This window comes from Cynara cardunculus (genome assembly GCF_001531365.2).
Source record: "Cynara cardunculus var. scolymus isolate 2C chromosome LG 5, CcrdV1, whole genome shotgun sequence".
In the NCBI taxonomy this organism is placed as follows: Eukaryota; Viridiplantae; Streptophyta; class Magnoliopsida; order Asterales; family Asteraceae; genus Cynara; species Cynara cardunculus.
In genome coordinates this window covers 31812298-31875984 of record NC_037532.1, presented here as the reverse complement: position 1 = coordinate 31875984, position 63687 = coordinate 31812298, and the positions used below count along the sequence as shown (strand labels likewise).

Here is a 63687-nt window from a genome sequence, read left to right as displayed (position 1 = left end):
GGGGGGGGGGGGGGGGAAGGAAGAAGATGAAAATATGTGAGAATAATACATTCAATTTTTATAGGATTTAGTCAATATATGGGAACTGGTTTGAAGAATTAATTTATCATATAATATTTATTTAATACGGTTATATATAATGTATATTATCTATATTATATTATAATGTATTTGAGAAAAACTCTTAAACATTATTTTTTATTATGTATGAAGTATTGTTTATTGATGCATATTACTTAAAATTCAAGATTACAAGTAAACTATGCATAAATACAACTTATTAAAGCTTCATTTTTGAATTCCTGTAACTAATTAACCGCAGATAAAAATAATCAAATAGAGGATAAACATTTCATTTTAAATATAAAAAATCTAAAATTAATACAATTAGTATAGTCATTGATTTCTAACAAAATACGTAATTATTATCTTTATAAAAAAATATATTATTAAACCAAAAATAAAATAAAAAATAAATTAAAGAAATACACAAAAAAAAGAGAAATTTTAAATAGTTAGTTTGCTACCAATACCAATAATTTTTTTTATCAATCTTGTATGATATTTTCATATTTATATTTTTATTCAAAAATAAAATGTTATCGCTTTCTCAAAACCACATAAAACCCTATTATAACATCGACTGAGACAAACAAAGAAATAAAATGAAACATCGAAATCTAAATGTATCTCGCTATATTGTACGAATACCTTTCTAGTAAAAATTTAAATAAAGTTATATCATAATTTTTTAATTCTTAAAACAAGTTTATATATACTTCTGCTTGTGACTTCCTTTCAATTATTATTATCGTTCTTATTTTAAATTGGTTTTAAAATGTGTTACACGAGATTGGTTGATAACAGAATATGTTATCAAATTTAATATTCTTTTTGTACCCTAACTAACAATCTCTTATTTCGATTCAATGAGCCTAATAAATTTAACCAACAAAATTTACTCCATCAGATTCTTTATATTGTTATTTAAAAAATAAATAATAAATACTCAAAATTTAGAGAATTCTCTAAATAACTGTTTGGTTTGCAAGGTTTTTTTTTGGAGAAATTTGGATTTCATTAACGGACCGTTTGGTTTGCAGGATTTTTTTTTGAGGAATTTGGATTTCATTAAGGGACCGTTTGGTTTGCAAGATTGTTTTTGAAGAATTCAAATATCATTTGAGGGATTGTATTTGGATTGGAATGGATATGAAATCTTTTTATGTGTTTGGTTTGTAGGATTTGGGATGGATTTGAATTCCATTTCTTTATAAACCATGTTTTGTTTGTAAGATTTGGATTGGGATTTAAGAGGATGTTTGGTTAGAGGTATTAAACTGTAATTAATGGGGTTGATAACAAAAGAAACTGTTTGGTTTTATATAATATAATCGGTTCATTCCTCCGGAAGTCCAAAATTTCATTCCATACTCAAATGAGGGGAATGAAGACTCAGTCATATTCATCCACCTGTTGTACCTCTTCTTGTTCACAAAATCAGTATTCTTGTATGTGGAGCACATGATCCTTTTCTTGCTAAGATTTATCAAGTCAAAAGTGGATCTCACAAAACAAGGAAGATTGTTAGTAACAACAGAAGTACGAGACAAAACAGATTCAGACTTATTAACCCAAATGCTTTTAACTTTAGAAGAATAATTGGGTGATCTGATGACGTACCGTTGATAATACTAACTTGAAGAACGAGAATAGTTCTTAGAAATAGTTGATTTAGGACTGCTTGAATAACTGTTCGATTTGGAACAGTCGTAAAAGCTGTTTTTACACTATGAAGGAGAACCAGTTAAGCTTTGAGCACAAGAAAAGTCTTTGACTTTCTTTAAAAGTTGGTTTCGTTCAACATCAACTAAATTATACTTCTCTTTGAGTTCAGTTCTCATTTTCTGTTCAGTTTCAAATTCTGTCTTCAGATCAGACAATTTTCTTGAAGTATGCAGGAGTTTACCTTCTAACTCTTTTTTCAGCTTCTCAAACTTCTTCTTCTGATTGTCAAACTCTCTTCTCTCTTCATCTAAGCTGTTTTTCTCATTCTCAGAAGCAATGTCGAGCCATTTTTTCTTTTCAGCAAGTTCTTTAGCTATTGTTGCATATTTCTTTGAAATATTTAGCTTTTCAAGCGCAAATTGTTTCTTCTCTTCATCTAAAGCCTTTTGCTTTTTAGCAATGCTGTCAGATAGTTCTTGATTCTGGCTCATACATTCTTCTCTGATGTCATTCTTCTTATAATCTATCTTGGCTCGTTCCAAGATGAACAACTGCTCAAAATCCGAGATTTGTTTTAACAGCATTTTGGCATTCTGCTCGAGAGAGTTTATTTTATTTTCATAAGATATGTGTTCAGCACCGAATCTTTTCTCTACGTCAACAAATCTCTTCTTCTCTTTCTCAAAATCTGTTCTCTCAACATTCAAACTCTTCTCAGCTTCTAATACTTTCTCTAAATCCAGTAACTTCTTTAATTCACTCAGATCACTCTCAGACTTATTAAGTTTAACAGTGAAGTCCTCAGTTTCAGTATTATTCTTTGAAAAAAATTTCTCAGTCTGTAGTGCACTTTTAACCTCTTGAAATTTATTAAACAAATCCTTATTAGCTTTACTCAATATTTTCAAATCATCATCATAGTCTTTTCCGACAGAATTTAGAGTATTTTTCAACTTTTCAATCCTATACTCAAAGTCCTTTTCAACACGTTCAATTCTTTCTTTATGTTCCTGTTTTAAATCTTTAATAAATTCCACGTTTGCATGATTTTCATAGAACGTATTGACATATTTATCTGTATATTCCTTCAAGCTCTTCTCCAACTCCGAAACATTAACTCTCAACTCTCTATTCTCCCTTTCAAAAGAAACTACCATTTCAGATTGATCATAAGAATCAAATGTTGTGAAATCAATTCAAAGAAATCAAAATCAATTAAGCTAAAAAAAAAAACCAGAAACACACAAAAACTGTTGTGAAATCAGAAAATCAGCAAGAACTGTCAAAAATCAGTAAAAACAGTCAAAACTATTGAAAACAGTTAAAAACTGTTAGAAACAGTCAAAAACAGTTAAAACTGATTAAAACAGTTTACGTGACACAAATCAGTTCAAAATTCTCAAAACAGTTCAAAACAATCCAAAAACAAATAAAATCAGCAAAAAACCGGTTCAAACTCAGAAAATTTTCAAAAACAGAGAAAAACACAAAATAGCTCACACAAAAAAAAATAACAAAACAAAACACTTACAAAAGCTAAAAAAATAATAAAGAGAAACATAAAAAAACTAAGACAAATGGGCCAAAAAAATGAAAGGGCTTAAAAAATACAAAATGGGCTAAAGAAAAAATATCTAATGGGCTTGAAATACAAAAAGCCTAAAATGGATTTTGAATTAAGCTGATGACTTCCCAAATTGATTTGGGCTTTTCAAATCTCTTAAGACAAGTTCTATACCCTATGCTGCTCTGATACCAATTGTAGATCCTACTTTAAACAATCTTCATGAAAGCTTCAATTCAACAATGGCAGATCTATATAATTCTTCAAAGAACACTTGAGAGTTGAGAGAGAAAAGGTCAACACCCAAATCTTGGTCAAACATTTCTTTACGTAATCTGATTTACAATTGAGCTCTCTTCTCTTAAATTACAAAGGAATTACCCTTTATATAGGGTCAAACACCTAGACAAAGTCAAAGTCAAAGTATTCTATGAAAAGTCAAACATGATGACTTTTATACAATTATAGACAAAATTAACTTTCAAAACAATACAATTTTACACTGAATTTCAGTCATAACATTTTCATCTATGTTTAAGTCTCGATTAGAAGTTTTTATATTACAAAACTGAAGCCTTTGACCCCGAATGCTTAGCCGCATCCTATTATGGGAATAGCCCGGCCTTATACAAGACCATGAAGGAATGGCACGAGCAAGCAGATATGGCGCAGACTTTGTTGGATAAAGCAACCAAGAAGATGAAGAAATGGGTGAACAAGAAGAGGATACACATTGAGTTCAAGGTTGGGGACCAAGTTATGGTGAATCTTGTACCTCAACAATTGAAATCGTTACAGAAATTATATAAAGGGTTGATACGGAAGTACGAAGTCCCCTTCTCGGTGATTGGACGTGTTGGGAAGGTATCAACTACCACCCAGGTTGAAGATTCATACGGTTTTCTACATTGGTTTTCTCAAACCTTATCATGAGGATATGGAAGACCCAAAACGAGGAGTTTCTAAAAGGGCACTGACTGGAGTTGTGACTTCTTTCGATTGGGAGGTTGAAGAAATCCTTTCAGATCAAAAGGTATCGGGACGATGAGTGTCGAGCTACAAGAAGTACTTGATCAAGTAGAGAAACTTTCCTGATAGTGAAGCAAGTTGCAAGGCTCAAGATGCATTATGCCAATTAGCAGAGAAGATCAAGAAGTATGATGAGGATAATACAACGAAGATGTCGCATACTTAGGTCGGGGAGAACGACGACCTACCAAGCATGAGAAATATTTTTCGAAGGTTAATGGGAATCCAGAACCTTCTATACTACTCAAGAAAGATGGTGGCTCTTACGGAAGCTTTTTTAGAAGACTCTATATGGAAGGATGAAGGGTCTTCCCATGGAAGGATGTAGAAGCCTCTTGTATACAGTCTTTTACTTGATAGATATAGAATGCTCCTTGTACATATCTAGATGGTTTCTCTTTAGATAGTTCCTTTGAGTAGTATAAATAGGTGGTGGCCTCATTTGACTCAACACACCTCAAAATGTTCTTCTGAGCTTATTGTAATAGTTCTCTCAAGCAATACAATTTTCCTTTGCATTCCAATACTCTTGTATTCTCTTTACTTGCCTTAATTGTCGGTTCTTTCAAGAGTTTAGCCGACTTAATTCGAGAACTAAGGTCGCACACGATCTTGTAGAGACAAATCTGTGATATTATGGTTGTTAAACATATTTAATAATAATTAAAAATAATAATAATATGAAAATAATTGATATGATTTATAATTACTGTAAAATAATTAATAAATATAATTAATGTATAATGTATAATTATAATTAAAATTAATTTTCAATTTATATTTACTAATATTAGTAATATTTAAATTTAATTAATATTTATTTATAATTAATAGTAACAAATAATAATTAATATTAATGTGGGTTATAATTTGAAAAAAGTGACGATAAACTACCAAAACGCTTTTCCAAGTAGCGTTTCAATAAGTTAGCTTATTTTTACCAAACAATGTCAAAATACAGAAAACTGGAAGTGTGAATAAATTAAACAATTACAGCAAATTAAGATAGAGTGTAAGGAACAGAGATACATAAATGTAACGATAAATGAAGAAGTAAGAGATGAAGAAGTGCATAAATTTTAAAGCTTGATGCAAACAAATAAGATTTTTGTAAAATTGAAGAGAAGACTCAAGAACAGTTCAATTAAAATTAATATTTGAATAAAAACAAGTAATCGAATGTATTAAAGAGATAGAGAAGAAAATACTAATAATTGCATGAAAAACCAATTGCAAATTGGATTCCCATAGCCTAAGATTGAAATACGATCTTCTTCCCCAAGTCTTGTAAGAATCGACCAAAAGAAAGCTTCAAAGTCATACAGATCGGATGCTAAGGAAAATAAAATCGGCCCCTCAAAACAAAAGTTCGAATATACAAGCCAAAAAGCTCAAGGAAAAAGCCCAAAATAAAATAGTCCAGACAGCTTTCACGGTCGTGAAAATGCAAATTAAGATTGTTTCAGGAGCAGTGCTTCACCACCGTGAATTTCACGGGTGGCATAAACTTTTAACATAAGTTAAGATGTTATTCTCGCTCGTGAAGCAGACTTCCACGTCCGTAAAGCATGGGCGACAACTATATCCTTCCGATTTCATCTCTTATGAAGGTTTCGCTTCTTTGCTCTCAATTATCTTCTTCTTTCATCCGTACTCGGTTTCACCTTCCACATTCCCTTGATGTTTCTCTTTTTCTTCAACTCGAGCATGTCTTCATCCATCTCACCTTTAAAACCATGCACCGTCTGTACAAAAATACATACTAAAAGCATAAAAACTATCCCCGAAAGAACTTCCAACCATGATTAGAGACAGAAACGGAAAACATCAATAAAAATGCATAAAAAGGTTAAACTAAGGACTAAATGCATAAAATATGCAACTAAAATATACAAAGTTAGGTGCATAAAATGCACTTAGAACATTTTCAGCATGTATGTTATATCTTCTCTTTCTTCTTCCAAATATAGAAATTTGTCCCATTTTCTCTCGTTCTTGTTCACTATCTTAGAGGAGAGTTTAACATAACTTTTCGAGCAAACTTTTCTCAGATCTTCAAAATTTCTAAAATAACATAGCTGTTAAAGATGCTCTTAAATCTTCAAAATCTCTACCATTAGAGATGCATTAATGTTCCTCCTGTCGTTGTCCCTTCAAATGATTAATCTCCTGTTGGGGCAAATTATATATGTCGCATGTAACCCAAAACTTTTTTTTTAATATATAGTCGTCTTTAACCATAAGAGTGGTGTCCGGTTGGTTTGAGCTTGTACTTCAAATATCAAAAGTACCTGGAGGTCTCAGGTTCGAATCCAATGAGGAATAAAAATTCTCTTATGACCACGGATGTTCAAATACAGTGACTCCAAGTTACCTACAAAACGGATGGTCACCCTAGAATTAATCAGCTCGCATAACGGTTAGATATCCAGGTTAATTAAAAAAACTAAGACAAGTTTATATTATGATAGAAAAAGTTTAATTAATCATACAAAGTTGTATTATAATAATAATATACAAAAGCCACATAATAATTGGTATAGAAGTTTCATTGCAATTATTGGCTTATTGTTGGATGCTTGCTGCTTAATTTTGACCAAACATATCAAGCCAAAGATTGAGGTTTGGACAGAGATATATGTCTGCAATAAAGTTATCTATTACTAACTATATTTTGAGTAAAAATATAAGGCCCGTTCACTAAATACTTATCCGGGTAAGCGTTTACCAACTTACATTACTTCACCGGATGAATATGGTAAAGACTAAAAATCTTACTCGGTAAGAGCGAAACAAGGACCTTGAGTCTTACCCGGTAAGTGAGAGCGATCGACTCTTATCACGGTAAGCGCTTACCGGGTGAATTATTGCATATAACGTCGTTTTGATGGACTAAAATCTTACCCGGTAAGTAATTAATAGTGTTAAATTTTACCCGTAAACACTTACTATAAGTTCACATATATTCATGTTTAGTTTATTTGTCAAAATTCGATTACAGTTATAAGCATATGGGTTTGTCCTAAAGTTAAATTACTTTTAGATCCGTTAACTCATCATCAACCCGTCCCATTGATAACTCGGGTATGGGTAACGTTCCAAAATCGTAAAAAAAATGTTTTGGGAAAAACAAAGATTGGGCCCATTCATGCCTATCTAAGAGGTTGTTTGTTTACCTCTTAATAGTTTCATTAAGAGGCAGTCTCTGAATCGTTAAGAGGTGAATCTTGTTTAGCAAAAAAAAGTTTGCCTCTTAATGGTTCTAAAACTCTGTGAATTATTTTGTATCATAGGTCTCCCTTAACCATTAAGCACCCTAATTTCATTGTAAACAATTACCAAACAATTATATTTCATTTTGCACTCTATCATGAGAGTCTCTTAATCATTCTAATCAATTAATCATTATGCACCAAACCATTCAGCAACTGCCAAACGACCCCTAAGCCCACAAAAATAGAAAATGGAGAATATAAAATCTGATGGTTTTTTTTTATAAAATTAGCTCCCAAAAAAATATAAAAAATCATTTTCTAAAATGAATTAAAAAGATAGAGAATAAAAGATTTTCTCAAAAGAGAAAATATCTAGGGGATGTTTGTCATTGTTTATTTGAAACAACATATGTTTTTCTATAAAAATGTTTATCCACTTATTACCAGAAGGGTACTCGTGCAATGCATCGAGACACATCTCGATTTTAATGTTTCATTTTTTTATGTTGATATAATACGATTTTATGTGGTTTTGAAAAAACAGTAATGTTTTTTTTTCTGAATAAAATATAAATTTGAAAATAACATAAAAATTTGAAAAAATATATATCGATATTAGTATAAATTAATTGTTTAAAAATCTTATTTTTTTGTGTAATTTTTTTAATCCAATTTTTTTATAATTTAATTTAATTTAGATTTAGTAACGAAGTAATTTAATTTATGTTTAATAATATAAGTTTTTATAAAGATAATAATTAAGTGTTCTATTAGAACTCAATGATTATCCTAATTATATTTTAGATTTTTTATATTTAAAATGAGATGTTTATCATGTATTTGATCATGTTTATCTACAGTTAGTTACACGAATTCAAATATGAAGCTTTGATAAGTTATACTTACGCACAATTTACTTGTAATCTTGAATTTTAAGTAATACGCATTAATAAACAGTACTCCATGCATAAAAAATGGTTGTTAAATTTTTTTGTCAAATGCTTTATAATATAGTATAGATAAGTTAGAATGGTTTAACTTCTTCAAAAACTTATTATTACCGGTTTGATAACAGTATAAGTTGTTTATCCAAACACTCAAAAGTGTTTATTACCGGTGTCATACCAAAATAAGTTAATAAGTTGTTTTTATAAGCAATGTCAAACACCCCCCCTAGAATTTGTTTTAGTTGATGGAGAAAAATTATATGAGTCGGATATTTTAATAATATAATATTTAAATAAAACATTATTAAAATTGAATATAATTTTTTTTTTAATTTCAATACTTTTTTTATTTATAATTTTTTTTAAAAATGATTAAAAATACTTTGTGTATATGAACACTTCTATTAAAGCATCTTTAACTGATATGTTATATTTTTTTAAAATAATCATGTATCACAAACGAGTATCTTTAAACAAAATTATATCTAATTCCAACATATACTCTTCTAACAGTTCTTATTCTCAATAATTTTCTTTTAAATTTGAAAATTTCTATCTTATCTCTCTTATTTTCTATTAAAGTACACTTTATCATAGTTCTTATTTGTTATATAGAGATGGCCAAATGGGCCCGGCGCAGAACGGGACCAGTGGAGGACGGGGCCTGACTCGGGACCGATTGGGATCGGGAGCGGCGTGGTGGTCCTTAATTGATGACGGTATTCCACCAAAACAAGGCCCGGTCCGGCTTTGGACCGGTTATGAGACCAACCCGGTTTTTTAGTTATGCTTTTCTTCTAAAAAATACATGAAAAAAATAAATAATAAAAAAATTAGACGTAAATGTGTGGATGGCCAAAGAAGTCGACATGCTGACTTTCTAGAAGGAAGAAACTTCTTTTTTGGTCATCGCTAACTTATTTCACGTGGTCAACCCAAAACCAAAATAGAAATTGCAGTCCTACTAATAATGCATAAATTACATATTTGGTCCATGTATTTTAGAGAAACTTACGATTGATACCTACAGTTTATTTATCACAATGCCGATCTTCGAGGTTTGTAATTCGTTTTACGGATTGCGTCTCGACTGCTAACTTTGATAAAACGATTCCATTAAATGAGGGATACTTTGGAAAAGTTGTGGATGTTCGGTTATCCAATAACTTCAAAAAGTCTGTCATTTAATGGAATCTTTTTAACAAGATAGGAACCATAATGAATTGTAAATATGGTGACCGTTAATGTAATAATGAACCGTAGGGACCCCAACCACTATTTTTACTATAACACTTAGAAGCCATTTACCTAAATGCTTACCCGGTAAGCACTTACCGTTAAAAATCAACACTGTAATTTATTTTATCGGGTAAGATTGTAGTGCATCAAAACGTATCTTATGCAACAATTTACCTGGTAAGCGCTTACCCGGGTAAGAGTCGTCAACCTCACTTAGCGGGTAAGACTCTCCATTCTTATCATCGCTCTTACCGAGTAAGATTCTTGTCTCTTACCATATTCATCTAGTAAGAAAAATTGTCTAGCAAGTACTTACCGGGTAAGCGTTTAAACGGCCCTTTAGTACCAAACATTTAGTTTACTTTAGATTTTATTATAATCCATTTGGTCAAACTGTTTTCCATCATCAATTTTACATGATTTTATGATCTAATAAAAATTAACAGAATAATATACTACAGATAAATAAAATCCATCATCAACTTTACATGATTTTATGATCTAATAAAAATTAAGAGAATAATATGCTACAGATAAATAAAATCCAACGTTAAATTGCGCTTTGTTTCCAAGAATATGACCAACACCTCTTCATTTTGGGTAGCAGCATATGATCAAATTTGAATTTTGATTTTGTTAAATAAATCGACTTTATTGACTTCACGTCACTTTTATGGTCAACAAAAGACGGTCAAACATTTAAATCACACATGGGTTTTGGATCCCAAGAAATCATTAAAGGGATCTCACTTTACATCCACACATGTATAAATATCCATCAAAACCATTTCTTCAACATAACAACCATAACTCCAAACACAAATACAGAAAACCTCCAAAAACCGAAGAAATGGAAAATATTTCAAGAAGTCTTTCGAAAAACCTTTCAAGAAGCGTTTCAAGTTTTGCTGATGCAAACAGGGTTTGGAGGAGAACAACAAATGGAGGGTTTGACGGCGGGAGGAGCATGAAGACTGTTCATCTTGGAGAGGATAACCATGGCAGATTTTGGAAGATCAAGAAGATGTTTAACTTCACCAACTCCAAGAAACATACCTCAAAGAGTACCCGATCTTCAAAGATTGCCAGTTCTGAGGACGAGTTCCAGAGTAGACTGCTTTTCGAAATTTACAAGAACATGTCGTCTACTCGTGAATTGAGTTCATTCTAGAAGCTAGACTCCGATATGTTGATTTTTTCGATTTGTTTTAAGATTCTTTTGAGGTTTGAAAAATTGTCTATAAACTGAATTATACTTATTCAGTCATTTTTAAATTTCACATGTATGTAATACAGTAAACAAGATATAAAACAACTTGAGACTTGATATGCATGCACGTCTAGACATAGATAGGGGCTTCTTGCTCTGCTGCTAGGAGTGTCTATTTGCATGTCCTTTAATTTGTCTTTTATTTTGCAGTTCAGCTTTTACTTTCGCTATCGTGGTTTTTTAACCTTTACTGTGTTCTTTCTATTGCTCTTTGCACGCTTTTATAATAATCACTATTTCTACTCTATCTCATATCCTCTCAACCTTCTTTTTGCTATCTTTGAAGCTCCTAAGATTTTCGTTCATTTCTTCTTTTTCTCTCTTAACTAAAAAAAATGCAAGTTTGGTATCTTGGCCCGATAGTTAGGAGCATCTATATGCCTTAGGATGGCTAGACACGTAGGGGCTCCTTGCCCCGAAGTTAGGAGTGTCTATATGCATGTTCTTTTAATACGTTGTTCTTTTTACAATTCGGCTTTTGGTCTTTAATTTCCTCGTTTTTATCTTTTATGGTGTTTTTTGCACTTTTTAATGCTAATTGTTATTTTCTGTCTTAAGATCCTTTCAATCTTTTCACGCTCTTTGAATATCCTCAAATTTTACTTTACGTTTTCTTTAGGGGTGTTCAAAAAAACCGTTAAACTGCTCAAACCGGCCGAAACAAGTCAAACCAGACCGTTTTTGGCGGTTTGGTTTGGTTTGAAAAATAACAAAACCGGGCGGTCCGATCCAATCTGCAATCTGGAACTTTTTTTGGGCGGTTTGGATCAAAACCGACCGCCAAATATATTATTTATTTATTTATTTAATATTAGTATTAGCAAACCCAACTTTTTTTAACTTATTGGCTATAACTCAAATATATCTCTTTCAAACATAATCAAAATGGATATTTTAATCTAAAATTATAAATTATATATGTTTTTTTCAGTTTAATATTTAAAGTTCATTAATTAAAGGCCCAAACCGCTTCTGGACATTTGATGTCAAACCGCTCGGTTTGAAAATTTTATAAACCATCATTACGGTTTGGTTTATGGTCTGAGGGGTTAAACCGCCCAAACCGGACCGCGAACACCCCTAGTTTTCTTTGTTTCTCTTAATTTTTAATTTTTTTACAAGTCGGGTATTTTTCAAGATAAAAGTCTCTGTACTCTTAATGGATATAGATAATATATCTTTATGCGATATTTTCGAGTGAGATATAAATGATATATTATGTTCGTTTATTTAGGTTTACCTCAAGTAAATTTCAAAATATATAAAAATATTCGAAAAAGCGTAAGGATGGCTACAATGATTTTTTCGTTTGATTCTTGAAGAAGGTGAATCAGTAAAACCGGTATTATTTTAATTGAAAAGTACGAGAATCAAATAAATAAGAGTTAACTGAACGAACATCAACAATGGTCTCATTCAACGACTCGTTCGTGAACCGTTCGACAGGAAGTTCGTTTATTTAATAAATAAACGAACATGAACACATTCTTTTGTTCGTTTAGTTAAATGAATTAACATGAACAATGGTCTCATTCGTTTATTTACGTTCGTGAACATTTGTTCGCTTATATTCATTCGGGTTTAACATCTTAATGAATGAACATAAATGAACACGAAAAAACACATTTTTTAACAAACGAACATGAACACAAAAAGTTTCATTCATACACTGTTCGTATTCGTTTATTCGTTTGGTTAAATTAAACGAACGAACACAAACAAATCGTCGTTCATATTCATACGGTTTGCTTACACCCCTAATAACATATCCTCATGCCATATTAGTCTAGTTGAAAACTACGAGAATTAAATATACAAGAATTAAATATTAATTGAAAATTTATTCTTCACATAAAAATCAAACTTGGATTTTCAAAGGCGTGACATTTATGAATTTCTTTTTTCTTTGAAAAACAATAAAAAATATTTTTCATCAATAAAATATTACATAAATAATTTCATATTTGTTTACAATAAATATTATAGTTTTGAATTATTAAATTGAATTTTATTGGGGCTTCTACGAATTTGCAAAACACTTCTGATCATTGACAAAAAATGAATTTGTTGACTTTCCAATATTTGTATGGTCAGCAAAAATTGGTCAAAAAAATAAACTCACGTACGACTCATTGATCACAAGAAATCGTTGAAAGGGAACTCACATCATACCTACGTATGCACAAGTAGCCATCAAAACCATCTCTCCCAACACAACAATCATCAAGATGAACACACACAAAGGGCTCAAAACGATCGAAGATATGAAAGACATTTCAAGAAGTTTTTCAAGAAGCCTCTAGAGATGTGTTTCAAGTTCTACTGATGCAAACAGGGTTTGGAGGAGAATGACAGATAGAGGGTTTGATGGCAGTAGGAGCATGAAGACTGTTCGTCTTGGAGAGGACTATCATGGAAGATTTTGGAAGATCAAGAATGTTTTTAACTTCAACAACTCCAAGAAACATGGAAAAGATGCTTCGAAGAATGCTGGTTCTCACAATGAGTTCCATAGCAGGCTGCTTTTTGAAACTTATAAGAACTTGTCATCCAATCATGAACTATCCATCTATTTAAAATCATAATTTCAAACTAAATAATCCAAATTTGTCTCCAGTTAAAAGAATTTTGAATTAAAAGGGAAAAAAAAAGTTCATACAAACATTATAAATCCAAACATACATAAAAAATGTGCACCCCTAATTCCCTTAGAGGGCTATAATGTAACACCTCAACTCCCATTTGCATAAAACACATATATTCCATATAACATGAAATACAAATGTCCACATTGGTCTCGGAGTACACATTCGGCTACATACAAAAATAGCTACAAACTTTTTGTTCACATAATTACATGACTTGAATAACACAAAGTCACAATTCATGTACATATTCAATTTCCCAAAAATTCACAGATGTTAAGCAATAACAATTTCCGTCACATCTTTCCATTTCCTTTATTTTCCACATGTGTCCGACCTGTGATGCACATTTTTGAAAACAAAACGAGAGTTAGACCATAAAGTCTAGTGAGTAATTCATTTAATTGTTTTTACAGTGTAAAAATCACCAAAACACTTTTGGAAAATCAATCTTTGAAAATAATATGTAAATATCATTTATTATAACAAAACTTCATTTGCCGCATCATATAGATGAGACAACCTCATTTCATCGCATTAAATAACATAATTACATCTTTTGTCGTATCAACACAAGATATACCAAACTTGTCACACATCATTGATGCGATAACCCCTTTTTGTGGCATCCAACAGATGCGATAACATTTCCCCTCGCATCATGCAGATTTGATAACCCAAACTTGTCACACTTCAAGGATGCGATAAACACTTTTGTTGCATCACACTGATGCAATAAACAACCTTGTCTCACCCCAAGGATGCGATAACCAAAATTCCTCGCATCATATAGATGCGATAACTCTCATTTGTCGTAGCTCAAGGATGCGATAAAAATAACACTTTGTCTTCAGCCTAATTTCATCGCATCAGACACATGCAATAAAATCAATTCCATCGCATCATAATAACAATAACCCATGATCAAAAGATCATCATTTCCAGAAAATTGATTATGTCAATCTTATCCCAGTATACACTTCTCCTGATTATATCACTCTTATTTTAAATTATACACCTCTCTTGATTATGTCATCCTTATCCCAATATACATATTTCCTGATTATGGCACCCTTGTTCCAATAAGTTGATAATAACATATAAAAATCCAAGTTTATACTAACACATAGCAAATAATTATTTCCGAAAACACCCCAATTGAAACCATACGGTTTCATAATAAAAACATATCAAATGATACTCGTAAAATAAAAACTCACCTTGTGAACACAAAATATCATACACCTCTTTTATGTTTCTCTCTTATCCCACGACAACCAAAGAGAGGAAATAAAAAAATAACAAATATACTTTTTAAATGAGACGGTGGAAGTATATGATATATAAACTCAATTTTCGAAGCACCCCCTCAGCTTTTACCACATTATAGAAATCCTAAACTTGCAAATCAAATAACCTGGTTATCACATATGACACAGCGTCTCGTCAAATGAAAATGATGATCAATCAACATCAAATTTATTGTTATTAAATGACTCGGTGTTGCTAAAAGGATCATTTTGTTTCAAATCATGCATTGTAAATATAAAATATAAGGTTGATGTTAATGTGATAAGGTGGTAAAGATTGAAAGGTTCATTTAAAATAGAGTAAATTATGATTTTTGTTCCTATGGTTTGTTAAAAATTACAATTTTCGTCTCTGTGGTTTAGAAATTGTAATTTTTAATTATCATAAATTAGTAGGTTATAATGAATCTCACAAATTTAAAAAATCTCAAATGATTAAGACTCTAATATATATATATATATATATATATATGTGTGTGTGTGTGTGTGTGTATAGACTTGGGATCATGTGAGACCAAAGGTTTTTCGTAATACCCGTAAGACCAATTCTCAATCCTTGGATTAGATCTACAATGGTCAGATCTGAACATTCATAAACGCCACAAAACTTCTCAATAATCACAAAATTGTCACCGTGCAACTTTAGACTATTAGATCATTAGCTTATAAAGTTGAATAATGAACATAAATTGGTCTTACGGGTCTCACGAAAAACCTTTGGTCACACGTGAACTCAACCCTATGTGTATATATATATATATATATATATATGTATAGACTTGAGATCATGTGAGACCAAGGGTTTTTCATGAGACCCGTAAGACCAATTCTCAACCCTTGGATTAGATCTACAATCTAAACATTCATAATCACAAAATTACCACGAGACTTCTCAATAATCACAAAATTGTCACCGCACAACTTTAGACCATTAGATCATTAGCTTATAAAGTTGATCAATAAACATAAATTGGTCTCACGGGTCTCACGTGAACCCAACCCTATATGTATATGTATATGTATATGTATATGTATATGTATATGTATATGTATATGTATATGTATATGTATATGTATATGTATATGTATATGTATATGTATGTAGTAATAGTTTCATTTGAGAAGTGGTAAATATTTGAGAAATAGAGAAATATTCATAACTCTTCATCTCGTCAAGATTTGCATCTTTAATTGTAAAGCACCGGATAATTCATCGCATGGTATGCATAAGATAAATGGGTAGTTTAGTAAAATTTATAAATAGACGGCAAAACAAGTGCATATGTGAACCCATGTAATTCACATATGAACTAATTAAATGATTCACATATGCATTTATGGGTTCACACATGCAATTTTTTGTCGTCTATTTATAAAAGTTATGAAACTACCTCTCTATTTTTCGTTTGATTCTCTATTTTTTTTTACTAGTGAAAGGAGCAAATCTTGACTAGTTAAATCCATAATTCATAACCAATATTAACTCTATTAATGACTAGGATCACTTCTTTACGTGTCAAATATTTACCATTTTTCAAATAAAACTTTCCCTATATACATATATGGTCGTGTTCAACCGAAAACAATAACCAAATAAATAATAAAAGAACGAATATGAACCACACAATTTATTAATAATGTTTTAAATAAAAATATTTCAAAAGTGAATAAATAAGAACATAAAAGTCATTTATTTATATAAGAGTTATTAAAAGCATTTATTTAAGATTTTTCCTTTTATCATTTTGGTCATTTTAATATGATTTAAATTTTTTAATTTAAAAAATTATTTTCTATCTATGGAATTTAAAATAAGCATAATTTCATCAAAATTACATGTAATTCATAATTAATTGAATTTTTTTCCCAAAAAAAATCCAATTTTTTTCTAATCACATGTGATTTAAAACGTGAAAACAGTAATTCAAATTAAACATTGAAAAAAAATGGAAACATAATCATATGTGATATGTATAGGATCACATTTGATTTAAAACATAATTCATAATTTACAAATATCACATGTGATGTTGTAGACAATTTCATTTCTTTTCCACTTAAATTTGCTATGATCAATATCACATCTGGTATTTTGATGAAAATTAACGACTTTTTTAGGGAAAAACATCGATTATTTGTGGATATGACGTGTTATTTTTTGACGAAAATTAAAAAAAATATATTAAATAAATTAGTTCAATACAAAAAAAATATTTTATAAGAAAACTAAATCACGCTTGTTTCAAATATCATAAAACTTAAATAAAAAATTAGTCATTTTTAAATCACGAAATTTGTAAAAAAAAACTTGAATATTCACCTTAACTAAATGCATTAAATAACTTTTATAGAAATAAATGAATTTCTATATGTTATTTTTTTGCAATAAATGACACATATATCCTTTTAGGCAATTTTTAAGAAAAGTTTTATTTACAAAATTTATTTAAATAAATGATCAAAAGAGATTCATCCTCTTAATTTCCTATTTTGATAACATTTTCGTTTGAACCTCTTTATATATATATATATATATATATATATATATGTGTGTGTGTGTGTGTATATATATATGTGTATATATATATATATACACATATACATACTATATTATAAAGCATTTGACAAAAATTATTAAAAACCATATTTTATACTGTTTATTGATACACATTATTTAAAATTTAAGATTACAAGTAAATTATGCGTAAGTACAATTTCTTAAAGCTCCATGTTTGAATTCATGTAACTAATTATAGATAAACATAATCAAATAGATGATAAACATCTTATTTTAAAAAATCTAAAATATAATTAAAATAATCATTGAGTTTCAACAAAATACTTAATTATTGTCTTTATAAAAAATTATATTATTAAACCAAAAATAAAAATAGGAATTACACAAAAAAAAAATTTAATTAAATTGTTAGCTTGGTACTAATACTACTATATATTTTTCAAATTTTTATGATATGTTCATCTTTATATCTTATTCAAAAATAAAAAACATTATCGTTTCTCAAAATCACATAAAACCATATTATAATATCGACTGAGACAAAAAAAATGAAAGATTAAAATTGAGATGTATCTTGTTATATTGCGCAAATACCCATCTAATATATAAATATAATATATATATATATATATATATAATATGTAAAAAATATTATAAAATAATTTAAAAGAGCTTTTAACTTTTAAATTACATGGATTAATTAAAGAGACCTCATTCCTTGTAAACTTCTCATGTATATTTATGTATAAATTCGTTAGTCTTGACGTTTTGCATGAACCTCATACCAAAATAAAATGTATATTTGTGTGTGGGCAGAAAAAGATAGAAAATAATAAGGTCGAAAATAGACCTCGTGGTGACATCTAAACCATAAATTTAATAAACCAACATTTCATCAAAGTCAAAATAGTAATGCACCTCACCACTTCTTTATTCAATGAAAATGCTTAAACAAGTCGACTGTCGTAACCCATCCAAATTTGTCATTAACACCATACATATATAAAAAACATCACACCATCTGTTACACTTTTAAATATCTTAAATATAAATAACATGGAATATTCGGTTTCATTCCTTCATAATTCATTATTAATATGTGTTTACATTAAAAAAATTAAAAGATGATGAATTTAAACTTGCTGTTATCTTGAGATGTATGTAAATGGTAAATTAATCAAATACAAATTATACAAATCAGTTAATTAAGATATTTATGAAATTAATAAAGTTTATTTATTATTACTTGAATATTTATGAAGAATGATTGGAGTTAGTTAATTAATTATATTTAGTGTTTATATTATATATATAACCAGATATTTACTAGACTAGATGTACAGTTAAAATTGGTTTGTAATCTTTTCATTGTTTGTATTTGATTTGTTCTTTATATATATATATATATATATATACACACACACACACACACACATACGTGGACAGAGGTTTAAACGAGAACAATAACTAAATAAAAAACACAAAAACAGTCTAATCATGTATAAAATCATATATGATTTTACACTAACGGTCAATGCATGGAGTGTGTTAGTGACGTAGTTCGCGACCTCAGAACACAACTAAAGTCAAATTATTGTTCTCATATGAACCTGACTCTCTCTCTCTCTTTCTCTCTCTCTATATATATATATATATATATATGACAAAAATCAAATACAAACCATGGAAGTGTTGCAAACCATACAAACCAATTTCAACTATACATCTAGTCTAACGAATATCTAGCTTCATAAATATTTCATTGTTTCCTAATATAAAGTTTTAATCATAATTGATTAATTATATTAATCTTTCATAAATATTCAAGTCATAATAAATGAACTTTCATCATTTTCATAAATATTTTAACTGATTGGTTTTTATTATTTGTAATGTTTTTATGGTTTGCATTTGATTTATCCTATACACACACACAAACCAATTTTAATGTGTTGTTTCACATATGCAACAACATGTGTAAATATCCAATATTTATACATTGTTATGTTATTTGTGAAATGTCAATGAATATTTTGTATATAAAAAAAATAGTCTTCAATGTTTCACATATGACACAACACTATATAAACACTGTATTTTTATACATATATACATTGTATATATATGTAACAACACATTAAACAATTGATTTTTAAACTTTACATTAATTACCGGGTTTTATAGAAAAATTGGTTTTTAATTTTGATGAATCTTTATGTTCACATTGTAATCACTAAAAAAATATTAAAAAAGAGGAATTCAAGTTTTAAATTCCATATGAGTGACACATGGCTATTTCCTAATGGCTCCTCACTTTTCTCATCTATATATACAAATCTACCATCAAAATCATTTCTCATGCATATCATCTCTCTCTCACACACACACAGAAAAACACACACTCATGGGGATGGAGACCCTAACAAGGAGCTTTTCGACCACTTCGGTCGATATTAACAAGGCTTGGAGGAGGAAAATCTACGACGGAGGAATTGACAGCAGCCCTGATCAAAGAAACATCAAGACTGCCAAGTTTGGAGAAAGCCGTCATGGCCGGTTTTGGAAGATCAAGAAGTTGTTCAACCTACACAGAGGCTCTGAAGAACAAGAGGTTACGACAGTTGGCAAGAAAAGCAAATCGAAATCTCATCACTCGTCAAGCATTGCTGGTTCTAGAGATGAGTTTGAGAGTAGATTAATGCTTGAAATTTACAAGAACATGTCGTCGTCTCATGAACTATCGTCGACATATAATTGATCATATTGTTTCTTATCTGTGTTGATCTAAAAAAAAACGCTTTTGATGCTTTTTTGACTATTTTTTCTTTAATGCAGGATTCAACAATTGCCCATTTAGCTAAATATTTATTGAGATATACAAATGAAATAAGTAATACATAGTTAATCCTCGATGACATAGTGTGTTGACAAGTACCGTTCTATTTTATATCTATTTTATTGTTGAATTTGAGCGGGGGTTTTCCATAAATAATTTGAAGAGAGCTCATTCTCTCGTCCACGTTAAGAATCTCCAACAGTTTCTCTGTAACGGAGAAAATTAATTTTGTATTCTCTATAATGCTCCAACAGTTTCCCTATCTCATTCTCTAAAACAGAGAATCATGAAGAAAAAATTCCAAATATAAAGAATTCTCTAAAAATCCAGAGAGGGGAGAGAGAAACGGGTTTTTTTATTCATCCAACTATATGGGTTGGATTAATATCATTTTATATATGTACTTTTAAAAAGTATATTGTGATTACAAAATTATAGAATATTTAAGTAATATAATTAATAATAAAATCTTGAAAACAGAGAATTTGTTGGAGATGGTTGTAATTTATTTTAGAGATTTTGATTTTTAGTTTTCTATTTTCAAGAAAATTGTAGAGAAGATGTTCTTAAAATTTATTTTTTGCGTCCATATTAGTTTCCTCTACTTTGTACTGGATATTTGACTGTGTTTTTCTCAAGCAAACAAATCAGTTTGATACTTTTGTAATTTAACACTTATCTATGTATCCAAAAACCAAGCAAACCAATTAATCAATCTGATTTACGATTATAATTTATATCCCTATCTTCTATAATACTAATAAGCTACTACTGACATGTTTGAAAAAAAACGAGGTTATTTCCATTTAACCAAAATCCAAGCACCGTTTTCAACTAAAAATAATTGTGTCAGAATTAATATTTTTGGTAAAGTCTAGTAAAGAAGTAATTCTTGATATAAAGCATTAATATATAAAATAAATGCATTAAGTTGTGTCGTCATATGAAAAAGGTGGAGAAATATAGAATTCCTGTTGTAAAACAAAAATTATTTCTTTATATTTTTTAATCAGAAACTTACAAAATACTTTTATCAGTTATAAAAATTAAAAAAAAAACATATGTCAGCATTTCCAAGTCAGTGGTAGAAATTTGTATTGAAATGTTAAAAAGTAGCGCAATGAATTAAGTATTGAGAGCGGCGAGACATCGTTTTCAATTTGGTATTGTGGTGGTGGGGGGTCCGGACCGGTTCACGGTCCTAGCTTCTAGATGCATCAAAAAGTCTTTTTTTTTTTTCTTTTTATTGCATTTTAAAATTTCAAGCGATTTTTCTTTCATATCTGATAAAATTAAAATCAAGCAACTGTATATAGACTCGGAATGTTATCTCGGTATTCTTTGGTTACAAGGAGTCTTTTCGTTTTTATTTTGTTTCATTGGTCGGTATTTCTATATTTATTTGTTTTTTATATAATACATAAATTATAAATCTATAAATGTTTAACTCATCCAACCTAATTTGTTAATAACTCAATTAAGTCTAACCTGCTAAACCGTTAAACCATCAACCCGACAAACTGTTAAGATGTTAAACCGTTAATTAAGAGGGTTGAAATTGGGTTAGCCTAGCTCAACACAACCCTACCTGCCGGTAATATATATACAACTTGGATAAATTTTTTATTTATATCTATGTGTAATATCAGGGGCAGACCTACTCACAGAGTAGGAGGTACATGGGCACCCGCTAGATCGTCCCTTCGTAATGAAAATCTTAATTTTACCTGTCGTGATTGTGTAATCGCTTAATTTTGAAGTGTGCTTTTATATACTTTTAAGACATGAAATAAAACACAAGTATGAGATTGCTAGAATGGTTTGGGCATTATTTGGTTTCCTTAAGGTCGTGGGTTCAATGTTTTTTTGACATTGAACTCAATACCTCAACTATTAAATAAAAAGTTTTAGGAGTCGTTTATCCAAATACTTACTTGGTAAGCACTTATCAGTAGAAATCAACATTATAATTTATTTTTATCGGATAAGATTGTAGTAAATCAAAACGGTATCATATGCATCAATTTACCTGGTAAGCGCTTACCCGGGTAAGACTATTCATCCTTATCATCGCTCTTACCAAGTAAGATTATTAACTCTTGTCATGTTCATTCGGTGAGAAAAATTACTCGATAAACATTTACCGGGTAAGCGTTTAGTAAACGGCCCCTTAGTAATCTCCTACGAGTATTTTTTATTTACAATTGTCCCAATCTTACTTTTATTTCTTTCTTCTTTTAATATTTTTCTTCCAATTTACCCTTCAATCTTGAATTTGTACGTCGTCTCGTTCTAATGACAACACATGTTTATACGTAATAACTTGAAAATGAAATAAAATTAATCGTGTTTAACAATTAATACTTTTTATGAGTTTCTATTTTTAAATTTTTTGGATAATACTTAAAAATTTGTTATTATTCGTTTGTATATAATGTCGCCAAACATGTTTATGTAAAAAAATTTATAAAATTATGTTATATTTTTAGAGGTGGATTATTATGCAATCATTTACATTTGTACAATCAATACAACTTAATCTAAATCATCTAATTAGATTTGATGAATATGTGATTTCATAAAAGTTTTGATTGTTTCCTAATATAAAGTATTAATCATAATTAATGAACATTAGTCATCTTCTATAAATATTCAAATCATAATAAATAAATGAACTTTTATCATTTTTATAAATATCTCAATTGATTGGGTTGTACAAATGGACATGACATTTGAAATATACCCTATATATATAGACTTGGGATCATGTGAGACCAATGGTTTTTCGTGAGACCCGTAAGACCAATTCTCAACCCTTGGATTAGATTTACAATCGTCAGATCTGAACAATATAAACGCCACGAGACTTCTCAATAATTACAAAATTGTCACCTTGCAACTTTAGACCATTAGATCATTAGCTTATAAAGTTGATCAATGAACATGAATTGGTCTTACGGGTCTCACGAAAAACTCTTGGTTTCACGCGAACCCAACCCATATATATATTGTATAAAATTTTATATAACGTTTGTAGAGTTTATGTTTGTATTTATTTTTAGCTATATGTATAGTATACATGTTAGCAAAAGAGATTTACCACCAATTGATGATGGCAATAATCTAAAAGGATAAATTTATTGAAATCTTTTTGCAGTAACAACAAATAAATGTGCCGAAGAATATAAATGATATCGATGGATACTTAGTTGACGAATCTATCAATCTAAATACTCATTTATTTGATATTTTTACTTTGATGCAAATAAAATGCTAATAGTTAGAGGATTTCACTAAAATAACGTTAGGTTTATAGGACAATTAAAATGTCTAAACGTTTTAATATGCTACTTTATAAGACTTAAATTTATAGGACGAAACAAAAAAATGGCATATTTAAAAGTGTTACAAAGTGTTCGCTTTTGGTATTTTAACAAGTTTTTACGACGCTTTTAAAATAAATTGTCATGATAGTTATTTTATACGACACTATTTAAAAAAAATGTAATATAAACACAAGTGCCCTATAAATAGACGAATTTGTAGAACTTCTCAAAATTGTTCTATAAAATAGTTAATATGACACTTGATTTAAAAACGACGTAAAAAACTTGTTGAAAGGCCAAAAAGAGTTTTGTAAAACTATAGTAACACTTTATAGTTTTGTTTTATAAACTCAACTCCTATGACTATTTCATTCAACAATTTAGCAGTTACAGATGCCGTTAAAGCCCATTGGGCCGAAGATTTGTAGTGTTATAATATATTAATAGCAGCATAAGACAACGGACCTTATCAATAAACTACCTACCTCCTCCAAATTCCAATCCAATTTTCGACTATAGTCAAAATCAATGAACCCCAATCCTTATCCTAATTCCAGTTACATCAATGGTGTACCCATCAAAGACAAAGAAGCCGGAGCCGCCGTTGTGGAAATGGAAGGGGTTAAAGCTCACCACCAATGCTGAAAAGACTTACTCCATTTCCGATTTCCTCCACGAAAACACTTCTAAACTAGAAGAAGCCGTCCTGGGTCCAGGAGCCGGTGCAGGGGTCGGCTGCGGCGCTGGAGTGGGAATAGGGCTGGTCGGCGGCGTGGGGTTTGGGGGTTCCGACTGGAATCATGTAAGGATGGCGTTTGGATTTGGTATCGGATGCGGCGTTGGAGTAGGGTTTGGGTATGGGCAGGGGTTCGGGTTCGGATCTAGTTGGGCAAATCTGAAATCCCGGATAGTAAAACCGCATTCAGATTCGAATAAGCGATTGTTAATTCAGCTCTGATTCATACAGCTGTTGATTTTGTTTCCAATTGTGTAATTTCGTATTTTGATGAATCAAAGAGAACTTTTACCTTGCCTCGATTTTATAAATGATTATTGACTGTTTATGGGGTGTTTGGGATTGTTTTTAAAAATAATTTATTGACTTATTTCGGTGTGCCACCGGTGATAAACATTTTTGAGTGGGATAAACAACTTATACTTGTGTCAAACTGATAATAAACAGTTTTTAAATAAGTTAAACTCTTCTAACTTATAATAAGTTGATAAGTACTTTTATAAAAAAAAACATAAGTTATTTCAAATAAGCAATCACAACTTAACTGGACTCACTGTATATTAACTATTTGGTAAGTTACACATCACTCTTTGATATTATACTATCTTTAACCATATACAAAATGTTTGTTATAAAAATAGCTTTACGTAGAAAGCCAAGTTTTTTTCAAACATCAATTAAAAAAATATACTCTTTCCATTTATTAAAAAACCTCTTAAACAAAAAAAATTCTAATCTACACCAACAGACCAATTCATACAAAATTTTATCCATACAAAACTTAATGGAAAAAGTCCAAAAAGCCCAAGCAATTTTTTCATTTTGAATTGGTTTACTCCCTAAATGTTTTTGAATAAATTTAAACTTTCTTGTTTTAAATAGTTTAGTTCTTAAAACCTTTTTTAAACAAAAAAATGAGCATTAAACTTTCTTATTTTAAATGACTAAAAGAATACTCGCATAATGCAACGATATACATTTCGATTTTAATGTTTTGTGTTTTTTTGTCTCAGTCGATGTTATAATACGACTTTATATGATTTTGAGAAAACAATAATGTTTTTATTTTTAAATAAGATATAAATATGAAAACATCATAAAGAATTGAAAAAAAAATAGATATTAGTATCAAACTAACTATTTAAAATTTCTTTTTTATCTATTTCTTGAATACATTTTTCTATTTTTCGTTTAATATTTTTTTATAAAGATACTAATTAAATATTTTGTTATAATTCAATGATTATCTTAATAATATTTTAAATTTTTTATATTTAAAATGAGATGTTTATCCTCTCGATTATATTTATTTGCAGTTAGTTACACGAAATCAAAAATGAAGCTTTCATAAGTTGTACTTACGTACAATTTACTTGTAATATTGAATTTCAAGTAATATGCATCAATAAACAATAATTCATATATAAAATGATTTTTAAGAGTTTTTATCAAATGCTTTATTATATAGTATAGATTAAGATCTTGAATTTTTTTAAATAAATAAATTATCAAACTTTTAAAATTTGGTTAGTTACATTCTTTTAACAAAAAAAAACCTACCTGAAATCGTCTAGGAAGTTTTAAAGTAAAAAAACTTAAATCGGTCTTACCATTCCTAACCCTACGTCATTCAAACCCCTAATTGCCTTATCATCGTTTGCTCTCTATCACCGCTCATCACCAATGTTGGCCCCTGCCATCGACTTCACTATTTTTTATGGTTTTTTTTGTTTTGTGGTCCTCTTCTTTTTTATATGTCTATGTATGTTTCATTAATTGTTGTGAATAAGGAGAATTGAAAGAAAAAAAAAACAGATCAAAAAAAGAGAGATTTATGGTAGGGGACAACAGTGGATATCGACTATAGGGGACTAAACCATTCAAAAAAAAAGTTTAGCGACTAAATCATTTTAAATGAAAAGTTAATTGGTTATTCTAAACTTTCTTTAGCTTCCTTTTACCATTTTTTTTTTTTTTACCTTGTTAGTATGGTAAATTGCATGAAGATATAAAGTACTTTCATTTGATTCTTATTTTAGGTAATGTACTTTTAAAACCTTTATTTTGGTACTTGAGATGTGATATCCCAAACTTGCAAGTATCTAGTTAACCGGTTTAATAGGTTACCATGATGGATGTGACCGATAATATAACATGTCACTCAATATTAATTATTGATGTGGCAAATGATATAGTTTTTTTTTTTTTTACATAAAATTGGTTTTAAATGTTTATATTAGATTTGTAGTAATTGTATTTTAAATTCTAAAAACATAAACTACAAGGATATGAATAGCATGAACATTCAACCACGTACACAATCAGATTCAAAATAACAAGTTCACAATCACTTCCGTCTCGTCAATGTAGTCTTTGCCGTCTGCTTTATTTCTTCTATTCTTCTTCTTATTTTGGAACTCATCATGCTCGCAATCGACCAGAGCTTGAATTGGTTTCGCCGGAATCGAGATGCCTAATCATTCAAACTTTAATGGGGTCTCATCTTCTTCTTCTTCAGATTGCGACTTCTTCTTGCCGGAGAAAACCGAAACATCACGAGAGATTTGGCCATCGAGAATTCTTCTCGACAGTATCACGGTGATTCTGTTTACAAGGGTTGAAGTGGGTTTCATGTACTCGTTCATGAGGATTTAAGATGATACATTGGTGGCGTATATAATGGGAAATTAGGGTTTTCGAGATGGTTTGTTGTTAGCTTTTTTTAAGACGAACATAAATAAAATTGTAGTAAAAAATGAAAAAGAAATTTATATAAATAAAAAAAATCACTTTTATTTATTAATTTATTAATATTTGCTCACTCATGTGAATAATTGATAATTTTGTTTAAAAATATTTGTTATTATAAAAAAAATATTTTTTAGAATTATTTTTCATTAAGAAAAATCTCACACAAATCATTTTAAAAAATGTAAACTTAAAAAATAATTAGATCAATTTTTTTGTATATTAAAAAAACTTTTTTGTCTTTTCGTAAAGAATTCATAAATTTTACATTTAAAAATTAATGATGTGGAATAATTTTGTTTAGTTGGCATTTAAAATATAAAATAGTTAATGACACGTCACTGATAACCTGATACGAATCAGCATTTTCAGGTCATCAGATAAATTAGATACCTAAATGTTTGAGACGTTCCATCTTAGCTACCAACATTTTGAAACTTGAAAATATCATTATCCCAAATATGAATTAGAACAAAGTACGTTACATGTTCATGCAATTTGCCCTATTAGTGTACATCAAAATCCACCATTTATAGATCGGTACACCTTGCCCGAAGAAACCCAAGCTACACCTATGCCCAGTCTTAGGGGGTGTTTGGGATTGCTTATTTGAAACAACTTATGCTTTTCTACAAAAGCATTTATCAACTTATTATAAGTCACAGTAGTTTAACTTTTTCAAAAACTCCTTATTACCAGTTTGACACCGGTATAAGTTGTTTATCCAAATACTCAAAAGTGTTTATTACGAGTGTCACACGGAATAAGTCAATAAGTTATTTTTATAAGCAATCCCAAACACCCCCTTAAAATCTGATGACGCCACCTTTTTTCCATGCCCGATTAAAGCACAACTTAAAAAAGCCTAATATTATTAGTCTTTCTTATCATCAGATATATATTGTGAAACTCTGTCCTTTTTATGACTTGTCATTTCATGCCCACCAGTGTCCATAACTATGCCACCAGCATAGGTATATTATGTCCCTATAATTATGCCCTCGATGTCATGAGTTTATATGTCGATAAAAATATTTTCGAACATCAAGTACAAAATTGTGCTATTCAACTTTGTATGAAAACCTAAAGATATTTATCATGCAATGTCATGTCAGACCACATCTGGAATGAATAGAAACCCTTTTCTTTTCAGAAACATATAGATATAGAAATATTATAACTAGTCTCTTGTTGTTATCATATTTCATTTATTCGTCAACAGTTATCAAAAAGTATAAAGATAAGTCGAATCATGAATTTAGGACGAAATCTTAATTTGTACACATTTAACTGTTCAAATGTTTGAAATTTATCGACCATAATTATCCATTCCAAATTATATTAGTCAATCAATAGATGTTATTTGTAAGTTTAATCAAAAGTGTAGCATTGTTATAATAAGTCCTTGTATTTCATGTCTCAACATATTAATCATAACATGACACAACAAAAGTAATGGGTACAAAATTACAATATCTACCTAAGAGTGAATCAAATTTTATAACTTCTATCTTTCTCAATTATTTGGTTTGTATGGATTAAGAGACCTGGATATAATTGAAACTTGTACACAAAAATACATGTATACGTATATACATAGATTTGGGATCACGTATTAACATATTATTCTTGTGAGACCCTTGATACCATTTTTTTACATTTGAAATTTCATAATGTTTTGTTGTGAAGTTTAAAATATAAAAAAGTGGTCTCACAAAACAATCTGGTCTCACGTGAGCCAAACCCTATATACATACATACATACATATACATATACATACAAATGAAGGTTCAAACGAGAACACTTCCATTTTACGAGAACACGAAAACATCTTTATCACATATGATAATACACTTGAGGGGACTTGGTGGTGTATGGAAGTCGTGCCTTGCGACTTAGGTCGGACCAAAAGTCATCTGCGTCTATGATTTAGTATCACATTATAACATGTTCTATATATCACATTATCACATGTGATTGAACATGTGAGGGGGCTTAGTGATTTAAGGGCGACTCGGCCTACAACCTAGATCGCGTCAAAAGTCGTCCACGTCTCTGATTTACTGACGCATGTGTATCATATGTATTGAAATAATAGTATCACATGTGATTGTTTATGGTAAAAAAGTATTCTCGTAAAGTGAAGGTGTTCTTGTTTGAACCTTTCCTAAGTTGAGAAAAATAATTGAATGTAATAAATACTTCAGATTCAAGAAGTATGAATAAGTTATACCAAATTGATTATGAAAAATAAATTATTAGTAGACTAGAAAAAAGTTGGAAAATTATTTTGATGTACCAAAATATAAACCCGACCATCTGTACAATTTGAGTTACATTGGATTGCACTTTGATTTGGGTTGAGTTAAGATTTTTCAAAACCGCAAGCATTAGATTGAGTTGTTCAAATATTTTCAACCCGAAAAACCCAACCCATAAACACCCCTAATTGCCATATTCAACTTCAGGATCATCAAAACTTCATAAGCAACTAAAAAGAAACCCCTCATATTTCTCCTCTCTTATGTGATATCTCTCAAAATTTTAACAAGATTTCAGCATGGTTTGAAGGTGAACTACACCCACAAAACATCATCCCAATGGCCTGCAATTTAAGCATGAAAGAAAGCTACAGCCACAACAAAAATGGCTACACAACACTAGTTTGCAGAATAAAGAAAACAAAGTCTGGAGCTTTATAATTGATGAAAATCATGTTAGTAAACCGGTGGTCTTCACGGACAAAGCCTCTCTACGCCTTGGGGTATAAGCAAGGTCTGCATACACCCTACACCCTACCTCTGTGTGGATAAACTAGGTCGGTTTTGTTTGGTTTATTCATAAATCAATCCACACAAACCTTTAAATCATTCCACACTTTCTCATTCCATCCTAAGCTTCATGAACAAGCAACAACACCGATTGCTAAAACCTTCAATCCGTTACCAACTCAAACTTCTATAAAGTTATGGACACTAAAGGGTTGTTTACCAAGCACTTATCCAGTATCACTCACCCTAACACGTGAGCATAACAAGTACCAAGAATCTTACCCGATAAGTGCTTACCAACAATCCGGTTTGATGAATGGAATTGTTATCCAATAAGGTAAGTGAGATGGTCACTATTGCTGGTAGGTGCTTATCTGGTGAACATTTTTGTAAACAGCCCCTAACACATAACCATCTTAATCTTGGGACCTTATTAAGTTCATCATACAACTAAAAATCATGAAAACACATAGCAGACTCTTGTGATAGAGGAACGGCAAAAATTCGAGCTAAACATTAAACTGAAAAAGCTGAATTCAATAAGCAGTAAAACAAGTGATTGAACAACACCTAACCAAAAAGTATATCAAGAAATCATCTTTCAATTACTTGGCATAAGCAGCATCTCATAATTTCAAACCTTTAAGAGGATTAGTTTGCAATTTGGCATCATAAATTCTAGTTTTCAGACCAAATTTAGAACACTTTTAGATTGGATTATGAACCCACAACGCTCTAATTATGATTCTGATCCACTGAAATCAAATAAACAACAATCTGTTCATCACAAATCACTATTTACTGATAACCAAATCAAGAATCCCATGAATGAACTCAAATGTGATACCAACTTCACTTGATTCAAAACAGCAATCACGAAGACAAGATTCAAGTTAGATTCGTAAAACAGAATAATGCTAACCACATCAAACTAATCAGATTCCGTTAAACGCATAAAACTCCAAGAACTGGTTCTCATATTGAAACAACATATAAAAATGGGGAATTTGATAAGCTAAGAAAAAAGTAAATGATAACCTAATCGATATCTTGGAGAGGTGCACCGGCAGCAACATCATCAACGGTGAACTTTCCTTTCGATTTATCAGCAGCACGACCCTTCGCCTTACGATCGAGCAGCGATTTCCTATCCTTATCGAGCCTCAGCTTTGTGACAACAACCTTAGAGGGGTTGATTCCAACGTTAACGGTCTGCCCATTAACCTTCTCACGAGTAATCCGCTCGATGTGGATGACCCATTTCCGGCGGTACACCTGAACCACCTTACCTTCACGGCCCTTGTAGGTTCCCCTAACAACCTGGACCTCATCGTCTTTCCTGACGGGAATGGATCGGGCGTTGTGCTTTGATCGAAGTTCGGTGGAGAGGGGTGCGCTCATAAGCACACGGCGGACGCTCGACGGAGCAGAGAAGTGGGCCTTGCGGCATTTGCGGCGGGAGCTGGTGACTCGTGGGTTGTACTTCATTGTTGCTACGGCGGTGTAGGGTTGGGGAAGAAGGGATTAAACGGCGATCAAAGAGATGAAATATATGGCGTTCTTTTGGCAAATTAGGGTTAGTTAAGTGTGTGAAATGACGGTAACACCCTTGTGGATTGATTGTTTCTTTTATTGGGCTTTGATGATGGATCAATCGTTTTGGGCCAAATCTCAAAATATTCAACTATCACAATAATAAAAATTATAATGTTTTTATATAACTTTTTAAATATAATTTATACTATATTACAAAACATTTGACAAAAACTCTTGAAAATTATTTTTTATGCTTGAAGTACTATTTATTGATGCATATTACTTAAAATTCAAGGTTACAAACAAAATGTGCGTAAGTACAATTTATTAAAGCTTCATGTTTGAATTCGTGTAACTAACTGCAGATAATCATAGTCAAATACAAGATAAACATTTCATTTTAAATGTAAAAAATCTAAAATATAATTAAGATAATTATTGAGTTTTAACATAATACTTAATTATTATCCTTATAAAAAATTATATATTATTAAATCAAAAATAAATTACTCCGTTATTAAATCTAAATTAAATTATAATAAAAAATTGAATTAAAGAAATTACACAAAAAATAGTAACTTTTAAATAGTTATTTTGATACTAATATTGATATATATTTTTTTCGAAATTCTATGATATCTTCAAATTTATATTTTATTTAAAAAAACATTATCCATTTCTCAAAACCACATAAAAACCGTATTAAAACATCACAGAGACGGAATAAAACAAAACATTAAAGTCGAGATATATCGCGCTGCATTGCGCGAGTAGTCTTCTAGTATATTTATACTTACATGCATTTTTATTATAAAAGTGTACTTACAAATAAATTCTTATTAAGACATTAATATTTAAAAAAATTTGTCTGTCATACTAATTAGTAATTTAATCAGAGAGTGTTTGGTTAGGGGTATTAAAGAGTAGTAAATGAAAATGATAATCATTGATTGTGTTTGGTTTAAACAAGGAATGGAAATAGAATGAAAAATGGTGTTTGGTAACATGTAATCAATTAATCATTATAATAGATTTGATTAAAAATCATTCCTCCCAGTTTGGGAGGAATAGAAGTAATCAACATATCTGATACAAATCTCTTCTCCCCTTATCCTCCTCGACGTATCTTCATCTCCCTTACCCTCTCTCAATCTATTTTTTTCTACACCTCAAATCTTATACAAATCTCGTTTGATGATCAAGTTTTTTGAAGATTAATCTATGTTTCAGTTAGGGTTTTCTCCATCTCGATCAAGAAATGTGAACTCGGTTTTCTTCATCAGATCGAAGATTTGTCTCAATTTCAGATGCTAGATTTCAATTCGATTTATCACATCAATTTGTTATTTCCTCTGATTTTCACATAGGTAATATATATGTTCTGATTTTTTGTTATCCTCGGTTAAGGTTTTCTGATGAAGAAAGAAATAAGGGATGGTTTCTCTCCTACTCGATTAGGGTTTTTTCAAGAAAGAGAGAAATTAGGGATGTTATGTGTTGTTGGTAGCTTGGAGATGGAGATACGATTTTTATGATAAAGAATGGAGATAATGTATTGATGATGGAAAAGTTGCGTATTGATGATTTCTTGGTCTGAAAATGCAGATCTCTTCAACTATACAGATGTTGTTGGTGAATGTCTTGTTTGATAATATATTCATCAAACAAACATCAACAATATAAAGAAATATGTCAAAAACCTTCTTCCAGCCTAGTGGTAAAGGCTTGGGCATGACATTGTCATGAACCCAAGTTCGAGCCCTGGGAGGGGAGTGTTGGCGACATTTAAGTGGGGCCATGTTTAGCCTCCAAATTTGCCGGGGATTAGTCGGGCTTTGGCCCGGACACCCTTACAAAAAAAAACAATATAAAGAAATATAATGGAATATAAAATAACGTAATGAATATATTTATTCCCATTTTCATTCATATTCCTTCAAATGGACCAAATGTAGCTTTAGTAATATATTTGATTTCAATTCTGATGAAACTTATGAAAACAGTTCAAATATTAGGTTTCAAATCAAGTATGTTAATAAAATAACATATTCCTAAGCAGAACGAGATTAAACAAAAATGAAAAGCCCGAAATTGAAAAAGAAAAGAAAAGAAGTAACATACAATTTTCCTACGAAACTTTAAAAAAAAAAACATAAGAGAAGAATAGAATATTGTGAGGCAAATAGAGGAACGGTGTGATTATGCAAGGGGACTCGGTTTTGCGACTTAACAATACCTACTTCCATTTTCGTGACACCTCTCATCCTCCTTCCTTTTGTTTGTTTCTCTCACAAAACCCTTAATATTGGTTTTGTTTACTTGTAAGAAGTTAAAGAAATGGCATATCATGTAAGATAGAGGACTAGATATCCACTGGCAATATTATGGAATCTGTAGCTTCCAAACTGCCTTTAGATCGAAAGACTTTTGGAATGGGAAGAACTAGAGTTGTTCATGGACGGGACTACTATGGATCATGTCTTCGGAGGCTAATGTCGGTGAATCGGTTAATATGACATAGATCGGAGAATGGTTAAATGCTTCTTTGGGAAAGAACTATTTGCTAACTGCTTCAACTTTTGACTAGGGCAACAGCTCCCTCTTGCACAACTCCCCCGAACAGCCCAGATCTGACTTTCAGAACCTATTCGTCGATTCCTAACCTTAATAGCTTATTCAAAAAGTCATTTTATAGAGTAAGACTGTTACTAAGAAGAAAAAAAGCCCCTCATCTCGTTCGAGCGCTAGAAAATACGGGTTTGGACAACGATTATTGAGAACATGGATGGACCCGGGTTTGTTCGTTAAAATTAACGAGCGGACATGGGCAATATAAAAATAAATATGGACAAGCCCGTCCGGCCCGTTTATTTTCTGTAATTAATATTTTTTAACGATTAATTAAAATTATAGTAGTATATTTTAAAATTAAATTATTAAAGTTATAGGATGGGAGTTAAAACTCTTTGGTTTTTCTTGAGAATCCAAAAGGCTCTACATTATGTTTGTTAGCATCCTTATATCAAAAGTTCTAACGATCAACAATGAATATAGTCAATAGTTGCTTAAAGTTTTAATTGCAACAATGTCTTTCTTTTACTTTTTGGTTCTACATTTGTTAATTAAGAGTTACACTTTTTAGATCCGTTGACCCGTGAGCAAGCTCGACCCGTTTATAGGGTGGGCAATGACAAGTTGTTAAGGCCGAAAAAAAGGGCTTGAGTTTACAATATTAGGCTCATTGGACAAAAAAAGAAAGTTAGGCCCGACCCGTGCCCGCAAATGATCACCTCTAGGAAGAGCGCATGAAGCATGGTGGAAATATGGTCAATTCGTTAGGCCCATAACTTTAACACTCCGTATTCGAGTCTCGTGATTAAAGAACAAACCTTTATGTGAAACCGGTGCCAAAATGATCTTTAACTATCAAATTGTAATTTAATTATAGGTTTAGTTTTAACTAAAAAACGTAATTCAAATGATGTTTGTGTTTTTAAAAGGTACAAATACATAAGTTTGTATGTTATTTCTAATTGATACGATATATAGCGTTGAAATCTAAAAGAATAATCATTATGATTGTTTGTTCTTAAAACTAATACCTGATTGAAATTTCTTGTAATTGTCTGTTTTATTCCTGATAATATAAATTACTTGATAAATATTAATATTACACTTATTCTCAAAGAAAAAAAAAATTCAAACATACGTATCTATTTCAACATATTTCTGCCAATTATACCAGTTTGTTCATAATTATACTGAAAATCTATAAAACTTAATTTATAATATGATAAACAAATTATATTTAATATGCAAAAAATTGGTGTTGATTTATTAGTATATAATTTTGTGTTCTATATTTAATGTAATCATGTATTAAAAATTTTAATAAATAAATAATGAAAATTTTCCATCAAAATGGAACAAACTTTTACCTAATTCCTATTTTGGGGAACCAACTTTCAAAATCGTCATTTTGGGGAACCAACTTGCACCTGATTCCTATTTTGGGGAACCAACTTTCAAAATCGTCATTTTGGGGAACCAACTTGCACCTGATTTCTATTTTGGGGAACCAACTTTCAAAATCGTCATTTTGGGAATCAACTTGCATCTTGTTCCTATTTTGGGGAACCAACTTGCAAAATAATTATAGAAAAATAACTAAAATTCGTTTTTTTTTCAAAATTAATGCAATAAAATCTATTTTTCATTTCAAATCTCGTTTTTTTTTTTTTAAATTCAGATATCAAATTGAACATTTCTAAAAAAAATCCAAATTACCACAATAAAAATTGTTTTCTACTGATGCAAAAAAATCAATTTAATAGAAAAAAATTAATTGATGCAATAAAGAATAAATATTAAACATCACATTCAAGATTTTTATATCTAACCAATTGCATCAATTAATTTTTTTCTATTAAAATTAATTTTTTTTGCATTAGTAAAAAATAATTTTTATTGTGATAATTTGGATTTTTTTTAAAAATGTTCAATTTGATATCTGAATTAAAAAAACGAGATTTGAAATGAAAAATATATTTTATTGCATTAATTTTTGGAAAAAAACGAATTTTGGTTATTTTTCTATAATTATTTTGCAAGTTGGTTCCCCAAAATAGAAATCAGGTGCAAGTTGGTTCCCCAAAATGACGATTTTGAAAGTTGGTTCCCCAAAATAAGAATCGTTTGCAAGTTGGTTCCCCAAAATGACGATTTTGAAAGTTGGTTCTCCAAAATAGAAATCAGGTGCAAGTTAGTTCCCCAAAATGACGATTTTAAAAGTTGGTTCCCCAAAATAGGAATTAGGTGAAAGTTGGTTCCATTTTGGTGCAATTTTCCCATAAATAATTTAGTAATTAACATAAAAAATGAATTAATAAAATCAAAGTTTATTGGATCACGTAATAATGTTTATATACAATGCAAAGTGAATAACGAGACTATAAATTGACATTAAGAAATAAGATTGTATTGAAAGGTTAATTAGAAATATGTTTACCTCCTGTCTAATAAAAAAACAGTATAAAATTTTAAGTTTTTAATATAGAAAAAAACCAGTCTGATTAGCCTAACCTTTAATTAGAGAGAACATAAATAATAAATGAAAGGTTTATCATGATTTATGTGTTTCTTCAAAAGAAAATGAGAGATTTTTTTTATTAACTTGGATATCCAACCCACTATGCGAGCTAACTAATCCCAAGACGACCACCTGCTTTGCAGATGGTCCGGAGTCACCGCATTTGAACCTCCGTGGCCATAAGAGGATTTTTATTTCTCATTGGATTTGAACATGAGACCTTCTGGTACTTTTAACCTTTGGAGTCAAGCTCAAACTAATCAGTCATCACTCTTGTGGTTGAAAATGAGAGACTTAACATTGAAGAATTGTAAGAGGGAACCTCACTAGAAACCATGGTCCATCTCTAGGATCCATCATTTAGCTATATTCCTTTTCATTGACTTTCTAGTTTCTACAAATGCCTTTAATATAAAACATATGTAGACTTATAGGACTTTTACATGCTTCTTTAATGAATGCAAAATAGACATAGATTGTTATTTATATAGTGTTGAGAGAGGATTAACGGATGAGGGTGTTAAACGAGTACAAATTGTCATTAGAATCTCAAGCCTTAGGACGGATCTATGAAGGAGCCAGCAGGTTTTTGGACATCTGTTAAATCGATTTTCGTAAATGCATTTTTTTTTTGGGATATGAAAAGTGCAGACAACAAACTTTAAGGGGTGCGTCAAGATATTTGTAAAAAGCAAGAAGCATCAAACAAAAAAACCAAAAAATTCTATTGAAATCAACCAAAAAAACAAAAAAAGTCCTCAAATCAGCCAAAAAAACTTAAAACTTATTTCAAAAATGGCATAATTCAGCTAAAAAACATGAGTTGACCTTGCGAACCTTTGATCCACCTTAAATGTGCATCTGTTGGCAAAACTCTTGGTTTTACCATTGAAACTTAAAAGTGTAGATTTGGACTCTAATAATATGTTAAAATATCTGAGACCCTTAGATTAGTCTCACAATACTTATTTAGAAAGCAACTTGGAAATTCAATCGTACTTTCACGGTAATTTAAAAAAATTATATAATATAATACAGATAAAAGAATGGTATTGATTTGTATAATTTATGGTTTGTATTAAAAAATACTCTCTCCGTATTTTCATATGTATGTGTGTGAGAGGTTCTAGATTCTGCCAAGAAATAAAAGACAATAGCAAAATAAAAAAAAATATTAAATAATTGGTAACTCCCACCTAAGGGGTGTTTGTAGAGCTGTAAACGAACCGAACGAACACGAACGGATGCTTGTTCATGTTCGTTCGTTTAACTTAACCGAACAAACAAACGAACATGAACGGTAAACGAACGAAAATCTTTGTGTTCGTGTTCGTTCGTTTAGAAATCAGGTATGTTCGTGTTCGTTTATGTTCGTTCATTAATATGCTAAACAAACATAAACAAACGAACATAAACGAACGGACTAAACGAACATAAACGAACGGGCTAAACGAACATAAACAAATATTATTTGAATTCAAAGTATATAATCAAAAGATTATATATTAAATTCAATATATAAACGAACATAAACGAACGAATATAAACAAACGTAAACGAACGGTAAATGAACGAACGTTCACGAACATAAATGAACAAACTAGACTCTTGTTCATGTTCGTTCGTTTAACTAAACGAACAAAAAAATTTGTTCATGTTCATTCATTTATTAAATAAACGAACATAAATGAACTTCCCACCGAACGGTTCATGAACGGTTCGCTGAACGTTCGGTTCGTTTACAACCCTAGGTGTTTGGGATTGCTTATTTAAAACAACTCGTGTTTTTTTGTAAAAGTGCTTATTAACTTATGTGGTATCAAATCGGAGTTAAATAAAACAGGGTTAAAATTGTAAACTGGTAATAAACAGTTTTTCATAAGTCATGAATGATTAACTTATCAAAAACAGCTTATTGCCGGTTTGACACCGGTATAAACAGTTTTTTTCTTCTTATCCAAACACCAGAAAACAACTTATCACCGGTGCCAAAATGAAATAAGTTAAAAAACAGCTTTTATAAGCAATCTCAAACACCCCATAAGTAATAAGGAGTCACTCCAAATCAATGTCAACCATACCGATTCCAGTTTATTAATTGCTCAAATTTAAATCGCTTGGGTCATCATTTTCTTGACACCACTATATTTTATTTCTTGTACGGATTGGATTACGATAACAATTGAAATAATCAATGTTCATTTTTAAATCAATCTTAATTGAAAATCAAGTGTAATGAGATATACTGAGATGCATCGGATCAATTTCTATATCAAACGTAATTCATGGGTGAGAATGAAATTAAAAGTGATTAAACACTTCTTCCCATAACTCATATTCTCACATGCTTCTTCATTTATGTTGTAATTACACTTTAGACCTTCAATTTACAAATTCTATTCAAGATTTTGTATTTTATAAATTAAAATTTACATCTTCTAATAATTTATTATTTTTCTCTTTTTAAAATTTAAATAGCAACATGACCTAGTTTAATAGTTTAAAACAAACGATCAACAAATAAATACAAAAAGTTTACCCTTAAACACGATAGTTATATTTTATACCTTGTTTAAAATTAGAGATGCACGAAAAAGCTCAATCTAAAGAGATGCACGAAAAAAACTCAATCCAAAGCTTGACCCAGGCCTGGCTCGAGCTTGACCAGAAGAAACTCGAGCCTAGGCCTAGGTCTAGGTCCAACCTTAAAGTCTGATCATGCATACCTTTTTTCAATCCCCAATTAAATAAAGCCTAGCTTGAAAAATCCCGATCAAAGCCTATTTAAACTCCAAAGCTCAGACCTGAAAAGACCTGGACTTTTTTTTCTTACTAAAAAATATGCATGGAAGGCGCAAGCGTTATGCATTTCTACTTAGAATTGACTATACGAATAATGTATATCAATTAAAAAACCCAGATTGTTTATTTTCATGTTTTTGTTCTTCAAAATACTTATCTTAATATTGAACAATATAGCTATAGTAAGGGGCCGTTTTTTAAATGTTTACCCTGTAAATGTTTAATGGGTAATTTTTCTTACCGTATGAACATGACAAAGGTCAAAAATCTTACCCGTTGATGAACAATGATAAAAATGAAGAGTTTTACTCGGTAAGTGAGGGTGACGACTCTTACCTTACCCGAGTAAGCGCTTATCGAGTAAATTGTTGCATACGATACCATTTTCTTGTACTACAATCTTACCCGGTAAAATAAATTACAGTATTGACTTCTGACGGTAAGCGCTTACCGGGTAAACATTTAGGTAAACGGCCCATAAGAGAACGGCCAAATAAAATATTGATTTATATGTTGGCGCTTTTGTATGTACGTTTTATCCGCAAATAAAATTTCACTTACACATGAAAATTGTATATTACAAGGCCTTCCTTTACCATCAAGTGTAACGTTGTCGTGATAGTCAATAATAAGTTTATCATAGCTGACTTAAATAAATGATGTCCATGACTTTGTGTTCTTTTATCACCATACCATTAAATTGGTACCAATCTTCTCCACCATGTAAACAAATTGACTTACGAGTCAATGAAGCATTAAATCTTCACCTACCCCATTCCATTTATAAATCGTGCAAAACCCTTTCTTCACAAACCACAAACATCCCTACTCCTTACAAAGATCGGCCAAAAATGAAGGGATCGACCAAGGTATGTTGTGTGGTTGTACTTTATGCATTGACGGTTGTACTCATGGGTCATGTCCCAACCGCGGAGGCGGCAAATTGCAACTACATGGAGCTTGTGGTGTGTGCAGGGGCAATCACGTCGCCACAACCGCCATCGAGAGATTGTTGCGCTAAAGTGAAGGAGCAAAGGCCTTGTTTCTGTGGGTATCTTCAAAACCCCTCCCTTCGTCAATATGTCACTCCTGATAACGCTCGACGAGTTGCTAGACAGTGTGGCGTTGTCATCCCTAAATGCTAGAAATGATTTGGGGTTCTGATTCTAAAAGTGTTCTACTATGTTATATAAACAAGTAATGTTTTTGGAATTACCACGAAAAATAATGGTAACATATGAAGTTGAATAAAATTGGCTTGTTTTATATTTCATTTTATGAGAATTTATTTTTGTGTTTCAGTTAGTTTTTTTTATTTAATATGAATATATTTAATCTTAAAAAGGTCAATTTGGTCCAAAATTGTAACATCCTCATACTAGAGGCAACGGTATTTTTGGGAAGCCCTGTTTTGTACGTGTTAAATATGAGATGTCATAAAATGAAGAACCGAAGTGGGAGATTCTTGAATTTGTGATTTTTCCATTGCACCATAAAGTTTATTCCCACATCTTGCAAAGAAGAACAATGGGTCTTTGACGAAGACTTCACTTTTAACGTCGGTGGTGCTTATTAGTGAACCAACGCAACAGCTCATGATACTGATGTGATGTGATGGGCTCGTACTGCCTGTGGAACCAATCACCATCGTGTCGCTTTTCTTGGAATGAAATATAAATTTTTATTCAATTAACAGTAAAAGTATTAACACGAATCCTGTAAAGGGTTGATAACTTGATATATATATATATATATATATATATATATATATATATATATATAGGAAAGGGTTCAAACGAGAACCCTTGTGATTTATGAGAATGTGAGAACAATCCAATAACATCATATTGTGATAAAAAATAAAATTAAAAGATTTTTAAAATTAAAATTGAATTTTAAAAAGATTCAAAAATATTAAAAATAAAAGGGTAATAATGAAAATGATATCATAAAATCTTTTAACACGATTACACACGATCATGATTATCATTATCTAATAAACGGTTAATCATGTGATATGAGTGTGATAATCATGTGATTATCACATTATCACTTATATCAACACGATTTGGGTGTGATAATCATGTGATTATCACATTATCGCTTATATCAACACGATTTGGTGTGATAATCATGTGATTATCACACAATTATCACAAGGATTCCACTCGGCTAGGGTTAACTTAGAAAATCGACTACCGATTTTATGTTATATGAGTGTGATAATCATGTGATATCACTATCATAACAGCGCACTCGATTTGATTATGGTTTCGATCGGTTAGGGTTAGACAATCACACATTTATCACAACGATTACTAATGGTTTCGATAGGTTAGGATTAGACAATCACACATTTATCACAACGATTACTAATGGTTTCGATAGGTTAGGATTAGACAATCACACATTTATCACAACGATTACGGGCGACATCCACTAAACGATTTGGTGTGATATGAGTGTGATAATCATGTGATATCACTATTATAACATCACTTGCGCACTCAATTTGATCATGGTTTCGATCGGTTAGGGTTAGACAATCACACATTTATCMCARSGATTACTCATGGTTTCGATAGGTTATGGTTACACTTGACTGATCATGGTTTCAATAGGTTATGGTTATACAATCACACAATTATCACAAGAGGAAAAAAGAGAGTGGAAATGAACGTGCAGGAAAAAAAGAGATAATTATGACTAATTAAAATAAAATAAAAATTATAAAAAGTACTTAATTACATTACTACCCTTATTAATTTATTTATATTTAATATAAGTTAATTTATTAATTAAAAAAGTTTGAGATTATTAGATTGACGATTCCGAGTCAAAAACACGATCTTTGCAAAAATCTAACAAATTGCTTATAGAAAAAAGATTTACCTTTTGACGATCTTAAATTTTGTTTGCTTATTTCGATCAAGATCCATCTAGAATCGAATAACCATCAATAACCGTGAAGTTGGCCATGTGCTTTGTTGCATGCATTTTGATTGAGACATTTGTCAAACACATGGTAGACATTGCTCATTTCTTACATCCAAAGTTACAGATAGCCTTACTATGAAAATCGAAATGCAGTGTAATTTCAGCATATAACAAGATTAATCTACATTAAAAAACCAGTCTTCATGTAAAGTAAAAAAAGGAATAAGTGAACAACTCCGTAGTTGACTTGAGTATATATAGCGATTGATGGACCTTTTTTGGTACAACGGAAAAGACAATAGAACAATGAGGTTTGGTGACTACTGAGTGTCGATGATGATTGGTGTTGTCGATTAGGTAAGTACTCAAAATTTGTGGAGTCAGGAGATCAAGAAATTGGAAGAATCAAGTGTCATTCAGAAAGAAATTATAGAAGATCGAAAATCAGAAGAGACAAAACTCTTTGAAGGAAATTTTGAGGAAACTCAAGTCACTTAGTAAGGGGATGTTTATCAAACACTTACCCGATAAGCGCTTATTGGTAAACTTTAACACTATAGTTTACTAACCCGGTAAGATTTTAATCGACCAAAACGATATTGTATGCAACAATTTACCCGGTAAGCGTTTACCATGGTAAGAGTTGTCGCCTTCACTTACCGGATTAGACTCTTGGTCCTTGTCTCGCTCTTACCGGGTAAGATTCTTGGTCCTTGTCTCGCTCTTACCGGATAAGATTCTTGGTCCATACCATATTCATCCGATAAGATAATGAGACTTGATGTTCACTTACCCGAGTAAGCATTTGATAAACGACACCTAAGTGTCAAATATTTTTGTATATACAAAGACCGGTAATATTAATTATAAAACTCTAAACAGGTTAGGTCAGCTTAGACAGTAATTTTATACCCTCTTAGGGCTAGGAGTGGTAATCTTGTACCAAATTGAAGTTTAAATTAAAAAAAGTAATAACTTTTCGTAATTTTTTTAAATAATGGTATTTTAGATACCTGATCTTTTATCATCTCTCACCTCTCTCCTTTGATGTGAACATTCTATGGTGATACCTATTGTATACACATTGTGGTATATTAATTAGGAATATTCTTTTTTTATACTCACTGACATCTACTGATGTTCATTGTGATACCCTAAGATACACGATGTGATACATTGTAAAACAACATAAATGCAGAATGTGATACAAAGAAAACAACTAAAATATACTTTGTATTACTGACATCAAATATTCAAATATAACACACCGTAGAGAATTATGGATTTCTATTAATGGGTTTCCTATTCAAGGAGAGAATAAATTAATTAAACGTTATTAGTTGTCCTTTTTTATTACTAAATTATGTATTTATTTATTTATTTAATAAATAACATAATTATATTAAAAGAGTGGTTCACGTTGGATGTCACGGTTATTTAAAATTAACAATTTCTCATTTAATTAACCCCCTTACATCATATACTTATTAGAGAAATATATTAGAGATGCCTTTAATATTTGTTTGTGATTTTACTAAAATCATCACTTCATGAAAACTAAATATAACCAATAATGTGTATTTTAGCAGTCGATCCGGTTCAAACCACTCAAAAAATGTTCAAATCTTGTACCGGACAACGATGTTTGGCTATTTTTCAAATTTGACCAGACTGTCATATGTCATATCGTTCAAACCGTAAAAAATGATCTGATTTAAACGGTGCAATGGTCTTTTAAACACCCCTGCTGAAATATGGGTTTTTGTCAAATTAACTTCGTGATACCTTATCAAACTGAGTCGAAATATAACTTACGAAAAACGAGTTCCATTCGACATCAATTTTATCTAAACGTTTTCATTCATTATTTCTCTCTTTATCCAACGGTATATAATATTCACCATGTTATCATAAATACTTATTAAAAAAAAACAATTTAAAATATGAATGTTAGCATATGATTAAACATTGTTGATGTAAATCCAATTGGGGAACAAAATTATTATTCGTGGTTTCGGAAAGGACAAGTACAAAATGACACAGACGATACTTTAACAGAACATACATACAAAGGTACAAACAAAACTGCACGACGTACAACCTGTTACATTCCATTTGAGACCCATTCAAGACTCTTGTTCTCCGCCACGTGTCGCATTATTCTCAATCTCCCTCGTGTTACCCCCCGTCACTTTAACCTCGCCGTCCCTCACCTCCCCCCCATCCCTTCAATTATTTAACGCCTCTTTCTCTCTCGCTCTCTAATCTCCCTCTGTGTTTACCCATCGGAAAGTTTTCATGGAAAAACGACGATTCTGAACTTGTGTTTGAGTTGTTTCGGATCAGTTGGAGTTAAATTTTGATTTGTTTGAGTTTAATTTGATCGGAATTAATGGCGACACTTCAAAAATTTAAGTTGTTAGCGACACAATGTGCTGTTGCCGGAAGTCCTACACGGAGTCCATCTACAAGTCCGGTCATTCACCTACGACGACGGAAGACGTTACGGATGTTGCTCAGTCGTGGCGGTGGCGGTGGCCGGCGAATGCCTCCTCGTGATGAGTTTCTAGATCGGAGATCTAGTGATGTCGATTCGTCTGAAAGTAGGAAAAACGGTAGTGTGAGGCGGAAGCTAAAGGACTTGCTTGTGTCGTCACCGTCACCGCCTCCGCCTCGGTTGCTTGAAGAGAACGACTGTGACGGTGGCGAAGAAAGTAATAGGTGGAGTCCTGGCGGTGGTTTGATTATCCGGCGCGGTGGTTTCAGAGGACTGAGGCCTTTGTCAGGTACGTTACGGCAACGGTTACTCAGACGAGCATGGAGACCGGTACTTGTTTCGATTCCCGAGTAAATCATTATCTAATTTTCTGGGAAATTGTAGAGATAATTTTCAGAAATAATAATGATTTGTTGAATTCAGTACCAAATTTTGGTATCCACTCCTCTCTAGGGTTTGTTTTTCCTCTTTTGTTCGATTTTCCTATTTATCAAATTGAATGCTACTTGAAATTTCCTATGAAGATGTTGGATTGTATTAGCACTAAATTCAAATAGACCTTTATTTAGTTGAATTATGGTTAACTTGTATATTTTATGAATTTGTATGGTTTCAAAAAACAAATGATTTTCGTTCCATAGATTATTTTGTGTATTCGTTGGGTTTAATAATTTATCTACGATTGAACTCTGAAAAGCATAAGGTAGCCCATAATGACAAGGATGAATATCTCGTATTAAAAAAGTACGTTTGTATTTGATTGGTTATAAGTTTGTTTTAAAAAACTTGAACGTATTAATAAATTGTAAATACTGTATAATGTAGTAGAAATTTCTATATTATATTATAAAGTATTTGACAAAAACTTTTAAAAACTATTTTATGCATGAAGTACCGTATATTATCGTTTTTTTCAAAATCACATAAAACCGTATTATATGAACATAAAAAAGGAATAAAACAAAACATTGAAATCAAGATGTGTCTTGATGCATTGCATGAATACCCTTCTAATATATTATATAAATATGTTCTTATGTGAATATATTTGTAATTTTACGATAATTTAGTTATTTTTTTTTTAAATTGAGATAAATCTATATCTTAGTCCATGCATATGGAAAATATAATGAGTTTCAAAAAACCTCTTTCAAACTTCTATTTTATTGCTACAAAATGGTTAAATAGGAATATTACAAAATTTTGTTTGCATTATTGATTTGTAGATAGTTTATCTATAGTTGTATTTTTGAAAAATTAAAAGTTTCTACAATATAAAACCTAAATATTTTTATAATCTATATCTATACTATATTATAAAACATTTGACAAAAAAACTCTTAAAAATCATTTTTTATGCATGAAGTGTTGTATATTGATTCATATTACTTAAAATTCAAGATTACAAGTCAATTATACATAATTACAACTTATTAAAGCTTCATGTTTGAATTCGTGTAATTAACTGCGGATAAACATAATCAAATAGAGAATAAACATCTCATTTTAAAATATAAAAAATCTAAAGTATAATTAGGATAATTATCGATATCTACAAAATAATTAATTATTATCTATATAAGAAAATTATATTATTAAACCAAATATAAATTACTTCGTTATTGAATCTAAATTAAATTATAATTAAATAAATTGAATTAAAAAGTTACACAAAAAATGAGAAATTTTAAATAATTAATTTGATACTAATATCAATATATTTTTGTCAAATTTTTATGATATCTTCAAATTTATATTTTATTCAAAAATAAAAATATCATCATTTTTTTTTAAATCACGTAAGACCATATTATAACATCGGCTGCGATAAAAAATAAAATGAAATATTAAACTCAAGATGTATCTCGCTGCATTGTGTGAGTATTTTTCTAGTATTATAAAATATTTGATAAAAAACTCTTAAAAATTATTTTTTATGCATCAAGTATTGTTTATCGATACATATTACTTAAAGTTCTCATTTTAAATATATAAAAAATTAAAATATAATTAGGATAGTCATTAAGGTTTAATAAAATATTTAATCATTATCCTTATAATTATTAAACCGAAAATAAATTACTTGATTATTAAACCTAAATTAAATTATAATAAAAAATAAATTAAAATAAATTATATAAAAAATGAGAACTTTTAAATACTTAATTTGATACTAATATTAATATTTTTTTTCAAGTTTTTATGGGATTTTCAAATTTATATTTTATTCAAACATAAAAACATTAGCGTTTTCTAAACACCATTTAAAACCATATTATGACAAAATAAAACAAAACATTAAAATTGATATGTATCTTAATGCATATCGTAAGTACCCTTCTAATATGGTCTAAATTAGTTAGATTACTTCATTTGAACAACATTTATAATAAAAAAACCAATTTATTTAAATTCATTTTGCGATTTAAAAAAATATAACAAGTGATATAGAGGGGGAAAAGTGAACTAGAAAGTAGGGATGCTCACGGCCCGGGTTGATCGGTTTGGAGCCGTTTTAACAACTCAACCCAATGTTGGCGGTTTGAAAATTTTCAACCCAACCCAACCCAACTCGTTCGGGTTGATCGGGTTGTGTTTAAACAATGTAAAATCACATAAAAATAAAGGAAACTTTCCTTTGAAATACGACCGACCATTCAAGATAATATGCAAGTCCATTAAATATTTAGATATTGCAATAAAAATGTTTAAACCAAATGATAATACATCAATCAACAACGATAGTTTTAAACGTTTCCAACCCCGATGCTTTCGCTTTCTTGACGTTGAGGTTGGTCATGTCATGATTGTCATCTACAATTCAAAGCTAAAGTTAAGGTCGGGTTCATCGGGTTGGTCGGGTTGGCTAATTTTTTTATCGATCATGCATCGGGTTACCTCGGGTTGGGTTTTTTTTTTTTTAAATTCGGGTTGGGTTGGTCGGGTTCATCGGGTTTTTGAGCACCCCTACTAGAAAGTAGAGAAATGCTAATGAAAAGATGAGATGTTATGGTATATTGGTATTCATGAAGTCCAATTTTAATAATTTTAATCGGTTTCATATGGAATCTGTTTTCAAAGACATCAACTTGAAGGATATGTTTTGGTTCATTCAACAACTGATACGAACAGGGGGCTGAAATCGAACCCAAGATATCTCTGGTATTTGTGCATAATTATGCTGCCCCTTTGCGAAATTGAGCTACACCCCATAGGCTCATGAAGCCCGATTGAAGTCATCTAAATGCACTTTAAGGAAGGGAAAAGTTAAGAAGACCTAACCGACTTTCTAATTTTAAATTATTAAGTTTTTGTATAATTTTTAAAATGAAAATTTATGGTATTTATAAAACCTAATAAATTCTTCATCTAAACAGCAAAATAGAGTTAATGTAGTAAAATAATGGAAAAATACTAAAAAAAACTTTAATAATTTTAAACGATTAAGTCGCTAAACATTTTTTTAATGAATAAATATTTATACTTATAAACCAATTAAAGAGATCTTAAAATATAAACATACAATGATAAAAAAAAAATATATGGGTTGTGTTCCAGTGAGAAGCGTAAGAAGGAATTTTCATTCTTAAATGTACATTAGGTTGAGATGCACCAGGATGCATCAGATCAATCCCCGTACCAAGCGAGATTCATGGCTGGGTTTGAGATTAAAGATGATCAAGAATCCAGATCTCTTCTTACATTTCTCACCTTAACTCTCATTCTCACACGATATTTGGTCAAAAGTTGTAACGTTTCCATTCAAAGGTGAACATGATACCGTACCAATTTTTGTTTCTTGTTTACTGTGTACCAACTACCACTTCGATTCTTCTCTCAATCACCCAATTGCTTTACACAAACTCCTTCGTTTCTCCAAGACACACCCCCTCGAGGTGTCGATCACAAATGGGCTGAAATGAGACTCTCCCCTCTCGTTTGCTCCCTAATCTACGACACCAGTTCGTAAATATAGGAAAGTTTACAAATCCACTCTAAACTTTCGAGTTAAAATGTAAAATGTTCAAACTTCAAATTGCAATATCATTACAATAAATGTCGATTACTGATGTTCATCACAATTCCCAAAATAATACATAACCTAATAAACAAAACCCAAGAAAATAATCTAACCAACAAAAAAACATTTTTTTTATTAACCTGGATATCCAACCCGCTATGCGAGCCGACTAATTCCAAGGCAACCACCTGCTTTGCAGATAGCCCAGAGTCACCGCATTTGAACCTCCGTGGCCAAAAGGGGATTTTTATTCTTTCTTGGATTTGAACCTGAGACCTCCTGATAATTTTGACCTTTGGAGCCAAGTTCAAACCAATCAGGCACCACCCTTATGGTTAAAAAAAAGTAAACAATTTTTTATTGTAACATACATGTAGTAAACATCTAATAAAAACATGTATTTTAATTATTGATTAAAAAGGGAAGCAAACAATGAACGTTTAAGCAAAAAATTCGAACATAAATATCGAGCTAGAAATCGAATTAAAAGAAATGAACTAAAATGATTTATTTAGATGGCTTTAGAGAGTCCGATGATAATTTTGTTCAAAATGATTATTCCTGAACTTAATCGTTCAAAATCAAAATGTCCGTAACTTTTCGAAACTTTAAAAACAATTTTACCATTATATCAGGTTATCAGCCGTTTTTATAGGTTAAAAAGATCAATTTAATCACTTTTAAAAAATTCATGGATTTATTTGTTCAAAAACTTGGTGAATACCTTCTCGGCCGTCAAAATAGATTGTTTTTAAGCGACTCTTACCCGGTAAATGATAACCGAGTAAAAGTCTCATCCCTCACTTACCAAGTACGAACCTCGATTGTTCCCATGTCTATTACCGGGTAGATTCTATGTCATTGTCATGCTTACCCGATAAAGTAAGTGATCCTGTAAGTACTTACCCTGTGACGATAAGAGTCTATTTGTTGTCCCCTTAATTATTCATGATAAAAAAAAAAACTTTCTATATATTTGCTTTTAACAAAATAAGGGGCCATTTACCAAATGCTTATTTGGGGTAAGTGAACACCAAGTCATTTTACCTTACCCGATAAATATCGTAAGGATCAAGAATCTTATCAGTGTAAGAGCGAGATAAGAACCAAAAGTCTTACCCGGTAAGTTAAGGCGACGACTCTTACCACGGTAAGCGCTTACCGGGTAAATTGTTGCATACAATACCGTTTTGCTGGACTAAAATCTTACCTGTTAAGTAAATGATAGTGTTAAATTTTACTGGTAAGTACTTACCGGGTAAGTATTCGGTAAACAGCCGCTAAAATTCAGTCATTAGATCTTTGATGAAGCATTGAAGCAATGTTCATAAATTTAAATCCAAATCAAGATTCAAAGTTGAAACATTTGTAGAGAAATTGAGAGCATGCGAGAAGGGGACCCGAGAGTGCTTCTTTATGCCCTGAAAAGCTTCATTATTTGCTTCATCAATCATCTTCACGGGCTTTCTTTTTTTAAATAACTCGGTATCATTTATAACTACAATCTTTTACTATGTTACGTTTTATATGGAATTCTGATTTCGGGGACGTTTACCAAACACTTACCCGGTAAATGCTTACTGGTAAAATTTAACACTTTATTATTTACTTATCGGATAAGATTTTAGTCCATCAAAACGACATTGTATGCAACAATTCACCCGGTAAGCACTTACCGTGGTAAGAGTTGTCGCCCTCACTTACCGGGTAAGACTCATGGTCCTTGTCTCGCTCTTACCGGGTAAGATTCTTAGTACTTACCATATTCATCCGGTGAGGTAATGTGACTTCGTAAACGCTTACCCGGGTAAGTCTTTGGTAAACGGCCCCTTCATAATTATTATTTTTAATAAATTACAAAATGTTTCAAAAAAATCCACTGAATTTTCCATTTTGAATAATTGAGTTTTTTAATGAATTAATAAACCATTGAACTATTAAAAATAACTAATAAACATTCTTTTTAATATGTATTATCGTAATTGAGTTATAATAAGAACCAAAATAAGATACGTTATTTTCAGTATAATCTTCTCTAGATATTTCTCAGTTTATATATAAATACAGTCTTGTTTATTAGCAACTTAATAAGACTAACAGCTTATTCAGTCAAATATAGAAAACTGTTTGGTAATTGCTTAATAATATATAAAATGACTTATTCAGTAAGCTTTTAAAGTTGACTTTAGATAGAAAGCCAAACAAAAACCTAAAGCTGCCCTCCCCGTTAAATTAACATGCTAATTTCATCTATGAAAAACCCAATTAATAAAAACATTCTTGATATATACAGATAAATTACTACTTATATAACTTAATATACAAAATTGTATAGTAATTGCTTAAATAATATAGAAAATGACTTATGCAGTAAGCTTTTAAATGTGACTTTAGATAGAAAGCCAAAAAAACCTAAAGCTGCCCTCCCAGTTAAAAGAACACGCTAATTTCATCTATGAAAAACCCAATTCATAAAAACATTCTTGATCTATACAGATAAATTACTACTTATATCACTCAATGTAAAACAAACCAAAACGAGTCCTTATATTTTATATAAGTTATAAAAATTTATTTTACAAAACAACGTTATTTTATGTCTTCTTAACAGTATCACTAACCACGATTTTGATCGATATTTGAAACGACTGAATACCAAGATTTTAGAATTATATATCGTCAATAATTTAATAACGGTATAGATTATAATTATATAAATATAAAATTTAAACCTGAAAATCTTTAGCCAATATGGCAAAAATCCAACTATGAGGCTCATTTGAAAATTTAATTATGTAAATAAAATACATTATTATTATTATTATTATTTTATTATTATTATTAGTGTGAGGGTAATGATAATAATAATATAAACGTTGCCGATATAACTTTTTGTCACCAAACATCTCGATGGATAGCGTGTATATCAATTTTATAGTGAACCATGATTAATCATCAAGTAGCCATCATATTATTTTTAAATATTTAAGAGTCGTTTACCAAATGTTTATTTGGGTAAGCATTTATCAAGTCACGTTACCTCACGGATGAATATGGTGAAGACCAAGAATCTTATCCTGTAAGAATGAGACAAGGGTCAAGAGTCTTACCCAGTAAGTGAGAGCAACGACTCTTACCACTGTAAGCACTTACCGGGTAAATTGTTGTATGCAATGTCGTTTTAGTGGACTAAAATTTTACCCAACAGATAAATAATAATGCTAAATTTTATTGGTAAACACTTAACAGGTAAGTATTTGGTAAACTAAGCTATATGCCATAAGCAATATTGGAATATATTTTAAAAAGACTTGCCTTACAATAACTAAACGCAATAATACTTAACAATTTCTATAAATATAGGTCGATTTTGATAATATTTTACGAATCAAAACGGAAAAAAAAATTATTTACAAAATTCGTCTAGAACGTATTGAAATTCTTACGCCATCTTCCATCGTTATTTGATTTAAAATATATGTTGATTTTCATAGTATAGATGTTAACATATACTGGATGCATTGACTGTTTATTAAATTAAAAAGGAATCGTTGATAATTGACCCAACTTGCTTCGACTCGTACTTAAATTATTACTTTTTTACCCTAACCGGTCCTTTTATCATCTTTAAACGAAAGATGATGTATTTAAAGACGATAATATAAAGATATGATTAAATTACTACGAGCTTTGTTACTGCTTATAGATTACTATAAATAATAAATAGAATATTGCGTAATACAGTTATAAATTATGATATATACGTAAAAAAAAATACAAACACAACCCATCTATGAACTTGTAAATAGGAATTATGATATATACCCATCTATGAACTTGTAAATAGGGGTGCTCAGAAACTCGACCAACCCGATCAACACAACCCAATTAATTCAATGCGAAATAATTCAACTCGAAGCAATCTAATATCTAATCGAGTTGTAAAATGTTTAAAAATTGTAGGTAGCAGGTTGATATTGAGTTATTTTTATGTCAACTCAACCCAATCTGATGTACATGATATCCTTTTATTTCTTGGATTTAATATGATTATTGAGTTTTTATCAATATGTTCACTAGACAATTACACCATCACATACCTTCTTCATATACATATATTTTCAATCTATTGTCCATCTTTATATAACTTCTTTGCATATATGTTCAGTGATTGTGAACATTTGTATATATGTGTGTGTGTGCAAACGAAAATTGAGAAAATCAATTGAATTTGATATACTCAAGATTTAAGAAGTATAAATAAGTTGTACTAAATGTTTGATGACGAAAAAGAAATTATGAGTGAACTAGAGAAAACAACATATTCAAGGTTAGCAGAATATTTTGATGTATCAATCCGACCAACCCATACGGTTTGACCTACCGGAGATACGGGCGACGGAAAAACATTTCCGGCAGATTTACCGGAGGTTACTCAATTTTCCGGCGGATTATGGCCGCAGGAAATCTACCACTTCTATTTTTTTATTTCCTTAAAATCTTGACTTAATTACCAGTTTTGTTAATTGTGATTAACTTTCCAACATATTTTTCGTCGATAATACTAAATTTATTTTTAATTTTTCTAATTTTTTTTCGAATTAAATTGCCGGCGGATTAGGCCGCCGGAAATGCATGAAATTTTTTTGCATTTTTAAATTAATTTTTATATATTTCAAATAATTTCTGATATAAATTATCCATCGAAAAATCACCCAGTTCCAAAGTTCTTTTTTCACATACATGTAAGCAGGTTTATATTGCATACATGTATGTGTATATTGAAATCAATAAGAGAATTATGATCCACTATACATATTATGTGTTATATATGCAGTATTTTACATATATATAAAATCTAAACCATGGAAAATGAAGAAAAAAAATATTTTTTTTTCCTTAAAATCCGTAAGAAATCCGGTAGAAAATTAAGAAAAAAGAATTTATTTTCTAAATTCCTGACGGATTATCGACGAATGCCGATGGCCGTCGGAAATCCGCCGAATTTAAAAAAAAAAAAATCTTATTTTTAAGTTTTTTTCTTAAATTGAGATTCTACATTTCCGGCGGATTGCCGGCGGCCACCGGCATCCGCTGGAATTGTAGAAAATGTTTTTTTGAAATTATCTAAAAATAAGATTTTTAAATCTTAATTTTTTTTACTTTAAGATATTTCTTATAAAAAATAATTAACTCTAATTATATTAATTTACTTGCGGATAACTGACGGAATTTAATTTTAAAAATTAACCAAAATCCATCGATAACTTAATATAATTAGAGTTAATTATTTTTTACTTTTTATTTTTTTTATGTGCGCTAGAAATCCGTTGATAATCCAACCGGAGTTTTAAAAAAAATCAACTTTTCCATGGCGGTTTACCGCCGGAAGTTAATGGAAGTTGATTTTTATTGACGTCCGCCGTTAATCTTTCAAAAAATCCATCACTAAATTTCCGATAAAAATATCCACTGTAAATAATCCTACGGTATAATAATATTTCAAGTCATACATTAATTATACGTTATGCATACATTCTAAAATTCAAATAGAATATTTGTTACGTTGTATGAAAGGTCTCTTGTCTCTATTTATATATTTGCTTTTATTTATTTATTTATTTAAGTTATCATACAATACAATACAATACAACACAATACTTAAACTTGGACGTTTTTCAAGTTTTTTGTGGGTATATTTATTTGAACCAAAAGCAACCCTAAAAACCATTAGTTTATAAATACTTACCCAAGTTTTCAAATTCTAAAAAGCATAACAAACAAACAGACAAAAAGAGTTCCTTTTAAGTTAATCGAAATAAAGAGATTGGATCCTTTGATCTGAAAACAAAGCATTCTTGAATGCTTTTTGAATTTTGAATTCATAACCAGTTTAATCATTAAGTGCCTTTTAGATGTGCTTTTTAGTATCTGAGAACAAGATACCATATGGGTTGTGGCAGAGAAACAATCGAGCAGTATACGTCCATTTCACAGAGTTTAAGTATCGTATTCTTGTTTCTGTTTAGTCTTTGTTCATTTTTCAAAGATTTTCGAGTCAGAAAAGCGTTTTTTTCTCAGATACTTAAAGTTTTTTTTGTCTGATGGTTCGTAAATTTCCTGGTGGCTACAAACGCATATGTAAATGGCAGGATTTAGAAAATGAACTTTCTGGTATTGTATTAAGATATGATTGTCCATCTTCATGTTTGCTTTATATTCAATAATGTTGTTGGGGTAAATGTACGGCTTTATTTTAATTAAAGTATTTTACATTTGACCATTTTAAATATCTGATTATTGATAAACAACCCAATTTGTTTTGTGAATTAACTGTCGTGTAGTGTCATTGTTGTGAAAAAAGCAAGATGTTTCTTCGTTGGCTTCGAGCCTCTGTATTCCATCAAATGTGCTTTGAATCTTCGATGGCTTCAAACATTATCCAACCAAAAGAATATGTCTTGATGACTTTCTATTTGCCCCAAGAAATCTACAGCCCTTTGACTGCTTCTTCGTCTTCAGCAAGATATCTATAGCCATTGTGACCCAAAAAGTTATATAAAAAGAAAAAGTTCACAAGTGGTTCACTGGGGAGGGACGATGGAGGTGGTGCAGCGGCGCTCGGTAGGAAAGAAAAGGGAGGGGTGGCCAAAAATTGGTCTCGTTTCCAAATATTTATCCCATAAAGGGTCTCAACATAATTGGTTCCGGTCCCGACCCAAATACGAAAACCCGGTTAAGGTGTATAAGGCCTAGTTATGAGAACCGGTCTTGGTTCCGGGTTGGGCGCAAATTGGTCTCACTTATTTCTTAAAAAAAAATTAAAAATTGATTTTTAACATATAAAAAATATTTTTTGAAGAATTTCTTCCATCAAATACACTAACAAATACATTTTTATTATAATTTGGTCAATCAAATATAGTAAAAAAGTATGTTTTTGTTATAAAGAATTTCGTCGATCAAATATACTTTAAAATGTTTAATTCGGTCAAACAAATACACTAAAACTTACGTTTTTAACATAACACCCTTAAAAATAGATTTTGGTCCTCAACCAAATACACTTAAAAATATATTTAAAATTAGATTTAAAAATATACTTAAAAATAAATTTTAAATAAAAAATCGAACCGGGCCCTTAACCAGGCCGAGTTGGACCTTGTTTTCGTTGGAATATCGTAACCGATCCTGGATTGATGGTCCCAAACTGGTCTCAATCGATCCCGGACCATGCCGATTCTAAGTCGGTCCTCCGCCGGTCCGAGGTCGGGCCAGACCCATTTAGTCATCTCTAGTTATGGGTGGGAAGGGGAAATGAAGACACCCTATTTGTACAAACTTTATAAACCATTTTTAATCATAGATTTCAATGATCATTGGCTTTAGATCATTTTCATTTGTTTTTGTTAACAAAAACAAATAAATATGGTTATTCAATGAAATGGCTTCATAGGGGTAAAATGGTACAAAAATTACTAAAAATTCATAAAAGAAGTCCTAAAAAATTCCTAAATAAACTTTCCATTATCTAATTTATTTCCTTAAAAAATCCTAAAATCAAATACTGTTACACAACATAAGTAAAAAAAAAACTCACGTTTTATGGTTTCGTGAATAAAAAAACTCGTGATTTCTTGTTTTCATGATTTGATGGTTTTAATGAATAAAAAACCTCATGGTTTAGATGGTATGAATTATATTACATAACATAAATTCAAGGAACTCATTATACAACAATTAGTAAACTACAGTTTTGGTCCATGTGATTTGCACCCAATTACGAAAATGTCCTTAAATTTCATCAAGTACAACCATAGTCACCATGACTTGCATTTTGCATTGAAAATGGACTCCTCATTTAACACCACTAAAATTCTCAGTTAAATGAGATGGATTTTCCTCCATTTTATATCATACTATATTTCCTTCTTTACCTAAATCAATAAGTAAATTTACTTTTATATTTTTGTTTTCTCCTACTTTATATATATAAATACTTGATTTTTTTATAAGAATCTGGTAATACAAAATTGGTCGTTGGTTTTTTATTCAGGTAAAAGATAAAACAAAGAACAGGAAATAGGTAAAAGGATAAATATATCCCTTACTTAACTGATACTTGTTTTTTTTACCGTGACTAGTCAAGGGACCATTTTTAAAACAAAATGCAAACTATAATGACGATTATTGTAATTAATAAAGTTTAGAGACATTGTACGTGGTTGAGTGTAAACCACAATGACCAATAAAAGTTGATAATATCTTTTCATGATTAATAACATCAGAAATCATACGATTCTTTCATCCATCTATTTCTATATGGTCAGGACCAGGACTGGTTACGCCGGGACCGGTTATGGCCAGTTATGATAAATCTTGGGACCGTCCCGATCCTGCCCGGGATCGGTTTTTGGCCATCACAGTATGAACACTTTATTGTTATCAAATAACATATTTAAAAAAAACCCTTTGGTATCAAAAAAATATTGGGCCTTGAGGCCCAAATTAAAAGAAGATAGGCCCATGATTTTACGTGTTTCGTAATCGATTATAATGATTTTGATAAAAACAAGATGTTTGTTATAAACTTCTTGTGACTATATTTGAAATTTTGACTTTAGAATTAAATTTGTCATCGCTGTGGAAAGTTCACGAATTTTTTTTAGTCTTCTACTTTGTGGAAGATGTTTTGCTTGAAGATGTTGTCCAAAGATTTCCTACAGCTGGAGTTGTTTGTTGAAGTTGTATTTTGATTTTTTTTAATTAGTTGTTAGACGGTATTTGCCCCAAAGTTTGTGTGTGCTTGATTTTCTTTGGGTAAATGCTTCATCCTTATCCATTCCTCTCCTATATAAAGAGGCCTTGGGGTTTACTTTGAAGATATCCTTTGGAAGCATTACCAGCTGAAGTTCTTCTCTTCTTCTCCTAATTTTAGCTTAGTATTTCATTTTCTTGTATTGATGTTGTAATATGTTGTCCACACATTCCATATGTGATATATTATATGTGAAAATTTATATATAATATAAATATTTTATTTTTGAAAATAAAATGAAAGAAAATATAAAATGACCAAAAAACTCTTATTTAACGAACCTAAAATTAAAAGAGTCGGAAGTAATGATTCAATCTATAATAAAAGTAAAACCATAATAATCATACATGTAATTATTTTATTGGGAAATCTAATTCAAAATTTCATATAATTTAATTATGGACTAATAGTCTAATATCATGGGGTCCACACGTGGAAGCAATAAAAGGTGTACAGGTTACCATCATATTCAATAAGACAATGACTGTAATGTTCGGTTATAGATTTATTGATCGGGTTTCGAAATAAATAACAATGTAAGATTCAGGGGTAAAAGTTATAGTTGATGGAAGATGAGGGACCAAAAGGTGAAATTTCGGTCACCTACTTGTGTTTTATTATGTTTGGTCCAATAGCATATCTTGGATGGTGGTTTTTGTAAGGAATTCACATTAGGGGAAGAGGCAGGGTGCAAACCCATGCACGGCCTCACATCTTTTTCCTCTATTTTATATATATATATATATATATATATATATATATATAGTTTGAAAGGAGAAAGAAAAAGTTTTGGGGAGCTCTTGTGGTTTTCATTCATAGAAGAAACAAAGATCCAGATACTGGTTCGGTGAGATTTTGGTTGATATCGGACAAGGTGAGTTTTTACAAAGCTATTGTAAAGTACGTGTTATTATGTCACACATGACTTACTTTGATACATGAAATATGTGACGTGTTTGGATTCAAATTACTATGTTGAGGCACGCTCATTGCCGAGGCCTTGGCTGGATTGAGTACTCATCGCCCAGGCTTTGGCCGGATTGAGTATTCACCGCCCAAGCCTTGGTCTGATAGACCTCTCATCGCCAAAGCATTGTCCGATGATGGAGTTCATTGTCCAAAGCGTTGTCCGATAAGGGAGTTCATTGCCGAAGCTTTGTCCAATGGGGGAGTTCATCATCCAAAGCGTTGTCCGATGAGGGAGTTCATCACTCAAGCTTTGTTCAACGAGTTTTTTCATCGTTTAAACCTTGATAATTGGCGGGGCATCCACGATAGTTGGCGTGTTAACCGCGATAGTTGGCGGGGCATCCGCGATAGTTTTAACATTGAGATCAGAGCTGAATTCATTTACATTTTTATCTATATGATGCGATAAGTTATATCAAAATGCATTAAATGAGTTATTGAGTTATTTGATGTGATAAATTGGTAATGTCTCATCTTTTAGATGCGACAAAAGAGGTTTGTTATATCATAAAAGTTGTATATTTGCTATTCTTACAAATATGAGTTTATAGGTGTGTTTGGTGATTATTCACTCTGTAATAGTAGACAAGAAGGGAATTCTCACTAGACCTTTCGGTCTAACCCTCATTTTTTTGTTCAAAATGCTACAATACAGGTCAAGTAACCAAATTTTAAGGGAAAGGGAATTTAAGAAGAAATTATATGATCGTCGCATGTGGATATTTGGGATAATGTGTTGTAACTTGTACCTGCATGGTGCTTATGAGTACAAGTTTTGTATAGAGATTTTGAGAATGAGAAATCTGATAGCTACTTTTATAATGTAGCTCTTAGTATATTTGGGACCGAATCTGTAAAGTGTATTTCTTGTTATATGAAATACATGATTTTATGCAAATGTGCGACCTGGGGTGTTACAATGACAACAAGTTTTCGCCTGATTTTGTTAGTAAAGCGTGTTGAATTTTAAAAGTAATTAAATTTACTTGGGCCCATTTCTTTATTTTTTTTGTAAAAAGTAGCAGCCATCGGTTTGGGGTGTTTATGAGTTGCGTAGATCGAGTTGAAGGCTTTTGAAGAACTTAACATAATGTATGTGGTTTGAAAAATGTCAATCTAACCCAACCCAAACCAAAGTGTAACCCAACCCAACCCAAACCGTTCGAATTGGTCGGATTGATACTTTGGTATATCAAAATATTATCTTAACCATGAATATGTTGTTTTCTCTACTCATAATTTCTTTTTCATCATCAATCATTTGGTACAACTTACACATACTCCTTAAATTTTAAGTATGTTACATTCAACTATTTTTCTCAATTTGAAATATATGTTCACATTTAGTGAAAATATATACAAGGAGATATATAGAGAAGGAGAAGAGATTTAAAATATATGTATATGAAGAGGGTAATGGTGTAAGTGTTTAATATACATATTAATAGGGACTTATGAATCATATTAAATTCAATAAATAAAATGATATCGGGTTTCATCTGGTTGGGTTCAAATGATCATTAACTCATTTCCAACACAATATATACGGTTTGAAGATTTTACAACTCAATTATACATTGGTTTGTTTCAGATGGAGTTATTTCATGTTCAGTTAGATTGGGTTGACCGGATTGATCGGGTTGCACGGGTTTTCTGGGCACCCTTACCAACGGTTATGTTCTTTATAATAATCAGATATTTTCTTGATAATAATTTGTAACCAAATTCGAAGTTCAAACAACCAATATTTCTTGTAATCTATCATTCAGTATTTTTGGAATTTTATATTGACAAAAAATAATAAAAATAAGTTATTCTATGTGAATGTTAGTAGGAGCATTTATTGATTTATTGGTTGTTTGTTGTTGTTAAATCATATATTAATTAAACCGATTTCACGAATTAATAAGTTACTGTTTACTTTTTTGTGTTGAATATCCGCGTTAATGACAAGAATTTGCTACTTTTGTTATTAAACATAAATAGAAACAAAACCAATGCAAATGATGAAATCATATGTTTTGCTGTCATTGCTGTTGTGGCTGTTAGGAGAATACATATGGATGTGTTGGTTCAATTCCATAAGCACATAGTTCTCGATCTTCTTGAAGAACACGATGTTGTCATGCTAAAATATAATATTAAATAATAAATCAATAAATTATTGTAGAAGAATAATACTTTACAGTTTTTTGTTCAGATGTCGGCCAAGTTGTTGCTTCTTCCGTGTCCTTTGTGCGTAAACTTATTGCCGCTCTCCTCAACCTCCACCTCCACCACCAATCTGAAGGTAAAAATCATAATCCCCTGCGCATTCCCTACCCATAAGAACTCCATCCTCACCTCCCTAAACCCTAACCCTAACAGTGGAATAACCAAACCACAAGAGTGGTGCCTGATTGGTTTGAGTTTGGCTCCAACGATCAAAAATATCAGGAGGTCCCAGGTTCAAATCCAAGAAGTAATAAAAATCCCCTTGTGGCCACAGAGGTTCAAATGCGGTGACTCTGGACTATCTGCAATGCAGGTGGTCGCTCTAAGATTAGTCGGCTCGCATAGCGGGTTGGATATCCAGATTAATAAAAAAACAATGGAATAACCAATTCATCGTCCAAGATTACTTCCGACCTCTACTCTATCATTACCTTTGCCTCTACTCCTCCGGGGACCGACAACGCCTTCTTCATCAATTCTCATATCCTCATTGTCGACCTTTATTGTCATTGAATCATATTCCTTAATGAACATTCTTTATCAGGAAGGCCCATGCCATGGTCTCTGGTTTCGTCAAGGCCGAGAGAACACTTAAATGGTTGTTTCTAAGAAGGAATTGTGAAATTTAGACAAATGTATGGTCTTTAAGAGGATGTACTTTGTTGTAAAATAATGACGGATATTGTTTTCGAAAAACATAACAACATCTCTTGATTTGGAACAGAAATGAACAAAGAGAATTCTTTTAAACAGAATAAACTTACATCTCATATGAACACATGAGCTATGAAAAAAAAATGTAAAATATTAAGCTATAAAGTGGTAGTCTTAGAAAATGACCTAAAATAAGTCATTCTAATCTATACTATATTATAAAACATTTGACAAAAACTCTTAAAAATTATTTTTTATGCATTAATATTGTTTATTAAAGCTCCATGTTGAATTCATGGAACTAACTGCAAATAAACATAATCAAAAAAATCTCGATAGGTATCTCATTTTAAATATAAAAAATCTAAAATATATTTAGTATAATTATTTAATTATAACAAAATACTAATTATTATCTTTAAAAAATGATATTTTTAAACCAAAAATAAATGACTTCGTTATTAAATCTAAATTAAATTATAATAAAAAAATTGAATTAAAGAAATTACATAAAAAATAAAAAAAATTAAATATTTAATTTGATACTAAAATCAATACATTTTTTTTTGAAAATTTTATAATATCTTTAAAATTATATTTTATTCAAAAAATAAAAACACTATCGTTTTTCAATACCATATAACACCGTATTATAATATTGACAGAAGCAGAATAATACAAAACATTAAAACTTAGATGTATCTTACTGTATTGCACAAATATCATTCTAATATCTTTTTAATGCTTCTATATATATAGAGAGAGTTTGTTTCAAATACAACCCGTCGCATTTGTACAACCAATGCAACCCAATAAATTGAGATATTTATGGAAATGATGAGAGTTCATTTATTATGATTTGAATATTTATGGAAGATGAATATGGTTCATTAATTATGATCAATACTTTATATTAAGAAATAATCAAAACTTATATGAAATCACATATTAATCAAATGAAATAAACGGTTGACATTGGTTACATTGGTTGTATTGGTTGTACAAATGTCAATGGTTGTATAATAACCAMCCTCTCTCTCTCTCTATATATATATATATATAGAGAGAGAGAGAGAGAGAAAGGTGAGTTATTATACAACCTCTTACATTTGCACATCCAATATAACTCAATCTCAACCGTCCATTTAATTTGATAAATATGTAATTTCATACAAGTTTTGATTGTTTCTTAATATAAAATATTGATTATAATTAATGAACCTTATTTATCTTTCATAAATATTTAAATCATAATAAATGAACTCTCATCATTTCCATAAATATTTCAATTTATTAGGTCGTATTGGTTATACAAATGCAATAAATTGAATTTGAAACAAACTCTCTTTCTCTATATATATTAAATAGTACAAGTTTCCAACATAACTAATATTAGAAGTATTTAATTCAAACCATCAAAGGAGACCCAAAAAAAAAAGAAACAATAAGTGGTGAGAATGACTTCCCGTTAGGATTTGTTCCCCTTCAATCATCCACCAATCGATCACGTGCCATGTTCATGGCCAGAGTTTCCATAGTAGTTTGACTTACAAACCTTATTTTGTTCCTTTTCTCGTAACATGATCGTCATCTAAAACAAACTAACAACCTTTTATAAACATCCATTACGGTTTAAAAACCTCCTACGATTTTTTTATGGGCCCCACCGTGGTTAGGAAAGACTCGGGAGAATGTTTACGTCAATGGGGTGTTTCAGAATACAAAACAAGACGATAGAAGACAAATTATATCGTACATTAAATTGTGAACAACCGTCCACCTATTCGATTAAATTATGCGAATAAACCGTAAAACTCATTGAGTTATATATATATTTTTTAATTTGAAAAGATAATATGTAATTAAAAGATACCCAATATCTCCGATACTATAATATATAGAGAGACAGGAAAAAAAAACTTATTTTTGTTGTTTCGCAAGTACATAACACTATAAAAACTATATTTGATTAAATCCAATCGAAAGAATATTAAATTTTACGTTTTCAAAAATTAGCTGTAAAATACATAAGATTTGTCATTACTTTTTATACTAGGTCAGTATAACAGTAATGTTAGTTTATTAAAAGGGGTTGTTATTTGCACATCTTTCCTATTAAAATTAAAAAAAAAATCTAATAAATAACATTAAATAACTTAAAAGTTTGAAAAATGACATCATTTGAAATCTCTTTTTCTCTCTTTTATGTCCCCTCCCTCTTTTATATATATTTTTAGCTTCTTAATTAATAAATAGTTATAATTATT

At 30.5% G+C, this 63687-nt stretch overlaps 4 protein-coding genes across 4 annotated transcripts; 3 read left to right on the top strand and 1 right to left on the bottom strand.

Moving 5' to 3' along the window:
• Positions 1 to 24192: 24192 nt before the first annotated feature.
• LOC112513000 (keratin, type II cytoskeletal 68 kDa, component IB) lies at positions 24193 to 24585 on the top strand. The gene has a single exon (XM_025119123.1). It carries the CDS (start codon positions 24193 to 24195, stop codon positions 24583 to 24585), a length of 393 nt encoding a protein of 130 aa, XP_024974891.1.
• A 6124-nt stretch (positions 24586 to 30709) lies between these two features.
• LOC112513277 (60S ribosomal protein L26-1-like) lies at positions 30710 to 31402 on the bottom strand. The gene has a single exon (XM_025119495.1). It carries the CDS (start codon positions 31369 to 31371, stop codon positions 30922 to 30924), a length of 450 nt encoding a protein of 149 aa, XP_024975263.1. The 5' UTR covers positions 31372 to 31402; the 3' UTR covers positions 30710 to 30921.
• Positions 31403 to 40128: 8726 nt separating this feature from the next.
• On the top strand, positions 40129 to 40608 carry LOC112513355 (non-specific lipid-transfer protein 2-like). The gene has a single exon (XM_025119591.1). The coding sequence runs from the start codon at positions 40162 to 40164 to the stop codon at positions 40453 to 40455; it is 294 nt and encodes a 97-aa protein (XP_024975359.1). The 5' UTR covers positions 40129 to 40161; the 3' UTR covers positions 40456 to 40608.
• A 3971-nt stretch (positions 40609 to 44579) lies between these two features.
• LOC112513724 lies at positions 44580 to 45294 on the top strand. The gene has a single exon (XM_025120078.1). The coding sequence runs from the start codon at positions 44640 to 44642 to the stop codon at positions 45096 to 45098; it is 459 nt and encodes a 152-aa protein (XP_024975846.1). The 5' UTR covers positions 44580 to 44639; the 3' UTR covers positions 45099 to 45294.
• The last annotated feature ends 18393 nt before the right edge of the window (positions 45295 to 63687 follow it).

Coding starts and splice junctions, on each gene's coding strand:
- LOC112513000 (XM_025119123.1), top strand. CDS start 24,193: ATGGTGTACCCATCAAAGACAAAGAAGCCGGAGCCGCCGTTGTGGAAA.
- LOC112513277 (XM_025119495.1), bottom strand. CDS start 31,371: ATGAAGTACAACCCACGAGTCACCAGCTCCCGCCGCAAATGCCGCAAG.
- LOC112513355 (XM_025119591.1), top strand. CDS start 40,162: ATGAAGGGATCGACCAAGGTATGTTGTGTGGTTGTACTTTATGCATTG.
- LOC112513724 (XM_025120078.1), top strand. CDS start 44,640: ATGGCGACACTTCAAAAATTTAAGTTGTTAGCGACACAATGTGCTGTT.